The sequence below is a fragment of the Thermobia domestica genome, chromosome 2 (genome assembly GCF_964235325.1).
Source record: "Thermobia domestica chromosome 2, izTheDome1.hap1.1, whole genome shotgun sequence".
NCBI classification, from domain to species: Eukaryota; Metazoa; Arthropoda; class Insecta; order Zygentoma; family Lepismatidae; genus Thermobia; species Thermobia domestica.
Window position 1 is genome coordinate 144,159,294 of NC_137455.1, and position 52,972 is coordinate 144,212,265.

The 52,972-nt window shown below is 36.7% G+C and overlaps 1 protein-coding gene across 5 annotated transcripts; it reads left to right on the forward strand.

The window, feature by feature from the left end:
• Positions 1-22,583: 22,583 nt before the first annotated feature.
• On the forward strand, positions 22,584-50,431 carry LOC145675906 (proline-rich protein PRCC). Of its 5 annotated transcripts, none has more exons than XM_081746707.1 (7): positions 22,584-22,735; positions 25,500-25,626; positions 31,378-31,986; positions 36,688-36,747; positions 40,427-40,942; positions 43,585-43,791; positions 50,155-50,431. In XM_081746707.1, the coding sequence occupies exons 3-7, from the start codon at positions 31,384-31,386 to the stop codon at positions 50,239-50,241; spliced, it is 1,473 nt and encodes a 490-aa protein (XP_081602833.1). In that variant the 5' UTR covers positions 22,584-22,735; positions 25,500-25,626; positions 31,378-31,383; the 3' UTR covers positions 50,242-50,431. The 5 variants fall into 5 exon arrangements, with proteins under 5 accessions (XP_081602833.1, XP_081602857.1, XP_081602841.1 ...); XM_081746715.1 differs by having other exon boundaries at positions 22,653-22,804; XM_081746702.1 differs by having other exon boundaries at positions 22,659-22,824.
• The last annotated feature ends 2,541 nt before the right edge of the window (positions 50,432-52,972 follow it).

The following is a 52,972-nucleotide window of genomic DNA, read 5'->3' on the forward strand; positions in this document are numbered from 1 at the left end:
AAGAAGTTTTATAAATGTTAGAATATATTAGCTGTAAACTTGCAAAAACTTTAACAATCCATAGTAATTTACATTTTAAGACGTTTTCCTTTGTTTATGGAGTTAATCTATTGCATATAAGTGCATGGCTTCTGATTTTTGTTTACCCAGTCTAGCACCCAGTCTAGCCCAGTTTACCCAGTCTAGCCAGTCTAAGGACAAAGTTTTCGGCTATTTTGAATTTGATATTGGATTTGTACGTACTTTTTTCTTCCATTATTGCGTTCCTGGACAAAAATTTGGTTATGAAAAAATAATTTGAGTCTTTCGTATTCTATTTGATTGAGCTTATTGTAAAAATAAGTTAAATTATTTGTATAAAAGATACTTCCATACAAGATTTTTGCATTTATGCATTCATTCGTAATTTTGAGATTTTGTGATGCTACACCCAACTTTTTTGCACTTAAGCTAGATAAAATTCTTTGATATTTGTCTATTTTCGAAAGTGGAAAATGTAGATATTTTTTATAGTTGAGTTTTCTGTCAAAGTATAGAACTAAGTATTTAATTGAAGTGTTATTCTATATTTTCCCCTTCTATTTCAATATTGATATTGTGATTTTTTCCTTGTAAATATTACGGATTTTGTTTCCTTCCAATTTATTTTCAAGTCATTCTTGGATGATCTTGTATTAATTGATTGAACGCTTGAATTAATTTTGTTTTACTTTGTCTATATTATTGATTTCTTCTGTCATTATGATATCATCTTCAAACGATTGTATTTGGATTTGATCTCGTATGTTATTTATTAGATCCAGAATGAATATGGTGAATAGTAATGGTTTAACTTTACTTCCTTATAGGAGTCCAGTTGAAGTGGTTCTTGACTTGATATAAGAACTATTGATTTTAATGAAGACTTGTCTGTTGAATATTATATCATGAATAATTGTTATTAATTTAGAAGAAATGCCAATTTGGTGCATTTTTAACTCGTATGTCTAAAATTACTGAAACATACACTTTTATGTCAACACATACAGCCATTAAAATTTTCTGAAGAGAAAAGAATGTTGGAAATTTAATATTAGAGATTCTAAAGCATCATTAGTAGATATAGATTCCTTAAATCAATCATGTGAAAAATCATGTTTAGTTTCTAAGAACCAAGGAAATGTATATAGGATTAACTTTTCAATAATTTCATAAGCACGTGTTAGTAATGCTATTTATCTGTATTTTTCGGAACTTCTAACACATTTGTTATTTTTGCAGATGGGTACAATTAATACTTTTTCTATATTTGTCGAATCATAGATGTATAACATATATCATTGAAATACTATAACCTTCTCTTTCCTCTATTGATAAGTTTTTGTAACGAAAGTAACTTATATCGTCCATGGCCGATGATGAATTATATTTAATATTTTCCAAAGCTACTTCTCTTTTAAGGTAAATGGTTGATTCAAAATTTAATTTAAAGTAGTTGTAAGAAAGAGACATAGAGATATTTTACGAGAGTTGACATTAGGAGGAATAAGAATTTAATGGATGTTATCAATCCTGTTTTCAGGAATAAAAGGTTCGAATGTCTTATTTAAATTTTGTCATTTTTCCTTTTGTTTTCGAAAAAATCCATAATTTTGTTTATAGTGTTGTTTCTAAATGTCGTTGTTATGGCGTCGGGAATCACCTCCCAAACGTTGTCGGTGTTGTTTTGAAACACCCTGTATATATTAGTGTTATGAGTTTTTGGTTTTTTACAAAATAATTGATTTCCTGTAAAATAATTAATCGATGAACTTTTGTGAAATACTAATAAAAAGGGTTTAATTCTGTTTAGTTTTTGAAAAAGGCAACTCCAAAAACAAAATTTCTAAAATAATATATAAGCAGTTTACGCATTTTTTTTATGCAATAGGCAAGGCTTAGCACTGTAGTTTTTTGAAGTCTTCTAAAGCTCTCTTCTGCCTTTGGTACTTGCTGGCAGACAAGTTAGAGCCGTGTGAAAATAGTGTTAGAAGATTCCGCTAGACAACGCTGTCTTCTACTTTGGAGCGCGCTATCCATTAACCGGATTCCTGAGAACAAAGAGTAGGCAGTCTGCAGCTAGAAGGAAACATACAAGATCGCTTCGGTATAGTGACTTGTAATGAGCGGGAAAGAGCCCTGTTGTACAGACAGTTATTGTGAAACATTGTTTGTGTGCCGTGTTCAGGAACAAAACAATATTTGCAATTGAAGGAGTGTATGCGATTGACTGTAATTTTCTGAGTCGCATTGTGATGTGTTGTATATAACCAAATCATGCAAACTATTCCACAATAATTACAACCTGTTAGTACAATTTGTAATCAAAACGTCTCATAAGAAAAGTGCTTCTACCACCGTAAGAAACAAGAAAATCTGGACGAAGAATCTAGTGCAATTTCGAGAATCACATAGGAAAAGATGATATATTCCACTAGAAGAACAATCGCTTGAAAACGAGAGCAGGATACCACTCAAAATCCAAATTGTTGGTCGCTATTTGTTTCTTGGAGTATCCATCAAGGGAAGGAAAGAACGTGCAAACGTAATCGCAAAAGAAGTGAGAAGTTTATGGCAAAATAAATTAAATTTCCCCAGTGTATCTATACAAGTCGTAGAAGCAAAAGTGAATAAGGTGCTGCACACCTACGACGAATGTGTAAAACGAGGAAAATACAATCAATTGGATGAAATTTTTGACATCACAAAAGAAAATGGTGAATGGCTGTGTAGTGAGGATAGAAGATTATATCATATTCAAATCGAAAGCAAAGGATATGTTGGTTATACAACTCCGAAGACTGCGAGTTCCAAAACTATCCATTCATCCAAACGAAGGAAAATGCCATTGCAGTCTACTTCAACAGCAGCAGCAGCGACAACAAGTACATCAACTTCCGAAACATTAGATACTGAGAGTGATTATGAAGAGGCCCAAACTTCAGATGAACCCTCCATAAGGACAAGGAAGAAGTATAACAAAAGCAAAACTGCAACAAAATTAGTAACTTCTTCCAAATTATCAACCAGCAAATCAGCAACCATTTGCCGGCAGTTATCTCAAGGTGGAATCGACATTGAGACACTTTCACAATCTGGTATTTATAAGTCCACTAATAAAGAAACTGTTAAACTTAAAGAAGAAATCAAGAAAACACTACATTTAGAAAACTGGACGTTGCATTTTGATGGAAAATATATTGATGGTCAAGAATATCAAGTGCTAGTGTTGAAGAATGAACAAAGAGAAGTTAATTTAGAAGCGCTAGGTCTACCAAATGGAAAAGCAGATACTGTGGTTAAAGGAAATCAGATGTTCTCCATGAATACAATTTATGGGATAGTATAAAGATGATTATTGCGGACACTACTAATGTGAACACTGGAAGAAGGAATGGGATTGTAATTCAATTACAAAGGCTGTTTGCTCAAAAGAAACTGGAAGTACCACAATTCATTGGTTGTCAACAACGTGTTCTTGACCGAGTGTTTCGCGTTGTGATGGATGATGAATTTGGAGGAAACAACACATCGCCCAATATCAAACATCCATTTATCCTGGAGCTTGTAAAGAACTACGAGCAGCTTAAGATTAATTTTGAGACTGGTGAAGAAGAAATAACAGAAACAACTGGATGGCGTGATGATATGAAATTTCTATTTCATTTAACTCGAGTTTTCCTGTTTTTTGAAGGAACTAGAAGATTTCCTAAAGTGAAGTTTTAAGAAAATATCGAAATACTAGCTCTTCTGGCATTTATTCTTCTACCAGAGAGAAGAGACTCTCTACTCGAAATTTATAGAAATCTCTTACAAATGAGCAGACCATTGGTTTACTGACCAAATCTACAGTGTGGGTGATTATCAGAAGTTAGGTAGCTGCTTGCGGGTTCATGAAAAAGCATTGAACTGTATGAAAAAGTTTTGGAATCAAGAGCCATCGAGACTAAGAATTTCCAGAACAATTCAATGTGCAGAACAAGCTATCAAGTGTCTCCAAGATCTTAATTGCATGTGTAAAATGAAATATAAACTTAAGCTTAGTTTTGTTTTGTCTAACAAAACATAATAATTGTTAATTATGTTATAATTATGCTATTCGCCTTGTAGAATTGATATGTAAAAGATTGTTATTTTCTATTTAAATGTTTTATGTTATTCAATAACAATAAATAATACATATACAATACACTCCTCCCTCGTGGCGGAATGGTTAACACCCTCGCTTCTGGTGCGCGTGGTCCCGCGTTCCATTCCCAGTGGGAGCACAGTGGTTCCAACCCCACGTTAAACTGTAGGTACTGTCCTTAGGACGTCATCATCCCACGGAAGGCAGTGGTAAACCACCATCGGTTCATCTTGCCCAGAGACCTTCGGGTCAAGGACCTGCCTTAGAGCAGAACACCAAATAACCATCATCACAATATATGCGTATATTGTGAAATCGTTTCTTTGGTTTGGGGTGACCTTTTTCGACAACAAATTCGAATTAATGCATTTTTCGTTACTTTTGAATAAAAGTTCATCGATTTGTGACACAGGAACATAGGGTTATAAAGAAAAAAACTAATATATATATTTACAAACACCTAATTAGGAATAGGCACGAGTCGAACTAGAACTCGACTCGACACGAAACTCGAAGCCAATTCGAGTCGAGTTCCGAGCCGAGTCACTGTTTTAAGGTCGATTTTCGAGTCGAGTCGACTTTTATAAATGGTTCGCTCGTTTTAACTCGTTTTGAAATCACTGCCTGAATAGACTGGAAAGCGAAAGCTACGACAAATGTAAGCAGCAATGTTGATATTTTAGTGTTGCTCATGAGACGGGACACTGCTCGCATCTCGTCTCGTCTCAATTAACAAGATGGCAACGGATAACGAGACAGCCTCAAATGTCGTGAGCACCAATATAAATATATACTGTAGTTCTTACCACCAAGGCTGAGACCTGCACGGTCGAAAGTTTAAGCCAAAGCAGAAGCCCGGTTCAACTGAGCGAACAGCTCGAGCCGGCTCGGTTGAGATGAAGCACCGACTCGGCTCAGGTGAGCCATCGGCTCGGTTGGGTGAGCTATTGGCTCAGCTCAATAGTGAATGAGCTGTAAGCCAGCCGCTCTTGCCATTGACAATCCTAAACCCGGGCCGAGCAGTTTTGAACATGTTTGACCGGCGCCTTCTAACTTTTAACAACTTTTGGCTCGAGCCGTATACTTGCTCCTCCGGAAGTCAAATCCAATACCTCGTGAACGACTCCTAGACTTCAGAACTACCGAGGTCAGCAGTCAACTAGTTTCTAGTATTCAGATTCAAACCGCCTAACTTTCATGTTTATACATAGTATTGTTGTAATAATAATAATAATAATAATAATAATAATAATAATAATAATAATAATAATAATAATAATAATAATAATAATTATTATTATTATTATTATTATTATTATTATTATTATTATTATTATTATTATTATTATTATTATTATACAGGGTATTATTTTAAAACACACGGATTTCATTTGGGTCTAGAATTTCTAACTGAAGTCCGATTTTCATGCGGTTTGTGGCAAATGATCAAGGAAGGATGGAAGATTTATGGGACTATGTTTACTGGTTTAAATTCATCCGGGGTAATATCGGCCACGCCTCAAGAAAAACAGCAAATATTCGCCAGTTTACCTTACAATTGGAATGAGGCACGGTGCGATGTAGAGATTTGAGTTTTCTTCGTTAGATGGTAACTTTACCAAGAGCAACTAGAAATACGAAATTGGGTCGTTGTATTGGGAATTGTCCTGTACAGTTCTGAGCTACTATGTGAGTGCGATCAGGACATAGTGAGAATAGTATGGTGTTTGGAGCAACGTGAGTTTATCGTTAACCTTTTTTGGAGAACGGAATTTATTTATTTATTTATTATCTAAAATGGCGGAGTTAAGGCATAACCTTTTCTTCCACGCAACCATTTACATTTTTTCTTTTACAATCGGATCTCATAATAGTCTTTTTTTACGACGAGAATAAAAAGGATATACACACTTAGTCTACGTTAAAGAGTTAGAGACATACAGAACAATACAAAGAAAATAAAACACGAAAAGTGAAAATGAAACTTATTACATATAAAATAAACACTAAAATAACCAAGCGACAATGCTGAAGGCATGTTAAACTTTACAAGGAGAGAGAAACAAAGAAATTAATCTTGATTATATATAACATAAAATATATTCCTTTGATTGACTATGTATAGATAAAATGATGCACATACTTAAGTGATTGTGTATAATATATACGTACATACACATGTATCAGAAAGGAATAGGAAAGAAAATAAGAAGAAATAGAAAGAGGAAAAAAAAATAAAACGAACCACTGCATGGTAACGCAAGGAATAGTTTCGTGTTTTTTTTATTTATTTATTTACTGAAGACCTTCATTACAAAGATATTCTTTAAGCCGACGTTTTAAAGTCAACACTGAGCCAGAGTTTCTGATGCTTTCAGGTGTGTCATTCCAAGCTTTGATGGCAAATAGTGTGAAAGATTTGGAAAATAAATTACTTTTGTGCGTTTGAACTGTGAGTGTTGTATTTCCCTTAGAACGGGTATTTTGTGGGTGAGTATCGCCGAGAAATTTAAATTTAGAGGATAGATAAGTAGGTTTTTTACAATTAATTATTTTATATAAAAGTGTTAGAGAATGAATGCGTCGGTGGGTGCTTAGATTGCATCATCCTAGTTGCTGATAACAATGGGAGATATGGTCGAAGCGCTTTTTATTAAATATGAAGCGAACGCAGGCATTCTGAATGCGCTTGTAAACGTTTTCTCAGATCTTCGGTTAAGTCAACATATGCTGCATCACAATAATCTAAATGAGAGATTATAAACAATGATTGAAACAGGGACGCTTTAATGGATTCCGGAAGAAGGTTTTTTAAACGCTGAAGAGAATGAAAGGAGCCGTAAGCTTTCTTGCATACTCTATTAATATGGTTTGTCCAATTTAAGAATCTATCGATCTGGAGTTCTAGGTTATTGACGCTATCGCTTACAGGAATGGCTACGTTGTTTACGAGAACATTCGGTAGGCTTGTAATATTGATTGTGGAGAGTAGTTTACGAAAACCAAGCATGATAAATTTTGATTTGGTTAGGTTTACTTGCAATCCATTGTTACGTGCCCATGTGCAGATACTTTCAATGTCACTGTTTAAGTGACCAATCGCGGTGGTTAAATTTAGGGGATTAGTGTTTAAATAGTATTGTATATCATCTAAATAAAAGTGATATGTACAGTGGGTGATGTGTTCAGGTAAATCGTTGATGTATAAGGAAAACAGTAGAGGTCCTAGGACACTGCCCTGTGGGACTCCACATGGGACAAGTTTCGTATTGGAACATATGTTATTAGTGACAACTTTTTGTTTTCTGTTTGATAAATAGGAGCTAAACCAAGATAAAGTTGACTGGGAAGAGTTGTAGAAAGAAGACAGTTTGGCAATCAGTATGTCATGGTCTATTGTTTGGAAAGATTTAGAAAAATCTAGTAGGGATGTAATTTGGCGTTCATCCATAGCGTCACGAATATCATCAGTGATATTTACTAGAGCAGTGCAAGTGCTGTGCTGAGACTTGAAACCTGACTGAAAGGGATTTAAGATGTTATTTTTTCGAGTAACTTAGTTAATTGGTCATGTATTATATGCTCTAATGCTTTGGAGAGTGTAGGGAGTATACTAATAGGGCGGAGATCTGCTTTTGTTGGATTTGTGGCTTTAGGCAATGGGCGAACGTGAGAGAGTTTCCAAATTAATGGAAATTCTTCGGTTGCGATGGAACTATTAAAAATATGCACCATGACATCTACAATGAACGGTAATATGTTTTTAATAAGAATGATTGGCAATTTGTCGGCTCCTGAAGCAGGTGATTTGATTTTGTTTATTGCCTTCATGACTTCCTCAGCAGTGACGAGGTGAAGGTTAAATATATTTTTTACAGGGCTCGTTTTTTCATATTATTCAAAGTATTGTCTTTATCTGGTGTGATATTTGGTGTATAGCATAACTGTTCGTTTATGGTGTCTATATGGAGTTCTAGAAGTTTATCGATTTTGGCTTTGACACCAATACCAAGGAACTTCAGTTTTTGCCATAGCTCTCGTGGTTGAGTCGTATGGCTCAGGAGACTTCTAGCAAATTCAATTTTCGCCTTATGAACTTCTAGATTACAACAGTTTCGTAATTTTCTATATTCCTCCTGCATTAATGAGATGTTTGATTTTTGTTTTAAAGCCGCTCTGTAACGTCTATGGGCAGAGTCTCGAAGAGCCATAAGCGCGAGTATATCATCATTAATCCAAGGATTGGGGATCTACACACTCTTTTCCTTCTCAAAGGGACATGCTTATTATACAGTTGCTGCACAAAATTATTAAAAAGTGTTACCTTTCGATCCAGAGTGGGAGCACAGTAAACTAAGTACCAAGACACGAGATTTGTGTCTTCGTTGTTGCTACGCAAAGGGCATTTAGAAACAAATTGCCTCAGGTTTTGCCCCAGACAGGAACATAATATGGTCACTAGGGAATAAATTGGAAGAAACAGGATCGCTTTTGAGTGAGACAGGAAAGCATCGGACCACGCAGGCTGGTGTTGTGGAAGATGTTAGTTATAGAATCCTTAGGTCGACTAAGAAATCTCACCGTTGTTTGTCTTAAGAAACCGGCTATAGCTATTCAAGATGTGTTTATGGGTGTTACCACTAACACTTAATTTATATTCTCACTAACACTTAATTTGTATTCCGCAATTTCACTTCAAAAATCCAAAACTTCATTCCACTTGTAAGGTGCACTGGCAAATATTTGTGGGTTTTCTTCAGGCTTAATCAGTATTACCCAGGATGAATTTAAACAAATAAACATAGTCCCATAAATCTCCCATCCTTCCTTGATCATTTGCTACAAACCGCATGAAAATCGGACTTCAGTTAGAAATTCTAGACCCAAATGAAAACCGTGAGTTTTAAAAAAATCACCCTGTAGTAAGTTGTAGTGGCCCCTTAAATCTCCCATCTTTCCTTGATCATTTACTACAAACCGCATGAAAATCGGACTTCAGTTAGAAGTTCTAGACCCAAATGAAATCCGTGAGTTTTTAAAAAATCACCCTGTAGTAAATTGTAGTATTGTAGTAAGTATCATTGATAATAATTATATCGTCTATGTAGGATACTTGTAGAAAGTACTTGAAACTACCCACAGAATTTAGCTCGATTTAGCTCGAATCGAATCGAAACTTGAATCAAATTTGAGTCGAGTTCCGAGTCGAGCTGGAGGAAATTTTTTGAGTCGAGCTCAAAGATATCTGTTTCGAGTCGTGTCGAGTTACAATGAAAACTCGCTTGAACTCGCTTGTGCCCATCCCTACACCTAATATATATGTATGTTATTTATATTATCTAAATGATATATTATATTTTCCCAATTAAGGCCTATTTTAAAGAAAATGCATAGAATGGGCAACATTAGGCACTAATACAATTATTTAGGCAGTAAGAGGCGAAATAGGCAAAATAAAATTGGCTTAAATCGAATATAATCCCCCATATAAACTTTAAAACGTAAATTCTGATCATACCTTTAATATTAAAGCATAGGCATTTTGCCTAACACTCAGTCTCTATCAGATAAGGAGGAAAGTTCGTGCTGCCTTTGAGAACAGTTACTTTTGTCGCGTTAGTACGGTCAAATTGATTCTGATGACGTTATAAGTTTACATTCCCTTCAAACCTTATTTAATAGAGAGTTGTTCAGTACAACGCACGTTTCGCTATCGGTATTTTAGGAATCGCAATCTTCGAAGGAGCATGTCTGGACATGGAGATTTTGAGGCCTATTTTGTTCTACGAGTACAAATTAGGAAACAAAGTTTCTGAGGCTGCTAGAAGAGTATGCTAGACGGAGTTTAGAGAGACGTCAGTGAGTGAACGGCCTGTTCAGCTGTTTTTCTTCCGAGTTGAGTTGATTTTGAGTTTAACGTCCCTTTCAGCAGCGAGGCTATATAAGACGAGACCTATTGGTTAACGTGGAATCCGAACCACATGAGCTTCCGCCGGGAATCGAAACTGGATCTTTCACGCTGGCGGCGTGTACGCTAACCGCTTAGCCACAAATGAGCTCTGCTTTTCTTCCGAGGTGAGAAGACAAGCATCGTGTTGGTCGTCCATCCACCCTCGATAAAGTCCAACTGGAAGAGGAAATCAAGCAGAATCCTCATCAAACTTTTCAGGAGCTGGTACACAGGATTGGAGTATCTGACGAAACCTTTCGATCATATCTTCATGAACTTGGGATGACATGAAAGCTAAGCAAATGTTCCTCATGTCCTGCCCGAGGAAAATAACGGTTAAACATCTGCTTGTCGTTGCTGTCGCTCCATAATAAAGCCTCGTTCCTGGATCAAATCTTGACATATAATGAAAATTGATCATGTATAATAATTGGAAGAGGAAACATAATTGTGGACTTCTGGTTTTGTCTCATTGGCTCAGCGCTGGGATAGTCCGCTACGAATATCTAGAAAGCAGAAAAACCATAACAGCCGAGGTCTACTCGTCACAATTGCAAAGAGTTTCAGCAGCACTGCTACAGAAGCAGCCAGCGCTGGGCAACAGAAAAGGAGTTCTCCTCCTCCATAATCTTGTCAAACTTCATACTACAAAAGTGACTAAAGAGGTGATCAAAACAAGTTCTGCTTCATCCATCTTATTCCTCGGACATCGCCCCATCGGACTATTACCTATTTTGGCCATGGATAACCATCTGTGGAAGCAGCAGTTCCGAGAAGCATTTATAAGCTTGTGTCTCGTTCCGAACATGTCATTGAAGCCAATGGTGATTATTTCGAAGAATAAAATGGGTGTTTAAGATTTTTATGGGTCGTGTTAGATGAGTGACGAATACCGCACATACTTCCTTGATTAACTGATATAATACAAGGGAAAAGGAATAATATGTAATTTTGAGTAAAGATTGACTCTTTTCTTTTCTATTGATATTTTATTGTGAGAATCATATACACAAGATAATCGACTGTGGTAGTTGAGAATTACTTCTCTTTAATAGTAATAAATCATATTCTAGTGCGAAGGAAATATTACCGCACAATTGATATATTACAGTTATACTATTTAAGTAAGAATTAAAACTATCTAAAATTTAACAATTTGTATTATCCCTTTGAATAATAGGATATCTACATACAAAATTTAGTATTTGTAGGTATTCTGGGGTTTGAAGTTTGCCATTCTGATTGTGAAAAAAATTCGGCAGTCCACTGTTTGGGAATTTGACAGGCACATTATATTAGTCCACCCCTTTGATAGGCTAACTGCCTACCAAACTTCATCTTCCCGGGACTTAGGTATATTCCTTCCTAGATAAAGGACCATTATTTATCTTTCAAATATAAACATGCATCAACGCCTAATCCATACAAAGTATATGAAAATAATATTATCATTACGTACAATATAATTCTGTAAATTGTTGCTTGATTAATATCAACTCGTATATAACAGTACAATATTTAATACAAAAGTTAATATTGTGATCCACAATGATCCAATATAATTCGTTTATACGTAAAAAATTGGCAAGTAAAAATATTTTATTATAGGCCCTACACAAATTTGCTAACTGCTCATAAGTTACTAATGAGTTAAAGATTAAATTCAGCTCCATTTGAACACAGCTGAATTCACTTTGACGGGGTTTGCTTAGGTTTTGGTTAGCCAATAGTCACGGCAGGCTCATCCATATAGACAACCTAGGCGGCTGCCTAGGGCGAAAACATTTAGGGGCGGAATAGCAGGCTTTTTCCCTTTACTTGCGGTTTGTGAAAATTAACCGAAACATATGCTAGCACCCTACACATTTAGAAAGAGGAAGTTAATGAAAAGTGAGATCACCCAAGATCGATTACTGCTCACTTATATGGAGCAGTGTTTCCACTGCTCATTCTATGACTAAAGATGGTGTGCATTATCTGAATATCTGGAATCCGGATGGTCGCAGAAATATCACGCACTTAAAGTTTCTACGTAAGGTAGTCAATGGAAACCCCTTCACATTCCTAGCCGTGTAGCATCAAATACCCACCTCTTCCACCTTTCCCACCCGAGACTTTCGATAATTTGAAGGTCTTCTTTTCACAGAGCACAAATTTATATAATCAGATAACAACTGACGTGGACAGTTTTTAAGTTACTCAGCTTCTGACAGAATAATTCAAAATAACTAAAAATGAGTTAAGAAACTTCATTTTTGCATTATCTTTTTTTTAAATTTTTTTTTCTATTTTTAATGCATGTTTATGTTTCCCTGTGTAAATGGCACTCATTATGTTGTATCTGAGTATATGTTGGAATAAATGAATGAAATAAAAATAGACCCGCGGCCAACAGTCCTAGTGAAAGAGTGTGCACGTATGAAAGCAAGAAAAGTACCGTTATTGTTATAAATGCTGTTGATCAATTTATCTCGAACAGTGTGTGAGAGATTTATGGAAATATTAAAATGTACAGCTCACAGATAACGAGAAGAACCCTAGCAGAAGTAGTGTGACGTAGGTATGGGCTCGCCCATTTTTCGCACGGGGGTTTCAAATGACACCACGGAATAGCACACATATAACTTTACCCAGAGTGGCAGACGACATCTAAGTATAGACCACACCTCAAAGACCTAAAATGGACTTGACCGTGTCGTTGACCTTTCCCCGCTTCCCCTATTTTAGGGTTCTTCTCGTCATCTGTGAGCTGTAAAGGATAAGGAAGATGAAAATGAAAAATGGTAAAAGAAGGAGTTGATCGAGTGTTCGGTTTGCTGTGTCTGAGTTCACGTCTTTCCTCTTTAGTGAAAATGATACAGCGAGTGCTGAATTTTTGACCTCGTGTGTTTCATACTTTGGTGTACTTTGTATTTGTGACTTGTGTTCACCTATACATTTTTTGTATAGTGTTCCTATCTAATCTCTCTACTCTTGTTTTCCGCCTTGATGACGGCAACTTCCGACGGTTCTGTGCCTAACCAGGCCACTTTGACGACGACTAAATCTACTTCTTCTACAGAAAGGTGATGATTCTACTGATAATCTTTCAACTCCTGAACCTACTGGTACTACTAATGTTTATGCAGCTCATTATTTGGGACCTTATATCGTTCATGTCACGGATTCCGGTAGTATCGGTCGTCAACAACCTATGAAATTGGGTCGTTTACTACATACACATGGTGTTGCAGACGTATTGGGTTTAAAACAAGTTGGTAGTGGTTTTCTTAAAGTTTATTTTTGCAGCGAACCAATTCGTTACAAATCTTACTACACGCAAATAACTGGAAAGCATATATGCCTATCAGGTTTCAGGCAAAGGTGTCATTTGTAATGTGGATTCGTACCTCAGTGAAGTCGATCTTCTGTCGCATATAAATAGTTCAGCTAAAATAACGTATGTGAGACGTATGTTTCGTTCCAATTCTTCTTATGTTCCGAGTTCTCAACCTTCCCCAGCAGCGGGCGAGAGGGCTCCATCCCCTTCGCTCCCTCCCGACCCCCGTCTACATCTTCTTCCTCTGAGAAAACACCTACTAGTACAGTTGTTTTAACTTACAAAACCAATATTCTGCCCGAACATTGTACCCTTTTTTGTATGCGCCTTCCAGTGGCCACTTATATACCTCAACTGAAACAACGTTATAAATGCTTCCATTATGGCCATTATTCACAAAATTGTAAAGGGCGCCCACATTGCGCCACTTGTGGCTTAGAAGGGCATACTTCCTCTGCCTGTACTGCACAACCTCAATGTCTCCACTGTTGAAGTGCTCACGTTGCCACATCCCGTACCTGTCCTGAACGGACCCTCCAAACCCAAATTAATCAGCTTATGGCCCTGGAGAACCTCTCCTTTCAAGAAGCAAAACGCCGAGTGCGTACTACTACACCCTCTCCTGTTGCTTTGACTCAATTCCTTTAGCCTTCCCCCGCTTCTACTCCTCCTCCTTCTCGCCGCCCGTTATTCTTTTCAGACACTGCTAAACTTCCTCCTCCAGTTTTTACTGTTGGTTCTACTTTTCCTGACACACTCCGAAAGAAACGATCTTTTGCCCACGTCCCTCCTCATCCTTCTAAGAATTGGGTTCAATCCGTTTCACGACCTTCGTCGCCCACGCCCACTTCTCTTAAATCAGATTCTACTTTACATTCACCTTTTCGCGTATCTTCTTTCTCTTCCTCTTTTACTATCAAGCTGAGTGGAATTCAACCCCATTTCTCCAGTGCTCTTAAGACAATCCTTCAAGTTCTGGAAACTCGTTCGACACAGTTTACCTCTCAAGAATTGAATACCTGTTTACAAGTACTGAAATCCTTACCTTCATTTCCATTATGCAACTCTTAACTGTACCCCTTCCCTCCATACTCCAATGGAACTTGCGCAGTTGCACCCACAAGGTTTATACTCTCCAAAAACTCTGACCTACTTTCACCCCGATATTATATTTTTACACGAAACATGGCTTAAAACTCCTTCTCTTCGTCTCCTTTCTAATTATAATTGGCTTCATGAACTTCGTGCTGATGCTACGGTGGTAGTTCCATCGGAATCTGTAAATCCCTTACGTATTTCTCTTTCCCGCCGCCTTTCCTCACTCCGAGATACATTGTTACGCCATTCTAGTTGGCTCTATTACCTTCATCGATATGTATGTACCTCCTCATCTTCATCTGCTAGCCTCTGACTGGATCTCTCTTTTTCAAACTTTACCCTCTCCGTGGTTTCTTGGTGGTGACCTTAATTGCAATCATCCCCTCTGTTAGCTGCATTCACCAATACGGCTGGTAATGAATTCTATGATGCATATTTTCATTCCTCTTGTGCTCTTCTAAATGATGGCACCCCCACTCGTATTCCTCGTCCTTCCGAATCTCCTTGTTCTCCGGATATATCTCTCTCTGTTCTCCTTCTCTTAGTCGACACCTCTGTTGGGAAGTCTTCGCTGACGCTTTCGGCAGTGATAATTTCCCACTTCTTATCCATGCCTCCTCCCCTCACCCTTTTTCTCCGTCCTTATCTTCGGGTTTACCTCACTCTCCTCCCTAATTTACACGCCTTTCTACCTCTTTAGACTGGACTCACTATCGAACTATCCTCCAACATTTACCATCTGCCATCTACTTCTTCCCACGACCAAGCAATTCTTTTACGCCATAAAATTGCAATCAGCACCCGTCAATCACGCTTACAACCTTCTGTTCCCCGTTTTCCTACTCGCCGTCCTGCTCCCCCGTGCTGGACCTCTGAATGTCAAAAATGAATAAATCAACGTTTCCATGACCGGCAAACCTATCTCCGAACCCGTTCTTCTTTATCAACGTGCACAAACTCTTGCAAAACGACATGTCCGCCTCTCTCGTCGTTTAGCCTGGGGACGATTCTGTTCTACTCTTTCTTCCGGTACTAAATCTTCTAAACTTTGGTCCTTTTACCGCTCCCTTAAACATCCGGTTCGTTCCCTTACATCTGGGATCATATTTCTTTCTCATGGGTTTCCCAATTTCATGCCCAATTAGCCCCGGCTACGATTATGTTACCTCCCATTTGGTTTTCCCCTTTCTTTCAAGATCCTACTCTTACTCCACTCGATTCTCCATTTTCTCTCCCTGAATTAACCATAACCCTTTCTCAACCTAAATCCACCACTCCCGGTAAAGATGGCGTCTCGTTTAGCCACCTTCAACACCTGCCTCCTTCCCTTATATCAGAGCTTTTACATATATATAACTCCGTCTGTACCACTGAAGATGTTCTTCCACTTTGGAAGGAATATGTTGTTCTTCCTATCTTAAAACGTAATACAATCCCCGGGGTAGCTAAACATTACCGTCCTATAGCCCTTTCTTCCTGTTTTTTAAAAAATCTTTGAGCATCTCAAAAATCGTATACAATAGTTTGTTCAACATCATAATCTTCTGTCTCAATATCAGTTTGGATTTCGTGTGGGACGATGTACTTATGACTGTCTTACCACTTTGGTTTCTGATGTCTGGTTGGCCTTCACTCAACGTAAATCTCTGTACGCAGTGTTTTTGGATCTAGAACGAGCCTATGATACTGTTTCTTTCTATTTTCTTTTAGACGGAGTTTGGCATCTTGGTCTTCCTCCTAAATTTAATTCTGTCATTCATAATTTACTCATTAATCGTTCCGTTTACATCCGCATTGGTCACCAGTATACTTCTCCCAGACTTACTTCCCAAGGCCTTCCCCAAGGTTCTGTTTTAGCCCTCCTTTTATTCAATTTATATCTTGCTCCTCACATCCGTCATCTTGGTAATACTGTTCGTGTTTTATGCTGTGCAGATGGTATTGTCGTGTATACCCCCGCCTCTTCCCCTTCCCTAGCCTCAAATCTTCTTACTACGGCTCTCACATCCTTCACCCTTTGGTGTGATAAATATAATTTTTCAGTTAACTGGACTAAAACACATCTTGTGGAATTTACCCAGAAACGTTCTCCTTCCCCTCTGCAGATGGTCATCCGTGGTGTTTCCATACCTCAAGTCTCATCTGTTAAATATTTAGGAATGTACTTGAATTCCTCTTTGCGTTGGACGCCTCACTTTCGATTCCTTCAAACTAAAACTGACCGCTATCTCCATCTTCTTTGTACGATCAGTAACCCCCGTTGGAGTGTTGACATTTGTCATCTCTTTACCCTATTCCGTCAAGTTTACCTCCCTATGATTACCTATTTCCCTTTCCTCCTTTCCCCGAAACCTGTCAAAGGTAATAATACCATCCAATCCCTTCAATACCGCACACTTTTTCGTACACTCTTACTCCCTCCCAATACTGCCGCCACAGCGCTATTTACGGAAGCACGTGTTCCTCCCCTAACAATTTATGTTCAATTCTTCAGTGATGCCTTTTGTGTTTCTCGCTTCCCCAGTACCTCCACTGTTTTCCTACCTAAACTTCAATATTTATCATACCTACATAAATCATCTCGTCATCGTTCCTATCATTCCTCCCTTCCCTTTATCTATTACAGTTATACCATCCTTTCCCCTCCTTTCTCGATCTCGGACTCCTTTGCCTTATTTGTATGATTACTTTCTTTCACCCTTAGATCTCAATATTGAACTTCCCCCTTACAATCCCTCTACGATCGGTCTCCATTATCCAAGCATTTATGTTTCGCTTTTCCACTCCTGGCTTTCTCACTTCCCCTCCAACACCCGCTATTTATATACAGATGGCTCTAAATCACGTGACTGTGTCGGTTCGGGTTTCTAGGATTTTTCTCAATAAACATTTCAGTTACAAATCGCTCTCTTCAACTACTATCTTTCAAGCAGAAGCTTACTCTGTAGCTGCTGCCCTCAGTCACTCTCTTCAACATTCTTATGATCAAGTATGTCTTGTTACTGATTCCAAATCTTTCCTTTCCACATTAGAATCATACCGTTGGACTTCTGCAACTGAGCGTACTATTTTAGACATCAAATAGTTGGTAGCACTACGTACCACTCATGGCCTTTCTACTTTCTTTTTATTAGTGAATGTCACGTGGGTGTAGATGGCAATGAGTCAGCAGACCACGCTGCACGTGGTGGCAGTTTGTTTGGTCACCCGATTTCTCTCACATTCACCCCCTCCTCTTACAGCTCCCATTCCCTCTCTCGTCATCTACAGCGTTGGGAACACTATAATTCCCAAAGTCTTACAGCTAATTGGTACTGGCATCACCCTTCCCCTCTAACCTTCCCTCATTGGTTTATTTACATTTTTCTAATTCGTCTCTTACTCCAACTTCACCTTCATGTCGCACTTACTCCAGTTCGTCTCTATCGCCTCCATCAACGTTCCTCTCCTCGCTGCGACTGTGGAACGGACCTTTGTACATCCCTGGCAGGCTACAGCTAAGCTTGATTGCCCAGTGCCGGAGCACTGAGATGATAAAAATATAGTAAGGGTCGCCACCTGTGATCATGCTATGACACAGGAGAAGAATAGCGCAAGATGCTAACACTGTATAAGATTGCGCTAAATCAATGCGTTAATAAAAGAACGAGAAAAAGGAAAAAAAGAAAAAAAACAAACTTTTAGTACAACGGTAAAACGAATCCAACCTGTGCGAGACTGCCCCCTGTACACTCTACGAATGCACAGAACACAGCCCTTCCCTTGTGCTGTGATTTCCTTACCTATTTGAATCTTATGAGAATGCCAAAGTTGAAATACAAGACTGCGGAGTTAACTTCACAAAACATAACACTTATGGTAAGGTGTTGCAACATTTTATTTGACTTAAAAACATTCACAGATTAAGAATAATGGATCTCACCAATTATTACACCAAAATTATACTGAAGTTACCATTGTGACTGCTTTCTGAGATCACCCTGCAATGTTATACTTAGTGACTCGTTCAGTTACTTAACTGAATAAACTCACACCCATCATATTGCTATACTGTAATTGAAAATAATGATATGGGATTCAACACTCATATAAAACAAAATATTGGAACATATACATATATATTTTTATAAAATTGCATAACGAGTAATATGACACTAACAGATAATAGAATAAATGGCTCGAGCAAACGTAGATTTACTTACCACGACTAGTCGGGTTTACACTAATTATGTAATACTCAGAAGTATAATATGATGTACTTACTAGTAACCACCATAGCAGTAAGGAACCCCAAAGAAACATCATGCTAGATAGGTTCTCGCTACATCGTATATAAACATAAGACAAGTGACTCGTCCCAAATGAATGAGGACATAAATGTAAATAAAAGGGTGGACAACTTAGACAAATGTAAATATTAGACATTATAAGTAAAACGGACAATGCATTGCTGAACGCCAGCGCTGATCAGGATGCTAGGCACAAGTGAACATCATAATTATATAGACGTAATGCACTGACTAACAAAACCCATGTAATCGTCAAGTAGTGGCGTATTTGGACAGGACTTGAAAGGAAGCGACGGTAACGTGATCCATATAAGCTGACAAAAGTAAAAGTCACACTAGCTTTAAGTGGAGAAACAAAAGGACAACATATCAAATCAACTTGTGCTAGATGGCCAGGTGTCTCCTAAATACTGAGAGCACACTCCTGCTTCCGACAGTGATAAACTCAATAAACAGCAGTTAACTAGACAATCATGTAGCTAGTGGTGTTCCTATAGCTTACTTCAGCATTGATAAGTGCAAACAGACAATCGTCGAAATTACATTCTTAAGACGGGCATCAGCAAATCCACATACGGGCGCTATGCAATTACGATTCCAATGAATCAGCAACAGAAAAGATAATTCTGTACAAAGCAGAATTATGGTCAGCCTGCTACGAAGGCGGGCACTCACAACACAGGGTACTTACCCTTCTAACAAGTATAAACAAGCAGAGACTGCTATAACTTTCATAAATGCACTTGCACTATTAACGGAACACATTTCCAACTGGACACAAAAGAAATACACACTAACTGCTATTCAAAACGCATACGATGCACTGAAACTGAGACAGAATAACTGATCACTGTTGTGGAGAACTTCCCTTAAGCTATAACGTCTAGAAGATAGGACATGAGGAGAATTCTTCGTCTTGCACACAACCCGGTCTGGGCAGGCGAGAGCTGGGGGGCACCGTCGCCAAAAACAAACACATAGATCTTGATGCTGACAATCCATGACGTTCACTGGACAGTTTAACAGACAATGAAGATAAAGTATATATTATGATTATCAACGGAGATTTGACTAATAAGTAGCGCTATTATAACCTCGTACTGAGGACATATTAATTGAACGCTTCGTAAGAGACACAAATAGTGTATTGATGAAACTTAAACGTGTAGATATTAACTCTTATGGATAGACACTTCAAACTGTAAGCCTATGTACAAAGTTCCACTCCAACTTCTTGGGAGAATGCTGAATTCTTGACTTCTTAAATAGTCACTCGGGAGTACTGGATCACATAAGTCACCAGGTTACGTACGATCAAATGGCTAAACAGCACAAGCAAAATTAGCATGAACAAGTGATAAACCTGTATCCGTACTTGCCACTCAAATAAATCACAATGATGACAATGTTCTGGATTCCACTTCCGGAATGTCATATTTTTACTGGCAAATTTACCATAAACTCCTGATGCTTCCATATTACATAAAGGCACGGATATCTCTAAATAGGACAGATGAGGAAAGTACTTACTTCTAATTAGCTTCACGGACATTGCGAATGAGTTGGGGGCAGGGCCGGCGAGAGGGGAGGGCAGGAGGGGCCAGAGCCCTGGGCCCAGGGCCCCAAAGGGGGCCCGACGGCCGAGGGTAAAGAATTACTAAATGTCGTATATTCTTGCTCAGTTCGCTTCCAATGAGTGCGCACTTTGTGTAACACTTTTTGTGTACTGTGGTCTTGCAAAGAAATGACAGGTGACCAGATCCAAGAACAAGCAGCTGCGATGTCCAAAAGATTTAGCAGATGATCTTTCTGATACACTGCATAGCCTGAAATTTATATATTCGGCCAATTTTGGTGAGAAAACGCTTTCACCATGGAATCTCCTAAATAACATCAAAACTTTGAATCTAGAAACTTTATTTCCAAATCTGACAGTGGCCCTTCGTATACTCCCCACAATCCCTGCTACCGTTGCTAGTGCAGAGCGCTCCTTCTCTCTGTTAAATAGAGTAAAAAAAAAGTTTTACGCTCTACAATGTATCAAGCAGATTATCAAGCTTAGGCTTGTTGGCAGTGGAGACAGAACTTGTCAAGTGTACCAAACTGGAAGCTATCATTGATGAATTCGCCCTGAAAAAGGCCAGAAGGGGAATTTTGTTGTAACTATACGTAGAAAAGGATACATTGTAACTGTAACAGTCATCTAGTATTAACATATATAATAAATTTCTCCTATAGGCAATTACGATTAATATCATATTATTAATCACACTATAGTTAATTTGAGCAATATTTCATTGAAATAACTAAATTAGGCCTAATGCCTCATGTCTCTAATTAAGGAAGACTAACTGCATAGCTTACTTCTATATAATTATTTCTAGCAACAATTTGTGCAAAGATGTTCATAGTACATGGTAGGTTGGATGGTTTCTCAACTTTTATTAACTATTTAATACGTTCTTTTTGTATTTCCTTCACAAATTAGTTTGTTTTGAGTTTGATTGAGCATTGGGGAGAACGTTTGCTATTAAAAATAGATAAGTTACTTTTTTCTGTATTTTGATACCGTTGTATTAAATATATTATTTTTTATTCATTTTAGTTTTGAAGCCTTCAAAAATCTTACTTAGAACCAACAACTATAGGGTCTAAACAAAATCATAAATAGTAAACTAATGAGGTTATTTTTGTTGTTGTTGTTGTTGTTTTGTTTTGTTTTCAGCGAACAGTGAACATAGGCTAGGTTCAGAGTTCTTATTATTCACTTATTTGGAGATGTCGCAATACTGTTTAACATGTAAATTAAACGCATTAATGGTCTAATAAAGAGTTCAAAATAAGCCTTAATGTTCATTTTAGTTTACCTCCGTCCAAAGTGGTAAGTACGTAAAAGGTTATAAGGGGAAGTGTAAGGGGCCCGGGATTGCTCAGCCCCGGGGCCCGCGACCGCTCTCGCCGGCCCTGGTTGGGGGGCCCCGCTGCTAAGAATTTAGTTGGACATTAGATACATCATTTCTGACTGCAAGTAAAAATATGGCTCACTGAAAAACATGATGAGCAGTCCACCTTGATAATAGTACTCACTAGATATTTGAATATGCAGAAGTAACCGAACAGAGCCAACTTAAAACATACACCTACACAAAGATGACTCACGTGGCAGCCTGGGCTAATAAGTATATCCCAACTACATTCGGAATTTCATACTATGCTAAATAGTGGCACACTTGCCAAAACATGTGAAACAGTTCCTTGAGGCATAAAGTGAAGCACACACACTATTAAACGTGACGATGGCGGCTGTAAATTAGAGATTTGACATAGTTTATCAACGCGCACCAAATTAATCATACCATGATGTCTTCATGTTCGACTTTGAGTACCCAGAATCCCTTGCGCGAACCCGCGAACATGATGCTTCGGCAGGGTTGCCAAATACAAAAGGATTACAAGAGGTAAGTAATAACTTGTACTAATAATACAATTGTAGAATCGTTTACAATGGGGCGTTACATAATCATTTTTTTTCATGTCCTCTCTACTCCCGCTATCGTTCCCAGTTCTACTCTCTCTTGTATGCAACTTATGGTTAAGGACTTTTCAACTTGGATTCCATTCTCTTCACGGCACCGATTTCTCTCCTCAATTTTTTCTCTTTTATCTTTATAAAAATCGCATGTTTCCCTGCAGTTCATAGTGCTCTATCTTGTCTGCCGCTTTTCTCTTAATTTTCAGTTTATTTCCTACCTTATTTGATCTCTCTTACATTTTTGTTTTTACCTCTGTAAATTTCCGATAGGTCTTTTTCAAGACAGTGGCAATATTCTTGTGTCGTATCAGGCGCAGAAGAACTGAAGTGAAGAGAAAATGAAAGATGGCCGCCGAGGAAATGCAGAGTACTCTGCTGGTATTTAATTGGTATTGATAACGTAAGAAATGTATTTGAATATAATCTCTGGGACAATTGCATTAACATCAAAACCCATGTACTTATTGGGGTAAGGGGAAATCACTGCTAGTAAGCATACTTACTAATTAATATATGTATATTTGACAGTTTACGTGCATGAGATACTGTAGATACTCTGTAGACTTCAGTTCATTTTTGAAAATAATTGTGGCGGGGTTCTAAAACAGTGGCCCATAACCTCTTTGAGTAGTAATAAAGAAAGTAATCAACTTGGCTACTAACGCGTCTTCACTCGCTCGGCAATGCTATGGAAATTGAGTATTGAGCCTGAACCAGTCTGGTTACTAATGCAACCTGTCTGTGCGGTCCGTATTCTAAAACCATTGCAGTTTTACTATACGGATCCATAGATTTATAAAATTTACGGAATAGAGTAGTGTGTAAATAATGGAAATATGGTCTGCACTTACCTTCGAGATGCGTATTTACGTGGAAATACAGAAATTAAAAGTTGAACCTGAAATGCACGTAATCTTTCATAAGTTAATTACAGATGAATTTGTAGTGTGTGAAATGTTTACTGTAGGAAGCTATGACACGAGGGAAGGACGTATTTCTCAAGATCTTAGAAATTACCAACAGCAAGAAGTGATAACGTCCAGATGTAGACGGTTTGTGAGCCTGCACCAGAGAATGCAACAGCACACCTCGAAAATGAATTTCTGTGTGGATCTGTATGGTAAAGCTGCACGCTAAAACCTTCTCAGTAATTATTCGTACTAGTCGAATGGCTCCGCATTTTCGGAAATGAAGGCTAAAATCATTACTTGCAAATGAAATAATGTGCATTATTTAGTTTGTGTACCAAACTACTTGTTAGTGACTGGCTCACTTAGCAATACTTACGGTTTTTGCTATATAATGGGGCGTTTACACTTGGTCGATTTAGTCGCACGACTAAATCGACTCCTTGCATTTGCCACTAAATCGAAGCAACTAGGCCGAATCAGATCGATGGATGTGTTCAATTATTTCAACCACAGAAAATAGAACGTCTTTCAATTCAGTTGCCAGTCGATTAGTCGCCTTCGATCAACAAGCAATTAAGTTGAAGTCCCGTTTACACGGTCGATTAAGTTGAAAGTGACGTCAATTCAACTGAATCGAACGCAAATCGACTAAGTGTAAACGCCCCATAACGTGTCAACATAGGAACGCAGCAGAGGGGTTGCATCTGAAGGAGCAGGCGCGTCAGCGGTGGTGGGTATGCGCCTAAACGAGATCTTTTACAATAAGTCATAGTGGCCATTTTGGATTTGGGGGAGATATTAAATGCCATCCGAAATAATTAGGTACGTCTTGTGTTTTGTCGTTTCCAAATATCTTTGGACCTACTTTTTTGAAAACTGTCCACTTTGAGGAGCTGTCGTCACATTAAAACATCATACAATATTGTTTCCTACACAAATTGCTTCTTAATCTAATAAATGCCATTCTTTTAGCATCTGTTTTATTTCGTGCATACGATTGCACAGGCTTAGAACATGGAAACATAATATTAAAAACTAGAAATATGCTCTTTCCGTAAAATATAATTTTTTTCTGTTGTAGCAACGTACACTGTACTTGCAACTTTAGCCTTGTGTAACCACTATGACCAAAGAGCTTTGTGACAGGAAAATAATGTTTGGAAATATAGTTATATCTAATATTGAAGGTCGAAATGTTAGTAGCAACTTTACACATTTACTAAGTAAGCTTGTATGAGGGACTTCATTGCTTAACCCATTTGGGAGTATAGGTGAATTAGAGAGCAAAGAAAGGCGTGTAGTATAGGCAGAGCTTCAAAATTCTTGCTTGCAAGTATTAGCCAGGCAAAAAAATTTACTCGCCAGATCATTTTAGGTATTTAAAAATGCAAGTTTTTGAATACAGTATTTCAAAGTTTGAATAATTCGAATATTTTTCGATTCCGTTTGGACTTCGAATTAAAGAGAATCCGCTGTATATAGACTTTATTTTATTTTATTTATTTATTTTAGATGTTTTATGTACAACGTGTGTTGATCTTGTGACGGGAACAAATGGCTTCACTGCCGACGTCTCCCATCAAACTCCCAGTGACCAATCAATTATTTTCAGTAACGCATTCGATCCGTGAAATTACCGAATATATGACCAGTTGCTCGTGAGCCTGTACCCTAAGCGTACCTGTAAATAAGTATCGGACCGCTGTCTAAAGAAGTTTTACTACCAAATAAATTTCCATTACGAAAACTGCCATTGCAACACCTTTTATGCATTTCTGCAAAGTTTTTTAAGATAAGTGGTAGCAAATAGCATCCGGTCTCCGTGCCATTGGCACCACTCGAACACCGGTGCTAACTTAAAATAGGTTTAAAATACATTTTATACCAAAACATCTGAAGAATGGCACAGTGTAACCCAAAGGCTTATTAAAACGGAAGTATTCTAAAGATTTTGATACATATTAAAGAAAATCGGCCTCATTGGGCAACGCTAATGTATCACTTATATTTCTGGAAAAGTGAGTGTATGTACTTTTCATTCTTTATTTATTTCATTCTTTAGACGACTGTCTGCGTAAACGATGGTTCCTAACTCTCAATAGGGTGACTCGTGCTTTTGTATTTGTTTGTTCGTTCATGTTCCTCTAAATTCTACTACCGTGGAAAATCGTTAGTGCCTGACTATTAGGGACAGGTTATTGCTGCTAATACAGACAGATTCGGACATTTCATATACTCCCTTTCTCATTGTAGGATCAAAATCCAGCAGAATTCGTATGGGTACCTAATAGATTGTATATAATCCGGCGGGCAGACGTGTGCAGCGAAGTTGAGGAGTGCAAACTGTGAGTGGTAGGCGCAAGTGCGTTCACAATAGCAGGTAAGTGTATTAAATGATATGGTTCTTGTAGGAAAGATGAGGGGACAAGATATGTGCAAACTTCTATGTATGTAAAGGCCTATCATTAAATCGTTTGGAGTGATAGGTAATTGCTTATTGTGAGAGTAATAGGTGGCTTTTTATTGGTAAGTAGCATATTCTGTTACATGAATTATACTCAGAGATGACATAAAATTAGAGCTTTACATATATGGAATGTGTGATTTCATTCATACTTTTTTAGAAATATTTTCCTAATGTCTTCCAGAAACGAGAGATATTGTACTTCGTGAAGTGCATTATATTTATATAAGTAACTGAAATGCCTGCTTTTCGCACAGGAAGAATATGTTTATGGGCAATATTTGAAGTCCCATTACTCCCGGGATGCGCATTTCAGTGAAAGTGTAGTGGTGAAAACCCCATAGAATACTGTACTCTGGGATCCATTTTGAACTCTCCCCCTTTAGTCAAAGTTATATGATAAAAACCGAGTTCGAGATAGATACTGTGTTTCAAAATTCATATGAAACTATTCAGCCGTTTTCCCCTGGTGTGATCACAAACAATAATAACTTCAATTTGTCGGAAAAAATATAGAATTGGCTTCCCGCTAAAACTGGAATTTTGGAATATTCCAAGACATGTGTCCACTTTTTCTAATGGCAAGCTTTTTTAATCGAAGTGACATGATAAGAATCGAGTTCGAGGTAAGTGATTATTCAAAAATTCATTTCAAATGTTCCAGGAGTTTTTCCGTTATCCAATTACACAAAATCACTTTCATTTTATTTACTAAATTTGACATATAAAGTGTTATTTTGCAAGTAAATGGCTAACTCACGTTCTGTATGTTTGGTTCCGGACCGAATATCCGATGGGGATACTTGCTTTAGATAAAAACCAGAGTACTAGTTCGAGCCTGATCTTAATCAGTAGGTGCAGCCTCTGCATTCAGATCAGGCAATTTGGTAAATAAACTTCATACAACAACCTTTTATGTGAGTGATGAGCCTAACAATTATATGAGTGATGTAATATTTAAAGAATTGTTAACAGATTGGAAATACACAGATTTTTGGTTGGTTGGAGTTGAGCGTCCTTTGTCAGCACTGAAACTATATAGACATGGACCTACAGTTTAAGATAGAACCCAAAACACTGTACTGCGTTCAGATTTCAAGTCTTCCCCATCACTTCTGGTGCATGGGGTACCGGGTTTAAATCCTGCTCCCGCCAAGTGAACTTTGTGGTGGACAAATACCGTGTGCGTGGGTTTCCCCGGGGTTCTCCCATTTTTTTCATTCCACATTTTCATTCATTTCTCATCATCACCGTCTCCTTTAGCCTATAACGAAATACTTTGGATAGTTTAATAATTACCTGCACCTTAGGCAGAAAGTGCTCATACACAAGCACTATACCTAATATAATGTTAATGTAAAATAAAAAAAAAGGAATATATTATGGGATAGTGTTATGTAATTAGTTGCTATGTAGTTGTTTATGGATACCCAGTCATGATGTTTGTGTGCTTGACAGTTTGAGTGAAAATATATTATAAAGTGTATCAACTAATAAACCATTTTGATACCGTTCATCGACTTTATAATTCTTATAGAAAAGGTGAGAATAATAGTATATATAATTAAAGATAATTTTACATGCAAACAATTGCTACCACTCAAGATTTGTATATCATCGATCGAACCAGGTTGACGACTACCCTTGGTGAGTCGTTGTAAAAATTTTGGTTTACCTCACCCGGGACTTTTCATAAATTCATATCCCGAAGCAAAGTAAGGGTGAATTTACTTTTGTAATAAGGTTAATGAATACAGATTTCACAATACTAAGAAGTGGTAGAATAATTAGAAGAAAAATGAACGGTGAAGCAATGGAGAAGGAATCCAATAATAGTGACAACGGTGAACATAGTGTAGCACCAGGAATGACATCAGAAGATCGAATCTTGTTAGTCTTACAGCGACAATTGATTCAGATGTCTACCGAGTTAAAGCAGACGATAGAACATAAGTCTGAAGAATCCAATAAGCAATACGAAGAATTGAAGCAGACGTCTACCGAGTTAAAGCAGACGATAGAACATAAGTCTGAAGAATCCAATAAGCAATACGAAGAATTGAAGCAGACAATAGAACAGAAGATAGAACAGAACTCCGAAAAATCCAATAAGCAATACGAAGAATTGAAGCAGACAATAGAACAGAAGATAGAACAGAACTCCGAAAAATCCAACAAGCAATACGAGGAATTAAGCAGACGAATGGAACAGAAGTCGGATGAAACGAAACAATTAATTATCCAGACGATGAACGATATCACCTCGCAGTTCGAGGAAAAGTTAAAAGGAATATCGGAGGAATGCCAGGGTAATCACAACCACCTGAGCCAAGAAATCAGTGATGTAAAAAAGGATTTAGAAGTAACAGAATCTTCTGTTCAACAACAAAAGATTCAGGTCATCAATAATTCTAACAACATACGTGCAAATACGCAATTGATAGCTACTTTACAGGAAGAAATTAAAACGCTACAGGTTAAGGACAACACATACCACAATAATATGGGTAGTGATCGCTTGGAGTTTCCCCACTCACCAGAGATGACTTCGCCTTCACCTGTGTCTGATAAGGATATCATTTTAGAAGAAATTCATCCGAAGAGTACAGATGGGCGGAAAAGGGATGGTGCAACAACACATCACGTCATGGATAGGAATTGTCACCCAATAAGTACACGGAATGATAAAAGGAAGGTAAAGTTAAGTGTTAAGATGAGTGAAATACGGGCTATGAGTAAATTCAGTGGTAAATGTAATGAAAACGCTACTTCTTTCCTGGAAAAATTTCAGGACGAATGCAATATAATGTGTATAGATAGATCACAATATATGAAATTAATCCCTCATGTATTACTCCCACCATGTTCTTTATGGTTTAAAGCAGTACGTGATCACATCAATACATATGAGGAATTCAAAGCGGCACTGATCGCAAATTATGAAAATGACTTTTTGCTTGCAAATCGAGATGCCACCATTAGAAATCAACATTTCAATCCTCGTTTGCACAAATCTGTTGTCGAGTTTGTTGTAAATACATACAACGAATTAAAAGTCGTTAATCCATTGCAATCGGAATCTAGAATAATAGCATCGATTCGAAATTTGCTCCCATTTAAGTTACAACAGATCCTGTTTTCTACCCAATGTATGAGTTTCAATCATTTATTAATGCTTGTCCAATGCTATGAAACTCAATACCATGCTATGAATCAACAAATAGGAGTGGGTAAAAATAAGAATAATTCAGATCATTTTGTACCTGTTCGGAATCTAAATATCCGTAGTGTGAACGGTACGGAACACAACCTAAGCCGAGTAAATTCTAGCAATCAAAACGAGCAAAATAGGCAAAGTTATGTAGGGAATCCGCCTAACCTAATTAATCGTGGTAATCCTGATGTCAGATCACCCAACAGAAGTAGACATAAAAACAATCGGAATATAGGGCGAAATTACAGGAATACAACAAGCTACATGGATAGACGTAATTGGAGGTCAAGAGATGGCACTTCGTATCAAAATCAGAATCACGATGAAATACATGTACAACATATTGTAGAACCTAATCATGATTGTGCAGTACAATGTACTTTATTAGAATCATATGCAAGTATGAATGTAAACTGATTACCGTTAATGAAATTAGGTTAAACCCATATCAGTTATAGATTCTTGTGAACTTTTATTTTTAAGTTTATGTGTTAATATCAATAATGAAAACAATTCTTATAACTTCGCTATACAGGCAATATGAGGAATTATAATTCGATTCATAAATGATTAAAAGCAAAGGTTATTTATATTAGATTGATTTGTGTTGAAAACTTAATTGTCAAAGATTATGTTAAGAATAAGATCCATTCTATAAAACTAATTATTCAACGACTGTCTTGAATGAGATTCTTCTATATTTTGATGCCTTATTGATCCAATGTTTATTTTAAAATATCACCTAATATAATTATTATATAATGCGCCCTGGATAATGGTAACTCATGTTTGTTTCTTACGATTTTGACTTCGCACCCTTCAAAGATTAAATAAATGGGCGACGACATTTTAATAATAAAATATAATAATAATGTAATGAATGATAATGAAATAAATATAATTAATGTAATAAAAGATAAGTATTAATGAAGTGAAAGATTTGTTATAAATGTATCTATATCTATGACATGTAATGAAGATACATACGAGGGGCGATCAAAATGTGACGGACATATGTAGTGTAAGACCATTATTGTAAACGGACCAGTGGTTCTTGAAGATAAAAGTCAAGCTCGCTTATGACTTTTATATTCAGTCCAATTGTCGGGCGACATTTTATATAACGAAATACTTTGGATAGTTTAATAATTACCTGCACCTTAGGCAGAAAGTGCTCATACACAAGCACTATACCTAATATAATGTTAATGTAAAATAAAAAAAAAAAAGGAATATATTATGGGATAGTGTTATGTAATTAGTTGCTATGTAGTTGTTTATGGATACCCAGTCATGATGTTTGTGTGCTTGACAGTTTGAGTGAAAATATATTATAAAGTGTATCAACTAATAAACCATTTTGATACCGTTCATCGACTTTATAATTCTTATAGAAAAGGTGAGAATAATAGTATATATAATTATTAAAGATAATTTTACATGCAAACAATTGCTACCACTCAAGATTTGTATATCATCGATCGAACCAGGTTGACGACTACCCTTGGTGAGTCGTTGTAAGCCTAGCCGGCACAACCGTGGGACGTAAAACTCAAAGATTTCGTTTCACTTAAAGTCTCTCCCACCTGGATCTACGTGCACCAAAGGTGCATGCGCTAGAAATTATTCGAGCGATAAGAAATGGAAAATTTATAGAAAACATGATCAGGGTGACAATGCAAAAGATAAGAATGATCATCCATGACAAATGCAAGGCATTTCCAGATGGCAGAATGCATTGAGTAAATCTTCACTTTTTTCTTTCTTTTTTCTTAATTCCATAGTGTGTGCTCGGCATTAAAATTAATGTGATAATTTAAGATGTTTAAGATGTGCAGGATGCGTCGCTAAAGTAGGAAATACGCATTAGGTATAGTGTGCTAGTGATAGTTAATCCAATTTTTAATTTCATAGTATTATTTTAACAATTAATTCCGTTACCTTTCACTGAGGATTCCCAAGGACACGTGTAAGTGAGTGTTAATTATTAATAAAAAAAAAGCTTCTATTATAGGAATGTAAAGTAATAAAGAACGCTGACTTCATCAACTTTTCATAAAGAGTCTAACATTAACGTGAAAATGAGAAGAAAAGTATCTTTTAGTAATTATTTATTTATTGCTTAACTACTATTGTTGATTTATTCAATTGTATAAGTAGCTTTTTTATTTATTTATTTAGAGACAAGTATACCAGCTTTATCTTTAAATATGATTTGACTATTTCCAGTGAAGAGAAAATGAATCTGAAGGACAGGGTGAATTAATATTTATCAAACTGTAGTTAACAAAGTTGATGATACCATTTGCCATCATTTTGAATTTAAATATATACTGGTAAATCTATAAGGCTTGTACTAAACTTCCAACGAAGGTCTGGTTAATAAGTAGTTAAAGCTGATGGTAAGGGAGGTTTTGTTTAACATCTAAAATTCCAATAATTTTCCTTTGCAGGACATTATGTCTTTAGTAGCATACGGTAGTAGTGATGAAAGTGAGTCGGAAGGGGAGGAAAACACAGAGTCTGGACCTGTTTCCGATAAAGAAGGGACGAATGACAATTTGAAAGAGAGTGTAAATAGTGAAGCCGAATACAAAGATCCCGATATTCATGTACCTGTTCAAAGATCATCGCTTTTCTCTACCCTTCCTCCACCTAAACATAAATCTTCGTCACGGGGCAATGACGATGAATATTTGGATGACGACAGTGACACGACTCGTGAAAATAGTGGGACAGAAACTGTTTATAGTGGAGAAAATACTAATGAACGCGTTTTAGGACTACATTTGAAACTGCCACCTCCTAAGCATAGTACTTCAGAAGTTAACACAATTGGTGAACTTTCAGTACAAAAATCTGGCCTTTTTTCTTCTTTACCTCCGCCGAAGAAAACTGTACAGAATGCAGACCAGCAAGAAATCAAAGAGGATGAGTTAGATTCTACTGTCATTAAAAAGGATTATTTAACTATTAGAAGTAGTGATGGAAATGGGCCTTCGCAAGTACCAAAGGCGAATAAAAAACAACCTGTGAAGATAACGATACCATCTTTGTCAGAGGTAAGGCATTAGTATGTATAAGTTCACAAAACTACGTCGTAGTTGATGATTTAGGAAGTAATGCATCGACTAAAGTTAGTAACAAAAACGTCAAAATTACTGTGGAGTATCAACAAATTCTGATCTCTGAACTTACAAGACTTCAGACGATAAGTGTATAATTTCCTACAGTGTTCTTCTTCTATTTGTATTGGTCATTGTTGTTACTTTTCATTGGTCATTGTCAACTTGTTACTTTTCCCAGTTCATTTCCCTGTTACACTTACATATAATATTCAATGACTTCTTTCCTTGTTCCAGCTGTTTTCCATTTCATTATTCTTACCATTCTTTCCAATTGTATCATCGTCTCTTTTCGACTTCTTTTTTCGTTACTGCTAGGTTTGATATTTCGTGGATTTTCTGTATTAGTTTCCTGTGTACTATCTCTAACGTCGAAGACTTGCATTGTTCAGGATATAACATCTCCACCTCCAACGATATCTGATTATCTCGTTAGTCACCAGTATTGTGTCAATAGCCGATTACTCAGCTATGAGTAATCTGTTATATTATAATGTGTTCCATACACTCCGTAGGTAATTCCTATTGTGTCAGCTTTGGTGTTGATACTAATTCATATTATGCTAAACATATTCTTCCAAACTGGAAAAATAGAATGTAACCAACTTCTTACTAAAATATTTTTTTTTCATACGATCCTTTGCTGTGATCATAGGCAACTGGTATTCCATATCTTCTGTTCGAATTGCTACATGAATATGTTCAAATATATTTATCGAATTTCCAACCAAGGAAAATAGCTTTGTAAAAATCGAGTTCAATGTGTGTTTGAAAAGTACAGTTTATAATCTTCATGAGTAGACTGTTCCGGTGTCTACTTCAAAAGAGAGTCATTCCATTATAAGATATGTCAATATTACATCGAAAGTTTCTTTCTATAGCCTCTTGATTGACGAAAAATTCATCCATTGGTATTCCAGTAAGAATATTTCTTGTATAGTTAATGGTATGATGTCTAGTCATTCATCTTGTATCTGTCACTGCAACAGTCTTCTTGTAGCATAATCAAAGTAATTTCAGTTGTCTTTCTGGTTTCTTGTGTAATCATCTTACCTTATTTTGGTTTCACCGTATATTTTGGTACCGGCGTGAACAGAACCTTACAAAATGATTGGGATATCCACAGAAATTATGTCGTACTGTTCTAGATTTTTCAGAAAGACATTAAATCTTGAGTTCCAATAGGAAGGCGTTAATGAATAAAATATCTTGTTTGGGAGATTTTCATAAGAGAAATTGGTATAAGGAGAAAACATATTGAACAATAGTGTTTGAAAAGCGCCTGAACATTGCAAACCTCATACGTGGAAACTAGGTACACAGCCCCGTACTGATCAACTTATTCCTTTTTATATCATTTTTTATTGTTATCCATCAAATAGACTTAGTTTCTTTATTATTTGTTCTTAACGTCTTTTTACTTGTATCTTAAGCTCGAAACAACCGAAGCAAATAATCCTATAAGTTAGAATGTTATACTTGATCAATGCAGGGGTGTATACCTACTTTTGGACCACCCTGTATAATAAATTTACTGCAGATAATATAGTATTTTTATGCAATAAACTATTATTTTTAGATGATAAAGCTGTAAAAGCAAAATTTCCCACTTAAAAGTACTTTAAAAAATCTTGATCAGGATTGTGTCTTAAACCCAACCGTAATGTAGATTTTTATGTGTAATTGGATACTAGCAAGACAGACTAGACCAAGTACCATTTTTTACGAAACTGAGTTATGTATAGAAAATTACTGAAGTTGTTTAAATTTTCATCTGGTAAAGTTAGGTCAGTTGTCCTGTTAATCCTAATTAATTTTGCGTTGGCAGATGAAAATTCACAGAATTGCCAGTAATTCGTTTTCGTAAAAATTGGTACTTGATCCGGTCTGCCTTGCTACTTACCCAATTATTTTGAAATAATAATTGATAGAAATATTTGACAATGTCTTCTCCAAAAACTAACCAAACATCCAAAGGAAAACTCATTAATTCAACAAATTTGAGAGTTTACAGTATATACAAAAAAATATTAAACATGCAGTTTATTACAAAAATAAATAAATAAATCGATAGTTATATTTTGTAATAAAATGTAGAATTATCCGTGCACTTACCACTCATATTATCAAAAGAGATAATTCTAATAGTCATAAAATTGCGTCATTCGATATTGTGGGCTTATATCTCGTTATTCCCTTTGGATTTGATAATTTAGTATGTCAGGAAATTGTTAGGTGCACATAAAATTCAGGTATTTCAAATAGAACCGATTCCATTTTAAGTCGTCCAGGCAAGACACAATTGGTCCCCATTATAGTCTGATTTCATTCATATTTTTTATATGGGATCTACATGCAATATTATTAGACTCACTTTTTTTCTTTTTGCTGAAAAAAATTTCACCTTTGATATACAGCCTTCCAAAATGGAGGCCCCCCTCTCGGATTGCTAGAAAAACTGAAAAACATGTCAAATTAAAAAGTTTTATTGTAGAGAAACGAGTGTACGTAGTAATATAATCTCAATAGTAGGAAGAATATAAAGTATTATGTTTCGGTGGAGGGACAAAATTCGTCTGTTGGTACAATAGGACTCGCGCAATTCACTCGCAATGTTGCCAACTTTGGTGAAAATTTTGCTCACGAACCATATCAACCACCTGCTTCAAGCATCGAAATCTACTCGATAAGGTCTCTTGAAAACGTAAAGGACTTACGTTTCTGATTATTACAACCTACGTTATAGTATAATGAAAAGCTTAAAATTTCATAAAGACAATGTTTGGCTGCTATTTTCTCAAAAAAACCGCCATTTAAAAATCTGAATTTTTTACAACTATTGGAGAAGTACCTAAGTATTTAATATCCGTTAACCGTTCATGCGACTGCAGCCCCTAACGTTTGCAATTAATTACTGAAATTTCGAATTTTGTACGTGGAATGTAAATATTTCTTATGGACATTTAGGTCCTGTAAACAAGGCAATTTGAAAACAGTACGAAAAGTTTGAAAGTTGAATCCTGACATCAAATCAAGTAGAAAAGTTCCTATACATGAGTCGAATTCCGTTTTGTTTTTGAGTTACAACAGGGTTTCCAACTCGGGGCCCAAAATCTGCTCGCGACAATGGAGAATGAAGTGTAGATTTCGCGTTAAACCAGAAACTATGCATTAAAGTTATGATGAAATTCAGAAGGTTGATTTGTATCAATATGATGATTTTACATGCGTAAAGGGCGATGCAATTCGACTGGCAGTGTTGCCAACTTGGTTGAATTTTATTTGTTTCCAAATTACATTACATTGTTTTTATTTGATATTTGGTATTCATTAATGATTGTAAACATCACATGAAGCAGTTTTCTCCATATCACCACTGTTTTCGAAAACTTACGTGTATTCCATTAAAAGTTTTTATCTCGTGCGTTATTGATAGTTTGCAACATTGAGTTTGAATTTCGCTTAGGGAAAAAAGGGTCCGTAGCCTTAAATAAATAAATAAAAAAGATTAATGTGCCGCCGTACTAGAAAAGACATTCAAATTGAAAAGATTTGATTCGCCTTCGGCTGTAAAACCACGCAAAGCACTTAGCGCATTTTATGGGCAGTTTACAGTTCTTTTGCTCCTTGAGAAAACATATATTGAGACTAAAAGACAAGCATAACAATCAAAATTGGAGAATATACGAGACCTCTAGAAAAGCAACGACATATGCCCCAATTATTAGTTTCGAATACGAAGACTTGAGCAGTGCATAAGGGTCAATATTGCTGGTATTCGAACTAAAATGACACTCACATCCGCTATGTATGAACAGTTGACACATGCAGTGAGTATAGAGAAAGATTCATAAAATACACTGTTAAAAAGGCTCAAATGGATGCAGGAAAGGAAATACATTTTCGGATGACTATCGTAGCATTTAAAATACAGTAATTCATATGACATCAATGAAATAAAAGTTTTATTTAAGTCCAGTAATAACACACTCAGGTTAGTTATGAAGTCATTTGAGATGGAATGTTTGTGAATGGGAATGGGGAAGGTGAATACCGAGCAAGGGGTACAACTACTGGCAGAAATAAACTACATTTATAATTACAAATACTACGAATGTTGTAACGAAAAATAATTAAATTAAATATCGTGCAAACACAGAATTAATGAGTAAGAACTGTGGTTTCGTTAAGAAGAATACTGGTAAAAATTATATGCAGAAGTCTTACAGAAAATAACTATAAATTGGTGAGAATGTTCTGTTATTATTATTGAAGATTTGAAAATTCAAAAGTGCATAAAATCGTAGAGCGGTCAGCCAAAAAACACATGACAAACGAGGAAGGAGGGGGGGGGGGGGCGTGAAGTATGCATGGCTTACAAAGAGTAGTGCCAGGTAAAGAAGGTTGGGAATCCATGCTTTAGAAAAATGGGAAGGCGAAGTGTCGTCGGCAATTTACTTGTGTAAAATTACTTATATGTGGGGCGAATCCGTGCAGGTCTTCCTTTAATTTTGATTTTAATTCATTTTTCACCTTTTTTACACGAGTAATAAGTGGTGCAAGAATAATTCTACGTTTAAATTGTTAGTTGTTTTTGGTACATTATGACCATTTCTTTTCTGTTTTATTTCTTTACAGTTCCAAGATGATGATGATAAAGAATCTGAGCCTGCTTCTAAAAAACTGAAATCCTCATCTGTAAGTATAAGTTGGTTTTATGTGAATGCTTTAGTGGTACGTAGCAGTTTCCCTCTAGATACTTATTAGGACAAATCCACATTATACGAGGGGGTGCTGGTAAAGATTCAGCCTTACCAAGAAGAAATTGAGCTAGGAAGCTGAAACTCCCACAATATTTCACATATTCCCCTAGTAGCTCAATGCATTTGCGATATCTGTCCTGCAACTTTTAAGTCCTTCTAAATAGAAGTCTTTTATCTGCTACTGTAACTACTCATCTGTGGCATCAGTTGCCGCTTGAACACTGAAAACAGTGACCTTTGAGATGTTTTTTGAGATTCGGGAACAGAAGATAATCGGATGAAGCTAGCTAGGTCAGGCGAATAAGGGGGATGAAGCAACACTTGAAAGCCCAGGATGGCCAATGCATCTTGTGCTTCAGATGCCGTGTGCGAGGAGGCATTGTCTTGCAAAAGCAGAACACCTTGGAGATCTTACCACAACGTTTGTCCTTGATGTTTTCATGCAACTTCCTCAAGAAACCACGGTAATATGGTGTATTAATCGTTGCAGCCACTGAAAGATAGTCCAACAGCAGAACTCCGTCTTTATCTCAAAAGATTGTTGTCATTTGTTTCTGTGCAGACCTCTGCACACGGCACTTCTTTGGCCGGGGAGAAGAACTGTGCTTCCATTCCTTAGACTGTTCGTTAGTCTCGGGGTCATAACAATAGATCCATGTCTCATCACCAGTTATGAGTTTCTCCAAAAAACCAACCTTACTTCTTGCAAAATGTTCCAAAACTGTCCGCGAATTTCTCACTTTTCCTGCTTTTGTTCCTTCGTCAGAAGTTTGGGTATCCACTTTGGTGCATCCTTTCTCATATCCAGATCATTATGAATAATGGTACCAACTCTTTTATGTGATATGCCCAAACATGTAGCAATCCTTTTGGCTGATATTCGACGATCTTCCATTATCATGTTCTTGATGACTTGCACATTTTCGGGAACAAATACAGAAACAGGCCTGTCGCTGGGTTTCGCACTTTCAACATCAAAATGGCCAGTTCTGAAGTTTGCCTGCAGTGTTTGACAGTTGCATATGACGGCCCACAATCTCCCAAAGTTTGTTTCATTTCATCGTAGATCTGCGACGCACCTTTCACTTGGATAAAGAGAAATTTCATGACGGTCCTATGCTCCTCTGGACTGAAGCTTGCTGGAGATGTCGCCATGTTCACTTCTGAACTGAAAAAGAAAAAAAAAAATGTTAATGTCATAGAACATTGCATTTTGCAACATAGTGTACACAGATCCTGTTCTATATACTCCGCTAATTTCAGCTTCCTAGCTCAACTTTTTTCTTCGTAAGGCTCAATCTTGATCAGCATCCCGTCGTTCTTTATTATTATTATTTTTATTTGTTTATTTTGGATAACAGCTTTAACTTCTGAAAATTTGTTATGCTTTAATTTTAAAATTTGCTTTTAACAGATAATGGAACGCAAATGTTATTCTAAATACCTTATTTTCTGTCTATTTATTAAGATTTTAAACATCACAATTTCTTACATATCATTAAAGTGAAATCATATTCTGTTCATTAATATTAAATTGAAATATTTTGAGATAGTAGAGAAATTTGTAAGATAATATATAGTTACATAATCTCACGCTGCAATAATAAAAAAAAGCTGTGCTTAGAAGTTACATTTAGTTATCTGTGAGTTTAGTATACTCAGTCTCTTCATCTGCACCATCCTGAAGAAGTTGATTAATTGCAAGTTTTTAGGTGAGCCTCAAGATTATACGATCTTGTACAATAAAAAAATACAACGAGCTTGAGGGAAAAAAAAAACTGAATTGAATCAGATGATGAATTGCTGTGTTCAGTGTGTGTAGTACTGGCAATGAAATCATTAAACTTTACTACTATAATGTTATTTTAATTGTTGTCCTGTTCCTCACAGAACTGCAGTTATATTTTTAGGTTTGAAACTTCAGTATAGGTATGTAAGAAGACATTTATTTTACTCTTTAAAGTATTCATTGTTGAAGTGCTTCGTGTTTCGTAGTTCCTGGAAATAAAATATTATGGTTATAATAATTAGACTTAAAGTTAATTTTCCAAGAATTATGCATTTATGATTATGATTTATTTTTGATAATTATACTTTTAAAATTGTTGCCTGTAGACTTAAACAAACAAACTCATGTTCAGGATAGCAACCACATATCTAAAGTTCTTACGCTTTTGCGTTTCTCTAAGAATTATCCAAGTAATTTTTGCAACCGGGAAATCTAGGAGAAATATTTCACATTTCAAATAACCAATTCTGTTTGTATATATAAAATAGGATAATATTTCTAAGATGTTTTATGTTGTATTAATGTCCCACGATCATGCACCGATTCCAATGGTGGCGATGATGATGATAATGAAAGAAATGGTGCAATGAAGAAAGTGAAGGAAACAGGAAGACCCATGCACATTGTGTTTGCCCACTGAGCTTGAGCGCAAGATGAAATCGAACCAGAGATCCACGCACAAGAAGTGATCACTGTACCATTAAGCCACCGCACCCCCAATTTTCGAAATGCGTGAATATATCTAATCAAGAAGCTCAGTAATCCGGAAGCACGGTGAATGTTTTGAACCGTAACGTTATAAGAACCATCTCAAATCACGCCAAGATCAAATGAGCATACGATGTATATGATCATTTTAAACATGAAATGGAATCTCCAACGTTAAAGTTTTTGTGTCTTGAAGGCGCAGTAGTTGTGTTTAAAGCGAGTGTTGAATAATTCTTTAATCAGATGTGACCGCCTATCACTGATAGTGAGTCACCTTGAGTTTTGTCGAAATATTATTTCCTTTAAATTCAATATAATTCAGAAATGAATAACTACATTCTAAAAAGGAAAGAGAAAAATAGTGGGAAGTTGACTTGGCCCCTACTGGAAAATAAAATAAAATAAAAATAAAACCGTGGAAACTTATTGCGGTCTATTTCTCTCATAGTAGACTGTTTCATTAATGTAATGACTGTGTGATATATTAAGTAGTCCGAGCTGCCGTCTGCCTGAATGTGTGGATTGAGAAAGATGGTGGAATATTAGTAAACGGATATTATCAATATAAATTGTTTGAATAAATTTTAATACAAACCATTGATCGCCCGTTTTTCTTGTTTTCCGCGGTTCTTGCTGCTTAAAAAACAAAGCTTTATATAAAACAATTGAAAAGAATATGGAGGTTTCTTCATTCTTTATCAGAACACAAACCAAAATTAAATAGAAGAAATCGAATGAAACAAGACGTGATAATGTTATGGAAAATAAACAAACAAGTGATTCAAGTATTAACATCTAGTATGAAATACTTCATATAATTGGCATCACTACTTTCTACCTGCAGATTATTACACGAAAAGTTACTGGTATAAAGGAGGTAGATTTATTCAGTTTCTCTTTAGAAGTTTTTCGTACTAAATTCGTAATCTAAAGCACCTTCGAATATGCCTCCAACAAAGAGCAATATTAAGTGCAAGTATGCTATTGATGAAACTAATTTTATTTTATTTTATTTTTTATTTTTTTTTTTTAAAGTCTTATAATAACTTGTAATACGTTGGTTTTCGTTGCATCTTGTAATTTGTGCCTCCTTTGTAAATGCACTTTATTTTTCCAGAAAGGATCAGGGCTTTTCGCTCTCCTGCCAGCTCCTAAGAATGCAAGTGTGAAAGAAGCGAATAGGAAACTTGTACCAAATGTACTTACCAAAAAGCCACAACCACCTATTCAGAAACCACCTCAGCGATCCAGCAACAAACCGCCGCCGCAGATGCAGCTTACAAGCTATGCAGAATCGGGCGATGAATCTGATGAGGAGTCATCGATAGACTTTTTTTCTCTCACCTCAAAGTCCGATGACGATAACTTACCAATTGTATCACCGGTTATATCACAACCTGTTTTGCAAGATACTGTTGTTGTTCGTGATAATTTGACGGATGATAAACCACTTTCATTTCGGACAGAGTTTAAACCTTCTGCGTGGTCACATTCAAGCAATAATCAAACAGTGGGTTCCGAGTGGATTGGGAATAGTGTGGTGGAGAGCCAGAAAGATGTTCCTGTTGCTGCTGAATCTACCTATGGAAATGAAGAACAGGCAGAGAGTGATGTACAGTTAGATGAAGAAGCAGTAAGTATTGCTTAAAAAAAATATTGAATTCATTGTTTTAAGTATAGAAGAAATATCGGGCTTCATTATATCACACAAGTATGAGTCGTAAGTCATGCAATATTGTGGTAAACAACACCTGAATTTATTACGGAACAACGAAAGCAGGTTAACATTCAAACTATAGCCCCTTGTGTTGAACACATTTACCAGTCCTTCGATTCCACGTCTTGTCGTTACAGGCAAAGAAATCAGCCAGTTACTGCTGTTTCCACTTCTTGCTGGTTGGTGAAGCATCGTGATTTCTGAAAGTGCATCATGGACCGAAATAGACAGTAATCCTAAGTGGCAAGGTCGGGACTATGTACCGAGTGTGGCATCAGTTCGATGGCATCAATGCTTTTTTTTCCGAGCCGAGTATGTTTTTTCGTTATCCAGTGCAGCAGGATATGCTTTCGGTTCATCAGTGCAGGATATTTTTGGCGTAGTGTGCAGCATACATCAGCTCCAGCTATTCGGACTAAAGGTTCGGCATTGATGATGGTACGACCGTTAGGATCGAGCTCGAAGTGAATTACCCCTCATAGTACATCTACACACAGCACGACTTTGTGCTCGAAACAGCCCTATTTGAACTTTACCCGTCTTTTTTGCACATTCGAATTTCGGAAAAACATCCACCCTTTGTTGCATATAACAGTCTGTTTGAGGAAATGCGTATCATGTGAATTTTGCTTGAATTGCCGGCACATATCCACTCTCCTCTGGGCCTGAGCTTGAATCAGCGCATGTGATGTAACTCTTGGTGGCTTCCTCGAGTTCGTGAAGGTGACGTACTACAGTGAACTGGGTCATACCGAGTTGGTTTGACAACCATCGTTCACTGGTGGATTGATTTTTGCCAGTGGCGTATGTGCTATAATCTCAGGATCTGTTACCCTGGAACGGCCTAACTTTGGCAAATCTTCGACATTTTTGGAACCTGCATGAAATTTCTGAAACCAACTAGTTGCTCTGCTGTGATTCACTGTACCTTTCCTTTTCACATGACAAGTGTTTTCGGTTGCTGCTGCACCGTTACGCCCGAGTTCGAACTCTCATAACAGTTCACGTATCAAACGTTGTTGAACACTCATCGTCACTGCCACTAAAATTGACTGAAGATAATTGACAGAGTGGTGTCTCCGTGTTAAATAGTACGCTTGCCACCCTGCCTCTTCGGCTAGTTTGATCTTGTATTTGCGATGGATCACGGCATATACACGTATCTGCTGTTTGTGTTATGGAAATATTGCAAGACTTCATGACTTACTCTTGCATAATTACTTGAAAAGTATACTTGAAGTCAAAAGTAGCAAGGGAAGGGATTTTATAATTGATTTAAGAAGGATAACTCTTATAAGACGAGAAGGTTAGCGGGAAACCGTAATATATCGAAATTTCTCTATTGCAGCAAGCGAACTGCAACCGATAATTACTACGTATTCCATACTAACTCGAGAATGAATAAGAGCACACACAAGTTTTCTCGTGCAACGGCGTAATTTGAAGTCCATGTGTTAATTCAGTTTATTATTTTTTTTTTTTTAACTGCGTAAAATCACATTCATTTGCAATCTAAGAAACAATTTGTTACCTAGATATTCTTTCTCTCCTTTTATTTATTTATTTTCTTTTAAGTTACATAGACTACTTTTTTCCACCTTTTCTCCCTCAAGTTTCATAAATTCGGAATTTATGTAATATCAAATTGAGTGCCTACTTTTTTTTTTTTCTCTTTGATATAATTTTTCTGGGCACAAATTGTGTATTTGAACGAGCGCATTTAATAGTTGTTTTCCATTTATTCATGGAATTAACAGTGAGTTGCAAGTTTTAGAATATTAGTTGCAAAAACTTTTTTTTTTTTTAAATATAATATACACTGCTATACGAAATACGAGAACTTATCAAATGATAGTTGAAAAATTTACTGTCATATCTGTGTTTATATTGAGTGATCGTGTGTATCTTTTGGAAAGTGAGCGGTATTGGGTTCGATTTTTGATCATTTAATTTTGGTGTTCATCAAGGCAGAAGGGACCTATTTGAATTTTAAAAAATGCTAACTTTCGTTTAAAGTACCAGAAATAACGGCATCAGGATTCAGTCTGGTAATCAGGCACCACTCAATGAAACGTGCATCATCTTCAGCACGTTTATCAATTTTTTGAGTGGGGTATTGTAGTGTATGAGGCAGAAGCAGAGCCATTACACAGAAATAATGTGAGACAATTGGACTTTGGAAAAGTGGGTGGGAAGAGGAATGGAGAAAATTGACTGGGTCGAACGAAACACCAGTGACAGAATTAGAGGGAGGAAAAGTTGTTAAAACATTAGAAAAGTGATAAAAGGCACGCGGAAAATAAACAGAGGAATAGGGAGAAAAGACAACTGATGAATTGCTTCGATGCTCGTAAAATATTAGCACATAAAGGAATTTCAAATTACGCGTGTGACTTGCCAGTGATGACAGGCAGTAGTCAACTCTGAATAATAACACATGTTCTTATGCTAATAATATTAGAGTAATTTTCTCTAAGAATGTTCCAGGATAAAAGAGTTTATATTTCGAAATAAACGAAGAATACTTTATGTAGTTGGAGGTTGTTTTCCTTTTACAGATGCAGCGCTTATGCGGAAGACGTGAGCGACATAAAGATGTTCAATTCATTGAGGTTAGTGGTGATGCTGTGATGCCAAACACTAATGAATGGCTCACGAAACAGTTGACAGAAGAAAAGGAAACCCGAAGCCACAGTCATAGAAAGAAAGATGGTCCAACTATGCAACAGCGACGGAAGCATCAAATTACGTACCTAGCGTTCCAGGTAAGTAGTGATTTATTTTCTACCACATACCTTAAAATAGAAGAGTCTTTTCATTAAATATTACGCGACTCATGGAGAACTTGAGGTGCCTAGGCCAATCACGGAGTCGATGTGAGTTAGAGTTGAGTATTATAATTTATTAATGTGGCATTGTTAGGATCAAAATATAAAAAAGTACAATAAATTAAATTTTGTATTAGAAGGGTTTATTGAATTGGACGTGGTTTAATTGTTCAGTACATACACTTCATATTTTAAAAATGAGGTGGCGAAAACGACAGTACTTAGACCAGGTACTCTTCTGCATCTGTTCACACACAGATGATTATCAAATAAAGGAAAACTGAAGAAAATTTTCCTTACCTGTTTAATACGGCGTGGGATTACGATTGGCTTGCAGAACGTCTCTGATTCATCGTGAAAAAGTCATGAATGTTTTGCACAGAATATTGTATGCAGGCAACACGGTTCCGTCATCGTGATTGAAGGAAATCTACTGCGGACTGTGAACTCCAAAACTGATTATAGATGTTCAGTAATTTTGAGATCTGGAGATTGGGCAGGGCAGGGAGGTGTAGTTGATCCCGATATTCAGGATACCATTCACAACAAATCCAGCAGTGTGAATTGACGCATTGTCGTCTTGGAAAATTAACATCAGTGACTGAGGAAAACATCTGGACCATGAGACGTACATGGTTACCTACAATGTTCAAATAATCACTGGGTAAAGCGTTCTGAAAGCTTAATCACAGGAGTATCAGAATTGCAAGAAAATGCGGCCTACGATAGTGCCCGAAAAGTACTGCTATGTTTCACGGAAGCAAGGAGACAATTCGGGCCATAAGCACGACTCCATTGCTCTTTGGGTATGCACCGTACATAAACACGACCTTTTGTTGGAAACAAGGTGAAAGGGGATGGGGCCGTAGTGAGCGTTTCCAATAATCAGTACTACACTTCGGATGTTCTCGGCACAGTTTTCTTCGTGCTAGTTTGGAAATTGCAATCAGACTGCACATACTCAGGTTATGCAACTCCGTCGGATTGAGATTTTCACAATAGACTGTTGGTGCCTTCCATTTCAACTCAGGCAAAAAAAAAAAAAAAAATGTACTATCACCATCTCAGATATTGTTGAAACTTTTTTATAGCAACTAGACATGTTTTTAAGACCCATATTTTTTTGTTTTGTCGAAAAAAAAATTCCCGCCAAGTAATGGGCCATCAAAGACGGGGAATACAACTTATAAATTGTAAAAGACATGGAAAATGGTCAACTTCGGAGCCCCACCATTCAGCTATGGAGACAGGTAGAGTTATAATTCTTGTTGTGGTATGTACATAGGGATATAAATAAACTATATTTTATTGTAGTTCGGTTTGCGCATGCGTACCTTTTTGTACATAAATTAACAAATGAACGTTAATTTATCTGAAAAGTCGAAGTTTGCGAATTTTTTTCGAGCACTTCCGGTTCGAATTTTAAAATTCTGTTTTCACGGTTGGTAAGACCTAGTTACCCGCTTTCCGAAAAAAAAAATTGTATCGCTTCTGTGTGCAACCGTTTTGTCGCAAAAAAATTCGAGAAATTGTAAAATTCTCAAAAATCGCCATTTTTGGGCGCCATTTTCTCGAAAACACCATCTTTTAAAATTCTGAAATTTTGTCAGATGGTTTAACTTTACATGAATAATAAACACACCAAATACCATTCTCGACCAATGCTTCATGAATTAACTACAGCCTTTTGAAGTTAGCGAAGTTTCGTTAACTTTGATGTCACAGTTAGCAACACTGGAAACAATAAAAGTGCAATGATTTGATGATGTTTGTGGTTCACATTAATTAAATGAAGAATAAAAGGTTTTCCTGGCTGGTTTTTTATTATTTTGATCAAAAAAGCTCTCTGGAATAGTAAAATGAGCCCCCCCCCCCTTACTCGTCCGTTTTGTTAAATCGAAGTAATCTGAAATGGGAATTACGATTACGAAACACAAAAAATTTAAGTTCACTTACTTAAAATGGTCTTCGGAAGCAAAATTTCACTGATTTTTTTTTTTTACATGGACCAATCATTTGCTTGCTTGGTGTCTTCTTCGCTAATAGCAGTAGTACACTCACAACTCGTCCAGAGGTGGATCCAAGGAGTCGATCGCCCTCCCAGAAGAAACTTTCTTATTTTATATATAAATAAAACCCATTCCAGAGTTTGGAGCTCTTAAAAGTAGCTCTAAGTAGCAGTATTACATCCCCCCCCCAGAAGTTCGTCCTGGACCCGCTCCTGCGTAGCACATTGTCGATAATCACAAACTACTTATTTTCACTTCTCTTATGCTCTTCTGGAAACCTGTACCCTGCTGAAAGTCCATGTGGAAGCATAAACAGCATTTCAACTGTACGTAATTCATTATTTATTCATAATTCTGCTACGCACCACTGGTTATCATAAGTATATGCAAGGGCACCGATCCTGGGGGGGGGGGACCGGAGTCCCCAAAATTGATGTGGGCCCCCTATTGTATTTATGAATATACAATATTTGGCCTAATTTGAATGCAATTTGTCTTAAAATCCTCATATATATACCTTCTGCATCTCAATCCCCCCCCCCCCCTCAATCTACAGAGAAATCGGCGCCTTTGCGCATATGTATGTAACAAAAGTTCCTTTTTGCAGACTTCTTAAATCTACACTTTGAATTGCAGAAGCTCGATTTTGGGGGAAGCATGAAGTTTGTTTATGGTCACCCGTTACTGCCATAAAAACTTCGCCATTTTCCGAAAGCCAAAGGTGACTTCGTTGAATACCAGTTACCGGTCGCATACTTTCCCATTCTTGCTTTTTTTTCTTTCTTCCGGAAGTTGTCGAATTCAGTTCCAGGCAACAAAACAAGAGTAATACCCGGAGTTTATACTTGCACTATACTCACGAATTCTTCTGCGGTTTTAATACTGTGTATCTGTTTTTGCCTAAGGTTATGCCGCGTTGCCACATTCTTTACAACCCCCTTCCCCCAATACTGTCGCAGAGACCCTAGCATGGCCGGTTTCACTGCAAAACCACTCTTTATCGGACCTGTCTGCATCTCGAACATCTGAAAGCGATTTTTTAAAGTGGGATGCAGCACCATAATCACTGACACGGTTTGGGAAATTGTAGATACTTATTATTTCCACGTATTCGAACCTTTTTCTATAACCTATATTTTCGCTTTTCTTCGAGTATTTTTAGAATCTTGTCTATGGCTATGAGTACATGAGCCGAATCGTGTGTTTTGTCGTCGCTTATTACAACAAAACTGTCAGTTGTTCCATATTCCGGTGATATAACTGAATTTCACTTTGCAGAATAACAGTCCAGTTTTCAACGAAGTCCACATGAAGTAAAATAGAATTTGTATCTTGAAATTTTATACGATGCTTTCGGTAGCAATTAATTCTCTTTGGATTTTCTTGATGTAGTCATGAATTACAATTCTTACAGTTAAACCAGCAATGTAAGATACAAAAACGGAAAGTGGCAGTTTTTTTTTTTTTTTTTTTTTTTTTTTTTTTAACAAGATCATTGTTTTCCCATATGGCGTACGTAACACTTTCATTTTCAGCAGGATCATAGACTCCACACTTATTCCTTTCATTCCAGGACATTCACTACATTCTTGAAGAAGACAGCTGTCATTTTCTGCGGATCATACTACTAAAGGAAATAGGTCACTCATGACAGCTTCAATACAGGTTGCACCTTTGATTTGTTGCAACACAGTAGCAGATAACTTAAAATTTGCACAACACACACACACACTTCCCTAGCAGGTTGCGGACTGACCCACTTTAGTCGAATAGTATAAAATTCCGAGTGACCCATTCTTATGCTGAGATTGTTCTGTTTAAAAGAAAGTCCGTAAATTTCTTTGATGGAACGCGTAAGAAATTGTTTGGATTTTTTAAAAAATTTTTGTCCTTATTCGATCACTGTAATGACATCGCACTTAATTGAGACTTTGTCTGGATCATTCCAAGTCATCACTGAGGTAATAGTTCAGGCTTTTTATAGATCATCAGAATTTATTGGATGGCCATTTTAAGTAAACTTAAAATTTTTGTTTCGTAATCGTAATTTCCATTCAAGATTACTTGGATTTAAGAAAACGGACGAGTAAGGGGGGGGGGGCTCATTTTACTATTCCAGAGAGCTTTTTTGATCAAAATAATAAAAAAAACAGCCAGGAAAACCTTATATTCTTCATTTAATTAATGTGAACCACAAACATCATCAAATCATTGCACTTTTATTGTTTCCAGTGTTGCTAACTGTGACATCAAAGTTAACGAAACTTCGCTAACTTCAAAAGGCTGTAGTTAATTCATGAAGCATTGGTCGAGAATGGTATTTGGTGTGTTTATTATTCATGTAAAGTTAACCGTCTGACAAAACTTCAGAATTTTAAAAGATGGTGTTTTCGAGAAAATGGCGCCCAAAAATGGCGATTTTTGAGAATTTTACAATTTCTCGAATTTTTTGCGACAAAACGATTGCACACAGAAGCGATACATTTTTTTTTTTCGGAAAGCGGGTAACTAGGTCTTACCAACCGTGAAAACAGAATTTTAAAATTCGAACCGGAAGTGCTCGAAAAAAATTCGCAAACTTCGACTTTTCAGATAAATTAACGTTCATTTGTTAATTTATGTACAAAAAAATACGCATGCGCAAACCTAACTATAATAAAATATAGTTTATTTATATCCCTATGTACATACCACAACAATAATTATAACTCTACCTGTCTCCATAGCTGAATGGTGGGGCTCCGAAGTTGACCATTTTCCATGTCTTTTACAATTTATAAATTGTACTCCCCGTCTTTGATGGCCCATTACTTGGCGGGAAAATTTTTTTCGACAAAACAAAAAAATATGGGTCTCTTAAAAGCATGTCTAGTTGCTATAAAAAAAGTTTCAACAATATCTGAGATGGTGATGGTACATGCTCTGCCTGAATTGAGATGGAAGGCATCTGTTTCAGATTTTAATTAAGGCCCACATACTTGATTCATTCGACAGTACGTGGTAACAGTCTTCAGTGTTCGGACCCCTGTCATTGAGAGCTCCTTCGAGGCTAAGCGGTTAGCGTACGCGACTTTTATGTGGAAGACCCGGGTTCGATTCCCAGCGAGAGCTAATGTGGTTCGGATTCCACGTGAATCAGTAGGACCACGTCTCTCATAGCCTCGCTGCTGAAAGGAACGTTAAATTCAAAATCAACTCAACCCTAGCACCGAGGCTTTCCTTTCATCTACATTTTTTCACGACACTCCTACCATACTAACAGAAAATATCTGCACTTCGATGCAGAGAAGTCTTCCATTTTATACCAGCACCGTCTGCCCACTTAAACGCACGCCTCCGTCCTGCCGTGCGGGGGCCGCGGGGGCTCAGTGGTAGAGCGTTCACCTCTGGTGCTTGGGGTCTCGGGTTCGATCCCAGCCCCCGCCAAGTGAACTTTGTGGTGGACAAACACCGTGTGCGTGGGTTTTCTCGGGGTTCTCCCGTTTCCTCCCACTTTCTTCATTCCACCATTTCATTCATTACTCATCATCACCGTCTCCTTTAGCCTAACCGGCATAACCGTGGGACGTAAAACTCAAAGATTTCATTTCATTTCCGTCCTGCCGTGCCTGACAGTACAATCACCTAACACACCAGCTACAGCGACCAAGCAGTGTAAACGCATCCTCATTGTTACAACATGAAACTATAGTGGTTCCATTATTTTGATAACCATACAGTGGAAAGATAATGGCATGGACATGATTTCAGTATTTTTTATGATCGTTAAAAAGATCCCAAAAGCATGATGTTCTAAAATTAAGTGCAGAGTATAAAACACGAGGCACGCTAACCACTTCTCGGCAACTTGTCTTGACGACGTCGACATTTTAGTTCGGTGAGACTTACAATAGGAAAGCCAAATCGATTCAAATTAGTTTGACGGACTAGCTTTGAGTGAGGTTACATATGTTTTTCATCCCTTTGATTTTATGTGAATGATACACATTAGGTCTGTTAAAATTTAAAAAATAACACGGAATTATTCGAATAATTTTAACAATGCTAATGTTTATGAATAGGTTGTGAGGATACAGGATTATTGAGCTATCGAAATGTTTACACTTTCTGCTGGGGCATGTAATTCCATTTTCAGTATACATCAGCTTTTAGGTTTGATTTTCTTAAGAGTAACTTGAATAAACGATTTCTATTAGCAGTTAATACGTAATATATCTCTCCATATGTGGGATATGTGGTGATTCAGGTACTATGTAGAAAATAAACTGTGAAAATTTCCTTTTCTTTTCAGGCAAAAGAACGAGAATTGGAACTAAAGAATCAATGGGCACAAAATCGGATGTCACGTAAGCAGACGCAAGCGAAGTATGGATTTTGAAGAATTATTTATTGTTTTTATATACTTTGTGAAATGTAAATAGTGTACAATTCGTATGGATTTTAGTACATCGTATTTCTACAAGAATTCTGTATACAACAGAAAGTAGGACAGTATTTTGTTAGTCTTTTCTGTTTTATTATTATATTCTTAAGCCAGCTATTAAATGGATTGAACTGGTTAATAAGAATTTTATTTTTAAACATAAATGCTGAAAACCCGAAAAAGTTTTAAGGTGGATTAGTGCTGTGCATTTTAGTTTATTTCAATGACCAGACCAATTCGCCACGAACTACTACCTTGCAAATGTTACTAAGCGTACTGCATTAAATTCATGAATGAAGGGAGAACATCACCAATTAATGTGTGGATATTGCAATGTTTAGTTCTTATTAAAGTTGGAACGAAGGACAGACAATAATTGTTCCTTGGCTATAAAGAGAAGAAACAAAATACGTGCGTAACTAATTTGCGAATTGAAAAGCCATTGAATTAGTTCATAAGTGAATTGCCAGAACTAATAGATTTATCCTTACGAAGGATTGAGAAATGTATCGTCCATATAGATACTTTCTCTTCCTTCTAATATCTAAACAGCAATAAACAAAACTATTCGTATTCTTCCATTGTTCAGAAACCTGATTGGCTAGTGATGCTTCTTTCCCATCCATAAAGGAGGAGGGGTTTATTGAAGGATTCTAGATAGTAAGGGCGAACTCAGCCGTTACCTCAACATGTTGAGTTCACCCTACCCGGAACGCCCCAGTTATACACCTGGCTTTTGGCGAATCTCTACCATATAGAGAACATCCAGCAGAAAACCTTAAGGACTTTGTAAAATAATGATTTACTACTTTAAAATTTCTAGAGTAATAAATGGTGCACGTAATCAGTACATTTGGCATAAATGTTTTTCATTAGTACGTGAAGACTTCCTTTGTTTTTATTTCACCACGACTTCCCTTGTTTCTGCAGGCTCTGCCCGCTATTCTAGTGGCTAGTGCGTGCGCCTTTAGTGCACCTGGTCTCTGGTTCCATTCCCGATGAGAGAGCATTAAAGTTTGAGTATGTATTTGATTGCATTATTATTATGTATTTCTATTAATCTGAAAAATTTGAGCATGCTACAGTCTTGAGTACTGTGTTTATTGTCGTTTAGAAGGTGGATGGAACATATAATAGATTAAAATTGTTGATTGTAAAGCCTTAACGTTAATTCAGTGAGTTTTTCATTATAGCTTTCAGTTTCTTACGCCCAGGGATGCAAACTACTTTTGAGGTCAAAATTACTGTCTACATCTGTAATTATTAATTATATACAGGGTAACCCAAAAGTTATACAGTCCCGTACTGATCAACTCATTGCTTTTTATGTAATTTCTGATTGTTATCCATCAGGTAGACTTAGTTTCTTTATTATTTGTTCTTAATGTGTTTTACTTATATCTTAAGCTCTCAACAGCCAAAGCAAATAAACCTACAAACTAGAATGTTATACTTGATCAATGCAGGGATATATATATATTAAATTGGTGATCCTACTCCCCACTGAACAGCTGTAAGCATATGTTAACTCAGTTATTAACAAATCTTGCAATATATGATAATAAGTATTTTAAATTCAAGAGATGAAAATAATACCACAATTGTCTTTGTAAAACTGTCAAAGTAAAACCAAATACATAGAAAACTGAATTGCAGGAAACTCATTTTCGTAAGATGAAAAAATTACAGCTGCTGAGGCGAATTTCCCTTGTCCCCTTTCACTCATACATATATAAGAATTTTATTATGATGTATTCCTTTTTAGGTTTTTTCTTTAAAAAGGTAGTAATTAATGAAGACTCGTTTTTCTACACTTTTCTGAATTTTAACAGCTTCTTTTCATCAGCTTCTTATGGGGGCAGACTACTAAATATTTTTCAAAAGCTAACAATTTTTCCTTTGCCCGTTTTTCGTAAGTGGAAAGAGATAATGAAATGTAACTTCCCACAATAATAGACAATGTTATTCTACACCCGAAAATACGAATCGGAAGAATTTTCAGTGTTGCCATCCACAGAAATCACAGTGTGACCAGAATTTGATTTACCCAAAAATTAGATTAAGGCAGCGACTAGAAAAATGAACTCAACGGTAATTGATGACTTATTATGTTTTCTTGGTTTCTTAATTACTTTTTAAATCACATTTGTATTTATTTTGCAATAACTTACATAAGTTATTACAAAATAAATAAGTTATTGTCTGTTATTGTGGTAAGTTACATGTCATTATATCTCTTTTCACTTATGAAAAACAGGAAAAGAAAAATTGTTACCTTTGAAAAATATTTAGTAGTCTGCCCCCTTAATCCTTGTGGCACTATCAAGCATTACTTGCGCTACATCGGCTCCAACAAGATCCTTGTTCTTAATGGCCTCTCTCAACCGTTCATTTGCTTCCTACAGTAACCTATCAGATGTTTGTCTCTTCTCTTCTTCATAATCCCTTAGACGTTTTAAAGTACATTCTTCTTCTTCAATTGTTTCTTTCTGACGTAGAAGTGTCTTTGATTCTTCTTCAGCTGCCAGTTCTTTTACTTTTGCTTCTCTTTCCTGTTGTTGTTCATTCAATTTTCTTTGCTGCTCACAGAACTCTCTATAACTCTTGTAAGCAGTATGTGCCAGATCTAAAAGCTCTTTAGATATGTGTACGAGATGTGGAAAAAAATCAATTAGAACACAGCATA

Coding starts and splice junctions, on each gene's coding strand:
- LOC145675906 (XM_081746707.1), top strand. CDS start 31,384: ATGTCTTTAGTAGCATACGGTAGTAGTGATGAAAGTGAGTCGGAAGGG. Junction 40,943..43,584: donor TACAGTTAGATGAAGAAGCA/GTAAGTATTGCT, acceptor TTCCTTTTACAG/ATGCAGCGCTTATGCGGAAG. Junction 43,792..50,154: donor TTACGTACCTAGCGTTCCAG/GTAAGTAGTGAT, acceptor TTTTCTTTTCAG/GCAAAAGAACGAGAATTGGA.